At 36.7% G+C, this 67,772-nt stretch overlaps 2 protein-coding genes across 2 annotated transcripts; both read right to left on the reverse strand.

Moving 5' to 3' along the window:
• Positions 1-16,108: 16,108 nt before the first annotated feature.
• Positions 16,109-45,519, reverse strand: cckbra (cholecystokinin B receptor a). The gene is made up of 5 exons (XM_046838269.1): positions 45,018-45,519; positions 39,095-39,343; positions 31,958-32,219; positions 28,847-28,974; positions 16,109-21,977 (listed from the first exon to the last, which is right to left on the reverse strand). Exons 1-5 carry the CDS (start codon positions 45,151-45,153, stop codon positions 21,445-21,447), a joined length of 1,308 nt encoding a protein of 435 aa, XP_046694225.1. The 5' UTR covers positions 45,154-45,519; the 3' UTR covers positions 16,109-21,444.
• A 1,568-nt stretch (positions 45,520-47,087) lies between these two features.
• Positions 47,088-51,411, reverse strand: si:dkey-1h24.6 (T-cell-specific surface glycoprotein CD28). The gene is made up of 5 exons (XM_046837661.1): positions 51,366-51,411; positions 50,999-51,217; positions 49,427-49,756; positions 49,155-49,279; positions 47,088-48,265 (listed from the first exon to the last, which is right to left on the reverse strand). The coding sequence occupies exons 2-5, from the start codon at positions 51,081-51,083 to the stop codon at positions 48,098-48,100; spliced, it is 708 nt and encodes a 235-aa protein (XP_046693617.1). The 5' UTR covers positions 51,084-51,217; positions 51,366-51,411; the 3' UTR covers positions 47,088-48,097.
• Between the last annotated feature and the right edge of the window lie 16,361 nt (positions 51,412-67,772).

Consider the following 67,772-nt stretch of genomic DNA (forward strand, 5'->3'; position numbering starts at 1 on the left):
TGGTTCTCCTGAGGAACTTTCTGGCAGCTTGGGAGGGGCTGCCAGGGGTCTACCGGTGGGTCCTGCGGACTATAGAGGGCGGTTACGTGATTCAATTCGCGTCCTCTCCTCCCCGTTTCAACGGGATGTGTCCCACCCTGGTGGGTCCCGAGCAGGCTCTGGTCCTGGAACAGGAAGTGCGCACACTCCTGGGGAAAGGGGCCATCGAGGTGGTTCCCCCCTCGGTTCAAGAGTCAGGCTTCTACAGATTGTTCCGAAAGAAGGATGGTGGGTTGCGTCCCATTCTAGATCTTCGCTCCTTGAACCGCTCTCTCAGGAGACTCAGGTTCAGGATGCTCACCCTCAAGCTGGTCGTGACACAGATCAGGTCAGGACTGGTTCGTCACTATAGATCTGAAGGACGCATACTTTCACATCTCCATCCTTCCTGCACACAGAAGGTTCCTGAGGTTTGCTTTCGGGAGCGTAGCATACCAATATTGGGTCCTCCCGTTTGGTCTGGCACTCTCGCCGCACCTTCACGAATTGTGTCGATGCAGCACTGGCCCCGCTGCGGCTCCAGGGCATCCGCATTTTGAATAACATCAGTGATTGGTTGATCGTAGCTCACTCGGATCGCCAGGCAATTCAGCATCGAGATGTCGTCCTCACCTACATAAAGGCGCTTGGGTTTTGGCTAAACGCCAACAAAAGTGTGCTTTCTCCAGCACAGAGAACCACCTTTTTGGGCGTAGTGTGGGACGCGCCAGGATGCAGGCACGGTTGTTGCCTGCTCAGGTCGAAGTCATCCTTACTTCCGTCAGGAGAGTGCGGGAAGCCCAGCCACTCACTGTAAGGCAGTTCCAGAGGCTGCTAGGGCTCATGGCAGCGACGTCCAGCATAGTTCCGCTCAGGCTCCTGCACATGAGGCCCCTCCAGTGATGGCTCCGGGGCAGAGGGTTCTCCCTCAGGGGAAACCCGCATCGTACTATCAAGGTCTCGTGACGTGCCCTTCAAGCCTTGGATGTCTGGAAAGACCGGACATTTCTGTCCCGTGGCCCAGTGTTGGGGGCTCTGTGTCGTCGCGTGACGCTAACGATGGACGCTTCCCTCACGAGGTGGGGAGCGGTCATGAGTGGCCACTCCGCCCAGGGTCTGTGGAGCGGCCCACGTCTCTTGTGTCACATAAATTGCCTGGAGATGATGGCAGTGTTTTTAGGGTTAAAAAACTTTCTCCCGGACCTGAGAGATCGCCATGTGTTGGTCCGCACGGACAATACAGCGGTGGTCTCTTACATCAACCACCAGGGGGTTCTCCGATCTCGCCCCTTGTACAAGCTAGCGCGAGCGGTCCTCTTGTGGTCTCAGGACAGGTTCCTGTCCTTCAGGGCCATTTACATCCTGGGTCGGTTGAATGTCAGAGCAGACACCCTGTCGGGGCAGGGGCCGAGGCCTGGGGAATGGCGTCTCCACCCTGAGGTGGTGGAGCTCGTGTGGCGGAGGTTTTACAGAGCCCAAGTGGATCTTTTTGTGACCCAGGAGACCTCGCACTGTCCCCTCTGTTTCTCTCTCTCTCACCCAGCCCCGTTAGGGCTGGATGCCATGGTGCAGTCGTGGCCGAGGCTACGCCTGTACGCCTTTCCCCCGATCGCTCTGCTCCCTAGAGTTCTGGAGAGAGTTCGCCAGGATGGAGTCCGTCTCCTCCTGGTAGCGCCTCGATGGCCAGGCAAACATATGGCTCCCCGCCTGCGGGGCAGTCGTTGGGTAGACACCCACTAGTGACACGTTTCCTCTGCGGCACCCGGAGGCTGAGGCCCGGGATGCGACCCAGAGTGCCTGTCTGGGATCTGGCAGTTGTGTTGGCGGCTTTATCTGAGCCCCACTTCGAGCCTTTAGCCGATTTGGCCCTTAGGTTTCTGTCGATTAAGACCACCTTCCTTTTGGCGATTTCCTCCCTGAAGAGAATTGGGGATCTGCAGGCTCTGTCCATGGCCCCGTCTCGCCTGGAGTTTGCCCCTGGCAAGGCCAGACTGTTTCTCTATCCGAAACCTGGGTACGTGCCTAAGGTGCCTTCGGCTCCCTCACGTCCTGTCGTGTTGCAGGCATTCTGCCCTCCTCCATTTACAGCCCCGGACCAGGAGCAACAGCACCGACTGAGTCCGTGGAGAAAGTCGGAGCAGCTGCTTGTCTGCTATGGCCCTAACAGTAAAGGTTTTGAGCAGATGGGTTGTGAAAGCAATTGTGTCGGCTCGCGAGTCCTCTGGCCTCCCCGCACCGCTCGGGGTTCGAGCTCACTCCACCCGGAGTGTGGCGGCCTCCACGGCCTGGTCCACTGGAGTCCCACTCCAGAACATCTGTGACGCGGCAGGTTGGTCCACCTCGCTGACCTTTGTCAGGTTCTATGACCTTGACCTCAAAGCCACCCCGGGCTCCTCTGTCCTGCGTGCTGGTGCTGAGGCCCTCAGTCTCTAGGCAGGGTCTGGTCAGTGTGGCGTGATTGGACACTCGTTCCCATAGCGTTTCGACGCAGCTCGAGTTCCTGAAGGGGAACGTCTCTAGGTTATGACCGTAACCCTAGTTCGAGGGAACGAGACGCTGCGTCTCCGTGCCACACTCCCTGCATCCCTGCGGTGCTTACCTTCTCTCGCAGGAGCTAGCATCTGGTCCATCTCACAGCCATTTGTAGCTTCCTGTTTACGCGACGTCGCCCGCTGATGACGTCACGTTCCAAACGCCTATTGGTCAGATTACACACGTGGTTCAGAGCGCGGTCACGCAGGGGCATTCCCATAGCGTTTCGACGCAGCGTCTCGTTCCCTCGGGAAACTAGGGTTACGGTCGTAAACTAGAGACGTTACTTCTAGTAAGTTACTGTCACATACAGTACCTGTTCCAATGTGAAACATTAAAAGGAATTAACATAGACCACATTTTCTATTAAATAAAATATTAAACTTCAATATACTGCAACTTAATATATTTATTTAATGGAATTACCATGGAATTCATTTATAATTTATGAAAAATCAGCTGATTATATTTTTAATGTCATTGCCAGCCATAAAATCAATTTCTCTGCATGCCATATTGTGTATGATTGTGTATTTGACCAATAAAGTTTGAGTTTAAATTTGAAAAGAAAAAAAACAAAACATAAACAACAGAATTATAAAGACCAAATTAAATAATCTGCTTGAAAGCCAGAAATAAAATAACCACAAATTTTCATTGTTCGTGTAAACTAACAGACATTGCCACAGTACAGTAATATAATTCTTCTTCTATAGAATCACTAATAATGAGAGAAGTTGTCATTTACTGCAAGTTTAAACGGAACATCTTACAATTAAATGTCACTACAATCACTTTACTTGGGATACATGTAAAAATAAAACTAGAAATCAGGAATAATATTTTATACAACACTTGATTTATCCAATAAATGAACGCATGCTTTCCAGATATTACAAATGTTTTATGCTAATCTCAGAGAAGCACTTTCTTTCAGATTGAGAAATTGTAACTAGATTTGAACACATCTTTCTTTCTTTTTTTATAATCTTTTTGAAAGTAAGTATCAGAGGATTTGCCTTTACCTGTCTTGACACACATTGGTATGGACAATCACCCACTTATTCTGACACACAGTAATTAATTAATGGTTTTCAGTGACAGACTTTTGAGAGACAGGTGTAAGAATGTTCCCATGTACTACAGGGAGAAGCAAGAAGTAATGAAACAAAGGAAAAAAGAAGGAAATAGGCAGACCCCAATAATTGCTTTCTCAAGGGAGTAACATATACCTTAGAGCTAAGGCATTTTTAGTCTGATAGACTGTTAAAATTAAAATTGGTAAGACTGGAGTGACGTCTAGTAATGAATTGAGTTTTGAAACAATGAATACATTTCCTGAAGCAAATATAATGAAGCCCAAAGCTGAAATTAGGCCATATGCTTAATAGCTTTGAGTTTTTCCTTCAGACGTACAGATGTGCAGACGATGCACATGCATCTGTAATTGCAAAGGAAAGCAAAAGGATTTGTGAAGTCTCCGATCAAATAAAGAAGATAAAAAGAGACAGATAATAATTACAGGTGGCACAGGGGAGCAAAACAAATTTAGATCTTTTTCATTTGGAGAGGTAACAAGAAGGAGAAGACAGACAGAATTACTTTTATTTCGAAAGTTAATAATGTCTGATGATAAGGATATGCGCATCGTTATATATTTTCTAAAAGGATTGCAGCTTGGGTTGTATAATTTCTTTCTATTTTGGACACTTGAGTCATTCAGGAAGAACAAGAACAGAAAAAAAATCAACATCCAAGCACTTGAATGTTCAAATCACACTACTCCTACTCAGGTCAGAAGCGCCTTTCGACAAACAAAAAATATGAACAAAAAAAAAAAGAAAAGAAACAAAGAATTTGAATAATATTTTTTTTTATTCATCCTCTTTGTACATTCATTCCTGAGACATTCCTGAATAATCACCATCCCATCTCTTAGACATAGACATTATGATTTTTTCAGAAACAGATTCACTTTCAAAACTTAAGTTAAGTAAGTTTTTACAAGCATAACTTAAATCATGAAGCTAAAGTTAATTAATAGATTTACAAATCATTGTAGGCATGTAGGCAATATATATTACATCATATTTTACATAACTACAAATTATACAATTTTACTCCACTGTTGTACTGCAGTATTAGTACATTAGAAGTACATTATTCACACCCTCTGTTATGACACTTCTCCTTTCTATTCCTATTTTTTAGTTAGAGTATTCCTATTTCTCTGGATCATCTTTGAGATGTTGCCCACTTAAAGGCACACATCAATCTGTATGACATCTAAAAGTGCATCTTCTTCTTCTTTTTTCAGCTTCTGTCTCCATACCCCTCTGTCCTCTACATTTGCCTCATCTTGTCTCCAAACGTCCTAAATGCGCTGTCTCTTTAATAAACTAATTTCTAATATTGTCTACTGTCTAATATTGAAAACCTTAACATCTTCAGCTCTGCTACCTCCAGCTCCACCTCCTGTCTTAAAGTTAATGCCATAGTCTCTAAACCATTCAAAATAACAGAGTTCACCACAGTTCTATTAACTTTTTCCTTTCACTCTTGCAAATACCCTTCTATCATAAATCACTCCTGCCACTCTTCCCCACCCACTCCACCCTGCCTGCACACTTCTCTTCACTTCTTCCAACACACTCTCCATTACTTTGCACTGTTGACCCTTAGGTACCTGTACACCACCACCTTCACTACGTCTTCTCTCTGCAACCGCACCACTCCACTGCCCTCCCTCTCATTCACACACATGTACTCTGTCTTACTCCTACTGACTTTCATTCCCCTTCTCTCCAGCGCATATCTCCACCTCCCCAAGCTCTTCTCAAACTGCTTCTTACTCTCAACACAAATAACAATATCATCCACAAACAACATGGTCAACAGAGACTCCTGTCTGACCTCGTCCATCAACCTGTCCATCACCACTGCAAACAGGAAAGGGCTCAGAGCCTATCCTCTGTTGTTCCTACTGCACACTTCACTGCTGTCACACTGTCTTCATACATGTCCTGCACCACCCTCACATACTTCTCTACCTGACACACTTCCTAATACAATACCACAACTCCTCTCTCTGCACCCTGTCGGACGCTTTCTCTAAATCCACAAACACACAATGCAACTCCTTCTTACCTTCTCAATTCTTCTCCATCAACATTCTCAAAGCAAATAATGCGTCTGTGGTGCTCTTCCTCGGCATGAAAACATACTGCTGCTCACAGATGGTCACCTTTCGACATAAATTCCTCCATCTTCTCAACAAATTTCTCCCACTAGTCAACACATTTCCATCTCCGTCCTTTATTGCTCTAACTTGCAGCACATCCTTCCCAGCACAGTCTCTCTGCCTGGCCAATCGGTACAAATCCTGTTCTCCTTTCTTAGTGTCTATTTTCTCATACAGCTCCTCATATGCCTTTTCCTTAGCTTTTGCCACATCCCTCTTTACCTGCTACCTCATCTCCTTGTACTCCTGCCTACTTTTCTCATCACTCTGTCGATCCCAATTCTGTTTTGCCAACCTCTTTCTCCTTATGCTCTCTATTACTTCTGCAGTAGTTGCCCAATCATCCAGCACCTCTTCACCACCACCAAGCCCCTGTCTGACCTCTTCCCTGAGTCTCATACTATAGTCCTCTTCCTTTATTTTCCACCATCTTATTCTTCTTTCAGTCCTTACTCTCCTCCTCTTCTTCTTTACCTCCAAAACCATCCTACAGACCACCATCCGATGCTGTTTAGCTACACTGTCCTCCACCAACAAATAGGTAGGTACACCTTTTACCACTCCGTCTAACTCACTCCAGAAATGTTTTTTCTCCTCCATCTCACATCCCATTTGTAGAGCATAAGCACTGATGACATTTTTCATCACACCTTCAACTTCCAGCTTCACGTTCATTAACCTATCAGAAACTGTCTTCACCTCCACTACACTCTTACTATACTCTTCCTTTGGAATCACCCCTACACTATTTCTCTTTCCATCTACATCATGATAGAAAACCCCCTCCAATGCTTCTGGCCTTACTCCCTTTTCACTTGGTCTCCTGAACACACAACATATCTACCTTTCTCTATCATATCAGCTACCTCTTTCCCTTTACTAGTCAGAGTACCAACATTGACTGTACCAACCCAAACCTTCACTTTTCTACACTTCTGTATTTTCAGCTGTCTCTGTAGCGGTCTTCCTCCTCTTTTTCTCCTCCTTCGGCCAACAGTAGCCCAATTTCCACCGGTACCCTGTTGGCTAACGATACCTGTGGCGGCTGTTGGTAACCCTGGCCTCGACCGATCCGGTATGAAATTCTGATTCCTGATCCGCATATTTGATTTGGCACGTTTTACGCTGAATGCCCTTCTTAACACAACCCTCCTCTTTTATCCGGGCTTGGGACTGGCACTAAGAATGCACTGGCTTGTGCAACCCTAATGGCTGGGTTATAAGCATTTTGTATGTATTCTGTTTTCTAATAGTAATGTATAATAATTAGATAAAGGTATTTTTATGCATTTAAAGCTGCACATCTTTTAAACCTGCTTTACTTGTTATTAAAATGATAATGAGGTCTTCCATTCACTTCTCCTCTGTCTTCCCAACTTATCTTACCCAAACACCTGAGAGCCTCTATATGGAACAACCTGTAAATACATTGTTTTGCATGAACATGCAGCATTGAAAAGAAAAATCACAAACTATAAGGAGTTAGTATCACAAGGCCTATAAATGACATTTTTGTCATAAGTTATTACTACTGCATGGCTACTTGTAACATTTCAACGAATGATCATTGTACAAGCTTTTAGCCGGAGCAATAAACATAGACTAATTAATCTTTATCAGTGACAAATGTGACTCATTCTAGATTAATGAGTAAATTTTCAAAGCTTCTAATGTACTACACCGTAGTGAACTAAAGAGTGTTCGTGGAAAAAATATAATGGAGTCTGATCATTTAGACTTGGAAATTTAACGACCTGAGAGAAAACCATTAAGTGCAATTCAGAGCTTAGAGAGCAGTTCTGCATGAATGGTCGCAAGAATGAGATTTTAGAAGATACTTTTGTTCCATCCTTTATCCTGTAACACAGTGGCACCCTGAGTGCAATACCAAAGGCACTCTACCTCAATAAGAACACACTACGTAGAAATTCAGTGATGTGCCGGTAGAATCTAATCTTTGCAGCAGTGGCATGGAGCATTATTCAAAAAACTATTTATACCTGAATGTGGAACTATAACTTCTGACTTCGCATTAACAAGCGACATTGCACGGTGCTTAAGTGCATTTACATTTATGGAATTTTAGCAGGCTCTGTTATCCATCCAACTTGCAATTTACTTAATTGTCAATTGCATTCACATTCATGGCATTTTGGCAAGCTCTCTACTACTTACAGTTGTCTTAATTGACAAGTTCAGCTATGCGCAGGAGACCAGTAGTGGGAGTATGGCAGTTTTACTCATGACCTTTTAATCTGAACACTATGTGCTTAGCCATTATATTAGTGTGTACTAATTTGTCAATAATTAAGTGCATTTAAAATATATGGACGGAAGTTTGTGGAGACCTGATCATAAGATTTGTATGTGCTGTTTTAAACATATTCCACATTTTAGTCCTCATTTGCTGTTATAAGGGTATTAGTAATGTCAGGTACTGATAAAGGGTATAAAAAAATTTTACTTAATCCCAAAGGTTTTCAGTAGGGTTAAGTTTCAGAGCTCTATAGCAGATCACTCCATGTCAATCCGTCAACCATATATAAATAGAGCTTACTTTGTGGACAAGGGCATTGTCATGCTAGAACTGTTGGGGTCTCCAAGTTCAAAAGTAAAAGTAAATATAATTCTACCACACCCATAAACAATACTCTGCCTCCTTTGTGGTAACAGTTTGAGAAAGAGACTCATGTTGCTGTGATGGTCAAGTGACCCCAAACCTTTGGCCATATTTTTGCAATGCTGGCCTGACTAAACTTTTTGTGTGTATATTATCTACATTATAAGACCCTAACAGAAACTAAAAGACTAACAAAATCTCAACCAAGCAACACTATTGTGCATCTTAAATCCTATAAACTGCTTCCTGTCTAACATTCTGTTCTCACTGTAGGCTATGTGCGAAAGAAACATTTTCCAAGTTTATATTTAAATGTTGTTGGGTGTTGATGCAGGATATCTATGAATACCATTGCATAACTCTCACATACAATAGCTGGAGTTTCACATGATTCTAATAAATGTTTTGCAAATACTGGTTCAATACATCATATACGCTGATGATTTTGATCACTATGACTACTAAAGCGCTTTTGGAGCACAGGCTTTTGGAGCTGCAGACCTCAACCGGTCAAGAGAATAAAAGAGTTTTGCTCTGTGTATTTTGTTACTACAGGCATTGAAAAGAGAAACCCGAATCTGAGCTGTAAATGTTCCGTTAATATCAACCAGGAAATAGCAATAATGGGACATAATAAAAGCCATGAATGACAGCAAAAGTGCGTGCGCTGCTGAAAAAAGCAGATTCCGCATTTAGAGCAGCCAAACAAATCCACAGCCACTTCCAGGACAGCGGAGACACCCGCCGCATGTGGCAGGGCATCCAGGCAATCACTATAAGACAACTTCACCTGCTTGTGACGTAAAGCCTCCCTCCCAGATCTGCTAAACGCTTTCTACTTCCGGTTTGAGGTGCAAAACAACGTGGAGGCGAGGAAGCCTACCCCTCCTCCCAGTGACCAGGTGCTCTGTCTATCCACAGCTGAAGTGAGGTAAACTTTATGCAGAGTCAACCCACAGAAGTCTGCTGGTCCAGACAACATTCTTGGCAGAGTGTTCAGGTAGTGTGCTGAACAGCTAGCGGATGTCTTTACTGACATCTTCAACATCTCCCTGAGCAGCAACGTTGTTTCTACGTGCCTCAAGAAAAGGATCATCGTGTCTGTGCCAAAGAAGTCTACAGTCTCCTGCCTCAATGACTATCGTCCCGTGGCACTCACATCCATCGTAATGAAGTGCTTTGAGAGGCTTTTAATGAGGTACATTAAGACCCAGCTTTCACCCTCACTAGACACCATGCATTTTGCATATCGTACAAACCGTTCCATGAATGATGCCATCTCTACGACCCTCCATCCGGCCCTCACCCACCTTGACAGTTAGGACACTTACGTACGAATGCTGTTTATCATCCCTCAGCACCTGATTGAAAAGCTGAGCCTACTGGACCTGAACACCTCCCTCTGCAACTGGATTCTTGACTTCCTGACCAGATCGGGAACAGCATCTCCAGCACTAACACACTGAGCACTGGGGCCCCTCAGGGCTGTGTGCTCAGCCCACTGCTGTTCACTCTGCTGACTCACAACTGTGTAGCAATGCACAGCTTGAACCACATCATCAAGTTCTCAGATGACACAACCATGGTGGGTCAGTAAGAACGACGAGTCAGCATACAGAGAGGAGGTGAAACAGTTAACAGCCTGGTGTGGAGCCAACAACCTGTTTCTGAACGTTGACAAAACTAAAAAGATGTTTTTTTTATTTCAGGGGAGCACAAAGCGACTATTTTCCACTGATCATCAATGGATACGCCATGGAGATTGTAAAGAGCACCAAATTTATTGGTGTGCATTTGGCAGAGAACTTCACCTGGTCACTCAACACCAGCTTGATTACCAAGAAAGACCAGCAGCGTCTTTACTTCCTGAAAAGGCTTAGGAAAGCTCATCTCAATCACCCATCCTAACCATGTTCCACAAAGGGACCATCGAGAGCATCCTGAGCAGCTGCATCACTGCCTTGTTTGGGAACTGCACCATCTCGGATCACAAGACCCTACAGAGGATAGTGACAGCTGAGAATAATCGAAGTCTTTCTCCCCTCCATCATGGACATTTACACCACATGCTGCATCTGCAAAGCCAACTGCATTGTGCACGACACCACACACCCCTTGCACACACTCTTCATCCTCCTGCTTATAGGAAAGAGGTTCCTAAGCATTCGGGCAGTCAAATACAGACTGTGCAACATTTTTTTTCCCTTAATCCATCAGGCTCCTCAACACACAGACCTGAACTGAAACTTACACACACACTCAATCAACTGTGTGTTACTGTACTGTATAATCTGAACTCAACACACACTCATTACTCATCTCAATCCATTCCACCACCATTAATTATTTATTTATATTTGATCATATTGTTCTGTTTACAGTACATGCTGTTTTTGCACCTCTAGACTGCTGCTACTGCTGTTTTCGCACTGCATTGTGTTTGCTTACAAATACTCTCTTGTTTATAGTTCTTCTTGTTCATAGCTCTTTTATAGTCCTCTTTAGCACAGTACTGTATAATCAGAGTATACAGTAGGTTTACTGATCGGGCTATTTTGTGTGTTGTGTATCTGTCCCACACTGTCTTGTGTTGTCTGTCTGCACAGTTTTTTGTCTGCCTTGTTGCACTAGGTTGCACACGATGCACTTTATGTGGCAAGGACACTTAGACCTTGCTCTGTGTTCTGTTATGTAGCTTCAAGTTGTGTGTTGTAGCTCTGTGTTGGTTAAAGTAGCACCAGGGTTCTGGAGAAACGTTGTCTTATTTCACTGTGTACTGCATCAGCTATATATGGTAGAAATGACAATAAAAGCTTCATGACTCGACTTGACTTAATATGACTTAATATATAAAATATACAATAAAAATAGCAATGAAATTATAACAAGGGGAAAATAATTTAGAGTATACAGTATGGAGAAGCATTTACAATTTCGGGGAGGCGGGGAGTTTTCATGTGTATTTATGACTAGCCATTTAGATTCATGGTCTTTAACAGGGGTTTGGGACACTGAACATATACAATGAGGCATAAATCATAAACAGTAAAGAGCAGTGGATCTTAGCTGGGATATGCTGATAGTAAAATTTAAGAAGCACATGTTATTTGATGTACACTTAAAATGTATGTTTAGAAAAAAAAATGTTGCAACATTTTCAAGAATTGATACTAATCAAATTGGAAAGTTGGTTAGGGAGGACTCACGCCAGTAAAACCTCCCTTGCTACTCTGTCCATAACCAGCATTTTATAATTTCTTCCAAACTGTTCCCTTTTTTTCATTCTAAATGTTTTTCTCTATATTTAATTAACAACAAGCCAGTAAATAGGATAACAGATCTACACGGATGAGGGTTTTTTCCTAAGATGCAGACAACACTCAGTTTGCACTCACAAATTCACTTTTTTCTTTTACCTGAACATCTTATTATATTTTAAAATAAAGCTGATAATGAAATCTATGTATGTTGTTTTTTCAAAGATCTAGAGGACTAGACCAACGGTTATTTCTGAGACTGAAGCAGTTCAGGGTAAAGAGCAACCACGAGACTGTGTGAAAAATTTTATTAGAACTGTCACAAGTGAATTTCACATCTCCATTTGTGGCTGTCTCACACTTATAAATCATTATGCTCTTTTATTATGCTATTTACTGGAAATTAATAGGTCAGTTATTGATGGCAGTGATAATGTAGTCAGTCATGCAGTTACCCAATTAGCCAGGATGCAGTAAACTAAACCTTACAGAGCCAATGAATGTTCATCTCAAACATCAGAAAGGGGTAAATGTAAATTCAGTTATTCTGACTGAATAATATTATTGTGTGTGCAAAACAGACTGATTTAAGTTTAGCAGAAACTGCTGATCTCATGTGATTTGCACTCACAACTGTCTCTGGAGTTTAGAGAAAATGTTGAGAATGTGTTGTCAAAAAAATCCATTGAGCAGCATTTCTGTGAGCATTGTTGTCAAAGGAAACTGGTCATACTGGTTCAAATCTGGCAAGAAGGCTATGGTAAATTTATATAATGTGGTGAGCTGAAAAACATCTCACATTGCACAGACCATGTAGACATGTGACAAGAGCAGACGACTATAGCAGATACAGAGGAATCTGACGATTAAAATGGAGTTTTACTGGAACCCTGCAGCTGATGATTAGGGGGACAAAAGCATAATTCAAGGTCACACTGAAATGCAGCATATCTAGCTCCAACAACCATGATGCAAAGTCATTTTAAAAAAAAGTCATTTAGATGCTTATTTTGTATCATTTTTGATGTGAGGATTAAATGAAGGTCTTGACCTGTATCTATGGCTTGTATAAATAACATACAATCTCCCAGTCACTTTATTAAGAGCACTCGTTCACATTCAAATTAAAATTGTATTCGTCACATACACAATTATACAGAGTATGACATTTTAGTGTAGTGACTAACACAGTAGTGAAATGCTTTTTACGACTGTCCAATATCTCAACATGAAAATCGAAATATAATATAACAATTAAAAATAATAATAATATTATTAGAAAAATTATTCATAATATTCATATTCATAATAATTCATCTGATGACACTGCCAGATTCATGATCTAAGGAACCGTTTTGACATTATGTGGGATAGTTTTATGGAACTTGGGCCACTTGCCTGCACTGGCTCCAGGCCACTGTCACGTCATCAAACCAGTGGCTCAGCTGCTATATTATGAAAGATGTAGCATATCGACTATAGTCATCAGGCGGTTGGTCAGTCTGGCTGACCTTTATAGAGGAAATTGTCAGGTTTATGAGGTGTGAAGCCAGCAGAGAAAGAGATAGATAGACAGAGATAGATTTCTGCCAGAATATTTAAGATTTGAGGCATTGTGTAAATTTCTGGCACAAGTTTCACAAGACCAAAAGATTTTCCTAAAACCTTCTTCACAATGATTTTTATGCATCAGTGCCTACATAAATTGTGAGATATACAGTAAAGGCGGTACATAGGGCATTTACACACCACCCATGACCAACATCTTAGCCCTTCTTATTAAATCAATGAGACATACATTAAGTCTTTATTATACATTATGTTTTAATGTGCAGTTGCATTAAAATAAAATAGAGTAAGTGTTATTAAAAATACTTTCCAATAACTAGTTGGTAGTAGTTTTCTAGATATGTAACATTAAAAAACTTCCAAACATTTACTTTATTTCCCCTTTACTCAATAAATAATTACTGAAAGCTACTTGATATTTATTAATATACAGGTAGTCATCTACTTACGATGGATATACATTACAATGACCCGATCGTAAGTCAAAAATATTGTCAGTAGAATGGTTTTGGAGGTGAAGAAGAAGAGGAGGAGAGTGAGGACTGAAAGAAGAATAAGATGGTGGAAACTAAAGGAGGAAGACTGTAGTGTTAGATTCAGGGAAGAGGTCAGACAGGGGCTCGGTGGTGGTGAAGAGGTGCTGGATGTTTGGGCAACTACTACAGAAGTGATAAGGGAGACAGCTAGAAAGGTACTTGGTGTGAATTCTGGAAATAGAAAGGAAGACAAAGAGATGTGGTTGTGGAATGAGGAAGTGCAGGAAAGCATAAGGAGAAAGATGTTGGCAAAACAGAATTGGGATCAACAGAGTAATGAGAAAAGTAGGCAGGAGTACAAGGAGATGTGGCAGCAGGTGAAGAGGTATGTGGCGAAAGCCAAGGAAAAGGCATATGAGGAGCTGTATGAGAAGTTGGACACTAAGGAAGGAGAAAAGGATTTTTTCTGATTGGCCAGGCAGAGGGACCGAGCTGGGAAGGATGTGCTGCAAGTTAGAGCAATAAAGGATGGAGATGGAAATGTGTTGACTAGTGAGGAGAGTGTGTTGAGAAGATGGAGGAAGTATTTTGAGCAGCTGATGAATGAGGAAATAAGAGAGAGTAGGTTGGATGGTTAGGAGATGGTGAAGCAGGAAGTGGATAGGATTAGTAAGGAGGAAGTAAAAGCAGTGTTTAAGAGGATGAAGAGTGGAAAGTCGGTTGGACCAGATGACATACCGGTAGAAGAATGGAGATGTTTAGGAGAGATGGCAGTGAAGTTTGTAACCGGGTTGTTTAACAAGATTTTGGAAGGTGAGAGGATGCCTGAGGAAAGGGGAAGGAGTGTGCTGGTACCGATCTTTAAGAATAAGAGAGATGTGCAGACCTGCAGTAATTACAGGGGAATTAAGTTAATCAGTCACACCATGAAGTTATGGGAAAAAGTAGTAGAAGCCAGGCTGAGAGAAGAGGTGACCATCTGTGAGCAAAAGTATGGTTTCCTGCCGAGGAAGAGCAGCACAGACACATTATTTGCTTTGAGAATGTTCTGGAGATGATGGCCCTGAGGTTCGTCGGCTCCTTGGGCTTTGGCTTAAAGCATCACCTGGAGCCCCTGGCTGGGGGAGTCCGAGTGGCTTTGCGATGAACAAGGGAAACCAGGCTAGGGCTGTGCATGCCGAGCAGCCCCTTGGGTGCAACGAGGGAGGTAGGGCTGAAACGCCTACTTTTTAGCCTCCTGAAACCTGACACCTATAGCATCACCGAACAAAACAGAAGGGACCATCGGGGTGTTCAGCAAAAAGGCCATGTCCCTGTCAGGAATGTCCAACATGGTGAGCCACAGATGCCTTTCTGTGGCTACTAAGGCTGACATGGACTGACCTATAGCCTTAGCCCTTTCCTTGGTGGCCCTACAAGCTAGGTTGGCTACACAACATAGCTCCTTAATATCGTCAGCTCCAGAGCCAAACCCCTCATCCATCTCCTGTAGCAGGTCTTCCTGGTATGCTTGCAACACAGCCATGGTGTTGAGGCAACCAGCAGCCTGACCTGCTGCTGCGTAATCCTTGCCCACCAAAGCTGAAATCGCAAGGACTTGGTGAGCAGAACCGGAAATTATGGGATGATGCTGCACCCAGGGAGAGAGAAAGCCAGCTAGCGTCTTTTCAACCCGGGGCATAGCCACATAACCAATCTCATTTATCCCCACTACATTTACATATAGCCAGACATATGGGGTGAAAAGGCGGGCTGAGTATGGGCTATTCCAGGATCTGGACACCTCAGTATGCAGAGCCCCCTCGGAGGAGGAAGAGAGGTGGGTGCCACTTATACTGGGGGAAGAAACCACCGCTTCCGAACTCGATGGGTGAGGTGTAAGAAACGAAAAAACCCGTCTCCAAGCCCTCGGCCAGATCCGCCTGCGAGCCCCACGACATCTGCCGCTGCCATGCCTCAGCAACAGCGGGGTTAGAGCCGCGAGGGAGAGCGCCCTCCTTGAAGAGGAGCGCTGGGTCCACATCGACATGCAGCTGCAATGCGAACAGTCAACTTCCTCGAGAACCCACTGAGCATGCTCCTCTCCCAAGCAAGCTACACACAAGGCGGAAGTCTTGCTAGCTTTTCTTACTCATTTCTTTTTTTTCTTCACCGCATGTGCATTTTATAGCTCCTGAAAGGAACTACCTTCATGTTGTTTCTACATTTTTACCTATATACTGAAAAGCTGCTGTGCTCTTCGGTTTCTTATATCAAATCTTAGCTTGGTAAGAAATGGGTTCTACTTTGGGATGACGCTGTGAGCTGCAGAAATGTTGTTGCCAAAGTGTCATTTAAAACTTTCCATGTGGAAAGTCAGGGAGCTGTTGCGCATGATGAAAAAAGACAGATCTCCTTGCAGAATCCGACATGCTTTATTTGACATTTGTTATTTGAGCATGGCTCCAACATTGTTTCAACATTTTACACTACAAAAAAAAAGCTGCTAATTTTTCCTCCTCAAATGCAGTAGAGAGGCTTTTGACACTAACTGTCACACAATTGTTGCTCAGAGTGGCAGTTACAATACATACAAAGCACAAAAGTACATTGTCTATTTCTTTAATAAACAATAAATGATCCAAAAAAAAGAGTGAAAGTTATAAAACACAATAATGTCACATGATCATATCCCTATTCATTATGTAAATCCTGTTTGTTTAGCAAGATATGATCTAATATATTTCCATTATTTGTTTTGTAAAACATAAAGTGTCACCAGTATTCAGAACCCTACCCAGCATGCAATACTGCAGGGAATATGTTAACCCAAGCAGGTGATGACTTATTGGTTCGACTCATAGTACAGAGAGTGAGGAGTCAATTGACAAATCACACGATCAACAATTACCCATGCGATTCTTTGTCTATTGCTGCATAAGCTACAAATCAAGTCAGCGATGTTTAATGAGAATGGATTACTCGCAAACAACCAAGCAGCGCATTTTTTATCCGCGTAACAACCTTTCATTATGGCGCGTTTCCTCTTGAGGACTATTGAATTACTAAATAGGATTGGCTGTCATCACCTGGAGAAAAATATTCTCGTTTTCCTCGGTCACAACAAACCAGACTGATATTAATCACTAAGACTCAAAGTATGGATTAAAGCAGATGTAAAGGCCCAGGGAGCAATTTCACGTTTTATACCACTTAAAAATGGTAAAACACAGATCACATACAGCATGAACAAATGAATACTAGCTAACATTAAATGATCTTTTAAATCACAATTAATGAGCTGAACAACCAGGGAACACACACACACACACACACACACACATACACATTAACACACACATTCACTCTGTTAAGGCTACGGTGGCCGAGAGACTCTGGTGTTTCAGCCAAATAAACTTTTAAAACTCCCAGTGTCATTGTATGAACATTTGGATGCCACTACACAATGACAAAATAGTTGCACTGTCCCTCTATAGCTGATTAATCTTTGTACGTTTAGACACATAACAAATTTTTTTTCCTCCAGAGTCAAACACTATAAATAAACAAAAAGCTCATAATAAATTATTTATAGCCTATTCACCTTTCACACAGTATTAAAACTATTTTTCCATTGGTGACATTTAGCTATGAATCCAACTGAAATCAAATCAAATCTAGCTATAAAACCAAAAAACATTTAAAGGAACAGTTTACTTGACGCTTCAGGCATGCAAATTACACAGTGCTAAACTGGTAGCTACAGGATTCCCATTTCCAGCATTGTAACTTTTAAACTAAACTAAACTTCAACAACAAACAGCTTTTGGCATAAAAAGGATTGAGTGTCTCTTTAAGGAAATCAGGAACTATTCTGTGAAATAGATATTAAATGTGTCACAACAATAGCAATATTCTTAACATTTCAATTCATTATGTTAAATGCAATAGTTATCAAATGGATTGGAATGTTTGAATTATTTTTGAGACACATGCATGTTCCTTTTGTTTATATACAACAAACTAGATACAAAAACAGACAAGAATTGAACAGTGAATTGAACAGAGTCCAAATTTGACATTTATGGCACTAACATGAAAGCTTATGTAAGATAGATGGCAGGAGAGACAATATTAGCAGACTGTCTCATGTAAAGTCAATCCAATTGAACTGCTCTTGAATGAACTGGAGCGCAATGTCAGAACGTAATCTCAAACTAGAAAAGAAACCTTTAGCAAGAGCTTCAACAGATATAGCAAAGTATTCCAGCTGAATGGTCAATGTAAATCTTTATACTATTGAGTTTGTAAAATACTAAATAAAAGGAACATTTATGTGTCTAAAGTATTTTAACAGGCACTGTACTGTATTTTCAGTGTTTTTTCCATGTACTGTACTAACGCTTAATTTACAGCATTTGATACATATTACACTATTAATTCAAACTGTTATTTTTCTATGCCAGAATGTGTTTTAAGTCTATCTCATCAGATAATCCAGGTGCTTCTTATAGTCGTATAAGAAACATCAGACCTCTGCGTCATTTGAAGAAGTTTTATCTCTTGCCATGTCTTATTAATTTACAGATTTACAGCCCATTATACGTATCCAAAAGAGGAAAATGAAATGACTCAGTGCCAGCCCACACTCACCATCTTCATCTGACACATGACCTGTGCTATGACGCATTTAACCCACTGCCAGACGACAGCCACAACTCAAGCTTGATTAGATCATATCAGGCATGATATACAGTAAAACTTAGTGGAAAATGAACAATGTGACTGCTTAATGGTGCGTCAGTATGGTTTTAAATGTTTCAATATTGGGCTGGACATTTTCTACTATCTGGAGTTAATACACTCATGAAGGCACATGTTCATAGTAATTAGGTGCATGAACTGACTTACTGTATATGTACAAATAGCAAGCAGAAATTTCAATGATGCTAATAATTTTCCTACAAATGAAGGTGAACGAGTGCAAAATGTCCTCATGCATTCATTATTAAGCAAGATCTAATGTTTTTGTTTGTTTTTTTAACATGTTTTCTGTTGTCTTTGCATTTAACTGATTGTCACAATTTTTTCATTTTGTTTTCTGTCAAAACAGTTTGAGTTTTTCTGTTCTAGTTCTATTCCCAATATAGGTATTTATGGGTTTATGGATTTGTTACCTGGTTGTGCTCACCTGTTTAGTGCCCTTGATTAGTTTATCTGTGTATACCCTATTGTGTCATTCTTTGCAGTAAATTCTTTTCATGTGTTCATAGTTGTTTATTATAGTTTTTGATTTTCATTATACAGTTACAGATTATACAGTTTTCCAGTTCGTTTTTTTTGCCTTCTAGTTAATTGACACATTGGAGAAAGGTCTGTGAGCAATTATTAACTTATACAGTTATCCAAAGCAGTTTGAGAATAACATGAATTTATTTTTCATCTGCCTCATTAATGCAATCACTGATCAGTCTAAGCTAAAAAGTGCAGGATAGTTGATTATTAGATTTGCCGGTTTGTTGCTCCTCCTTGTGTCATTTCCAGTAGGATTTCTTATGATTTATTCATTCAATAAAAAACGCAGGGCTCGGCTCTGTGATTTCAGGTTGAAACCCTATTTGCTACTTGAAGCTATGTTTGATCTCTGTCAAGGCTTGCATGAAATGGAATGGTAGTCTTGGAAACAGAAGTTTAGATTTGTCACAGCAGAGTGAGAGGGTAGCTTGCCTGTTTAATGTGCCGTTCCATGATCAAAACATTGCTCAGAGCTTTCAAAGGACCAGAACAAACTTTGTCATGTCACAAAGCTGGCAACTTTGGAAAAATAACAGCACCTGCTTTACCAACAGACAGCCTGTCATACTGAGAAACATTGCTTGTGTTTTAGCCCTAAGGCTCCTGGGCATGATATTATTTGGAACATATAAGAATGGTTCATAAAACAGTGGGGAGTGGGGTAGGGGTGCTACAGATAAAAATGTAGAATAAAAATAAAAGGGGTATGGACATACAGTATAGTATGGGTGTAATGTATGGACTAATGAGGAATAGAGAGACATAGAGAGAACACTTTCATCTGTGATTAACATTATATTGCAGTGTTAATAACCAAAATCAGTTTAAACTAAAATAAGCATTTTAATTGTCTGGCCCCTAAAGCTCGTTATTTTACTTCTAATTCCAAATTAATCCATTCTGAAATCTGATTGGTTAAAAAGTGTTGCTTTATTGACACTACTGACAAGTAGATCCAGCTCTGAGGGAAAGCATGACAGGTTTAATATTGATTTATTAATAATTCTATCATTCCAGTTTTTTTGTTGTTGTTGATGTTATAACGTTTAATAATTATATTATTATGAGGTGATGCGATTCTACCTTTTTTTGAAGGATCTACAATTAAAGTCAGATTTGAAGCCTATAGCTTTATGTTTAATAATTAATCACAATTATCATCATCATTTGTTTCTACTGACATATCGTGTTCTTTTTTTAATCATTTAAATTTGTTAGCAGTTACAGTGGCATAAGTTCAAAGCTAAATCATATATTAAGGATTTCATAGGATTGGGGCAGTAATGGCATCATGCTTTTCTATTCCTTATAATTTGTTATGTTATGTTGTATGTCACTTTTTTCGGTAAATCATGTTAAAGCATAGGTTTATAAAAAGAGCTTTCAGTTAAGTATGTCTTTATGTATCTGAACCAAATCTAACCACTGCATTTACCTTCTTCACAATCAAGGCTGAGCAGAATTTATAGGTATTCGTGTAAATAATTTGTACAGAACTTACTACAAAGCAGGGCTGAGATTACAGTTTATATATTCAGAGGAGCTTTGCAAGAACGCCTCATCAGCTTGCAATGAGCGAGAAAGCAATTAAGACAACTAGCATGTTTTTAGGGGGGTTTGGAGTGTGTTCTTACACATCTGTATGCATGCTGGTACACTGCCAAAAAAAACACCCTTCTGCTGTTTAGAATACTACTTAAGCTTCAGCGATGTCAACCACAAAGCAAAATTTGCTGCAACAGAATGAGCTACTGAGATAAATTCTTTACTGCCTATAAAAACAGCAATGTAGAACAGTGGATTGGTCATAAGTACCGCCTTGCTGACAGCAAGTTGAGATATATGAATCAACGATAAGCATTTGGTAATAAAAACACATAATCTCCCTAAGGAATGTATGCTTGTAATGAAGTGCGTCGCAGAATTTGGTTCCTTGGTTTGTTGTTAAAACGAGTGCAAAACTTGGAATAGAAACACACATTGAAACCATTAATGATGAGGACAAAACCAACAGCATGTCCCTAATCTTCTATTCATGAATGACTGTACCATTTTGTAGCCATTAGTAAGTTGACCTAAGGCAAGACAAATAAACAAACTGATAGATTGTTTCATGCAGTATACGTATTTCAGTGATCGAATATTTACATAATTTTCTATACAGCACAGGCACAGTCTGTGATATATTCTTAGCAGATATCTGCTTTTTTTCTTTTCTTTTCTTTTTTTTTTACAATTGTCCATAGTATTTTAGAAGAACATGCTCAAATATTTTCTCTGGGGATCAGTATCAATGCTGTTTACTCATCACTGGTGATACCTTGAACGTTGTCGTTTGCCCGAAAATTAATACATCAGCACGACAAAAAGAGGAACAATTCGCAATTACCAAAATACTCTTGAAGACCCTTAAGACAAAAACAGAAAACTAGATCCGGACAACCTCTGGATTCCAAGCTAACATGGCCCTACTGTGCTAACAGTGGTGTAGCTAAATTTAGACATGGATGCAGCGGTGACCCCGGTAACCTCTTCATCACCTTCCCTCCTCCAGCAATTGAGAAACGGCAGGGTGCAGCAGGCGAAGGTGGCCAGCAGTGCCTTGCGAAAGCGCACGTTCATAAAGCAGTAGATGATGGGGTTGACGCAGGCCGATGTATAAGACAGGAGCTGGATGAAGGAAATAGGAGCGCCAGAGAGAGCCCGTTTGGCTGAGAGCTGGTCAAAGGCCTTCCATGTGTTCGCGGTGTACAGTGGCATCCAGCAGATAAAGAACATAGCTACAATGATGATTAACATACGGATCACACGCTTCTTGGCCAGGAGTTTGGCTTCAGAGGTGTTGCTGCGTGGCATGTTATGCTTAGAGGAGGGGGAGCTACTGATGGCGGAAAGTTCCATGGCTGGGGGTTTCTTGGAAACCTGAATGTAGCAGCCATCACTGTCGTCATGACCGTGGGATACGGTGTCATTCATGCCATTCTTCATCACTATTAAAGAAATGAACAAAGGAGGGGGAAAATATGAAACATTAATTATGGGACAGATTTGTTTTGTATTGTCTTACATATAAATTCACATTTTAAAAGAAAATTACAAACATTGGTTGAGAAAAGTAGTATTCTGGTTTCCAACTTAGTGTCACAATTGTTTACCTGATGCTTATTCTAGTGAGCTTCAAGTACACACTTTCAGCACAGTGAAAGTCCCAGCTTGTTAGGAAGCTAGAGTCAGAACACAGGGTCAGCCATGATATGGTGTTCCTGGAGCACAGAAGGTTAAGGACCATGCTCAAGGGCCCAACAGTGGCAGCTTGTTTGTGCTGGGGTTTAAACAGACCCTCCGATCAGTAACCCAGAGCCTTGACCATTAAGTCTTAGCATCATAATTTTACTGCACTTGTGTTAGATCATGGGTGGGCAATTAATTTTTACAAGGGGCCACATGAGAAACTTGAATTGTGTCAGAGGGCCACACTAACGTTAACTTGAACTTAATTCTGCTTAACTTTCTTCTATTGTAAAATGCACTAAATTATATATTTTAAATCTCTGGTAATAATAATCGGAAGAATAAAACTATGTGAATATTTATATTAGGCAATGTGAAATTGTGGTGTATAGGTCAAATAAGGAAACAAAAACAATTATTGAATCAGTGCAATTTATTTTTTACTTGTCAATCTCCACAAACAATGAAAAACAACAACTTTTCTTAGCGTGAGTTGACATCTTGAGGGTAACCTGGTTGGCGTCACTTGTCGCTGTTCACCTTCACTCACAGCTCACGCACGCACATACGCACATATTATATTATATTGTAATAAATATTATTTTCGGGATCTACAGGGAATGTTTCAAAGATCAACCCGTCGATCGACGACCAGTGATCTAAGGCAATGAATTCCATAGTTTTTTGTTTTTTGCCTTGGCACCATCACTGGAAAACTTTCCTGCCTTTTCAAAAACGTCCGCTACAGACGGAGTGCACGTGCTCGAATTGACTTTACTTTTCTGCGCCGTATTCTTCTCATATTTAGAATGGCAATTGGGACGTTTGGATGCAGGTGATAAATTAAACCTGACGTGGAGAAACTCTTTGTAGATACACCCCTTTGCAGAAATTTCAGCATTGCATGTTTTGCAAATCGCTATCCGTGGGTCTTTCTCCGAGATATTGAAATGGGGCCATCGTTTGCCCAGGTCTGTGTTAGATGATCATAGGGCTACATTACACCTGCAGAAGCTCTTGGTGACTAGAAAATTGATGCACAAAATGTTTATTAATATTTTTTCAGTTTTATGTCATGCACAACTTATGTAGAAGTTACAGTATGTTTTATACATAAACAGTCAACCTTAAGATAATAGCTGCTAAAACTGCGATTTAGTATACACTAATAATGTACAGTTCATTATAGATACTATATCAGTGGTGGTACTCATACTGTATATCTAAACCAGGGTGGAACATAAGATAAATACAGTAAATTTTTCTTTGTTAATATTTATGGAAGAGAAATAAGAGTACATTGGCATTGCCTCCAAGAAATAAAGTACCTTTGTATGAACTGACTGTTGGAATGGTAAATATGCATAAGCTTAAACAAATTTAAATTGCAGCACAATGACTTTGTTTACACTTTATAATTTCATTTGTTTTTAATCTAGTTTGGAGTGTATTTCCAACGAACCCTCATGTTCAAAGTACAGTATAGACTCTGGTTGCCGCTGCAAACACATGCAATTTCATTTGCAATCTAATGTGTCACTGTGTAATTAGATTGAAATTGCATGATTTGCTAATTAGCTCAAACTGTAATGCTCATAATCTTCAGAATCAAAATCAAATCAGCCATAGCCTTCCAAATGTACAATGAAACACCCCATGTGAAAGGTTAAAAACAAAATGAAAGCAGGTACCTTTGAATGCTTTTTCCTGTGCATTATAACATTTTAAAGAGAGAGTTTTCTATTGGTACATACACACAGAGTGTGAGAGTAAGAGTAAGAGAACTCTATACACAATCTCAAGAGAACTGTGAGGTTACCGGGCTCACAACAAGTTATCATGTAATGCAATTTCTGTATTTACTTAAAGGTAAGATTTTATTCATTTCTTTTTTTACTTTATTACTGTATTTACTTTAGTAAGATATTGCACATTAAAATGTAGTGAGGTTAAAAGTTTCAGAATGTAAAATATTTTGATAAAATACAGATGCTTCAAAATGTAATTGAAGACAGTAACAACCACTGTTTCCACCACTGTTTATACATTAAAGAGATAATTCATTTAAAGGTGAAAACAATGGTTCAAAATCATGTTCAGAATTGTGGCTTAAACTCAGATACATACATTGTACATCTGTATCACACGTCTCATATTTTTTAACAGATTTGAATGCAAATATGGTTTTGGATTCAAATCTGTTTTAAATAAACCGGGTGTACCTGCATTTTTACATGGACAAGCCATGAAACACATGAAACAGTGAGGTGTAAACATGTTTGTTTCTTCCTGTTGAACTGATGCTGAACCGTAAAGTACATTGTTGCTAATAAAATACCACAAAGCGGCAATAAAAACAAGTTCAAAACAGAGCACCCTGATTGGTGGCTTACTGCGTGCTTGACTTAAGTTGTTATCCACTTATTAAAAAAAATAGGAAGGACTGATTTTGTAAAATATAGTTGAGTAAAATTTTATAATTTACTCTTAAATGTAGTAAAGTAAAAGTCTCCCCAAATGGAAATACTTCATTAAAGTACATATACGTGAAAAAGCTACTTAAGTACACTAATGAATTACATTTACTTTATTACTGTCCACCACTGTTTATTCTTACTTTATTTGCTGAAAACCCTGTTGTTGATCTACTGTAGATGCTTTGAGAGGAACCAGACTATAACGCAAACTCTAAATCATTAATCTTGCACAATTGTATACTGTAAATTCAAACAGTGTTATGCAAGTATCAAAAGGGTTTTCAATTTGAGTGTACTGTGAGTAAAAGCACAGGACAGGATCCAGGTGAGATTATCCTCTGAAGTAAGGCTGAGTATTGGGCATGCAGGGCACTGGTGGTAAATGGAAAGTGGAGATTCAGAGAATGACTGGGTAATGAATGTATGTTTACAACTCTGTGGAAAATTATGTGTACATTTACACAGTGAATGTTTTTCTTTTAATCTTGTGAGGAAGAGCTGATGCCTGAGTGACTTTGACTATATGCAGACATATAACAGAGGAAGAGAGAAAGAGAGAGAGAGAGAGAGAGAGAGAGAGCGAGAGGGGAGGGGTTCTCTTACAGAAGACCTTTTCTCTCACTGGGAGAGAAACACTAGGGTTTTCCAAACAGTTTTTCTTTTATTTTTTTGGCAAGGGCAAATATGGCTGTCCATATGGGACCATTCATAACATCACAAATTAGGTTTACATTACAAATACTACTATTCCCTTCCAGCAATAATGTGTATTGTACTACATTATTGAACCTATATTCTACACTGGAGCACAGTGCTACACTACTTCATAGCTAAAGAAACATGCAACAAACTTTTTTCCCCTTTGTAGAAACTGGAACCAGACATCTTTAAAAAGATGAGAGCTAAGGCGACTGTAACATATTTACTGAAAAGAAGCACTAAAATAAATTCTGTCTGTGAGAAAGGTTTTTGATAAAAGGAAAACCAACTTACAAAACAGAATTAGATTAATGAGATTCTGTTTTGCTGCCAGTATTACTGCATATGTAAAATGAAATGTGTTGGTTTATACAAGCTGGTGTTGGATCTATGATGATCTCAAATGTTCAGCTATTTTATGAGTTGCTCAGTAGCTCCTGGTTCCATAACCTTAAATGAATGTATATGACTGTAGAATAGGCATTACTCACTATCTTACATTCCAGTGCTCATGTTAGTTCTCACTCTCCTGTGTTTTTTATTGTTTTAAAAACTATAAACATACTCTTAATATCACACAAATGAGGATAGGTTCCCCTTTTGAGTCTGGTTCCTCTCAAGGTTTCTTCCTCCTAACATCTAAGGGAGTTTTCCTTGCCACAGTCACAATGGCTGCTTATCAGGGATAAATACACATCGTTTATCTCTTAAATTCTGTAAGGCTGCTTTGAGACAATGTCCGTTGTAAAAATCACTATAGAAATAAACTTGACTTGACTTGACATTCTACAAAGCTGCATTATTAAAATCTGGATGGAATTTATAAAATGCTATAAATTATATTTGATAGAATTAATGACACTTCAGCAATCATTTGCAAATTTATATTAAACAGAATTAAGCTTAATTGTCTTAAAAATAATCAAAAAAATTAGCAAGCATCAAACAAATGTCCCATTACTTCCTGTATGAGCATTTCCATGTTAACTTTTGCTATATTGAACTGTTTGATGAAAAAAATAGAAAAAGTTTGATGTGAAATTCAACAAACGTCTGGGTTCTACTTTCTAACTGTTTAAAGCAGAAACTGTTTAACCCTTCTTCCTGTGGAAAGCTGTCAGCAAGTTTACCCACAAGCCTTAAACATTCAAAGAAACCAAAAGGAAAACTGTAGCAAATTAATGTACTGTATGTTATCTATTTTTAAATTCTTGCTAATTTCTTATTCAGTATATTTGTTACATTAATCTAAAAGCTCACCATATCATCTTTTTTTGCATTGTAGTGTACATCTAATAAAATGTACGACAAATGCATATATTGTTTATTACATTTACTAACATAGATAAAGTCAAACTAACAGCCGCAAATCAGCCATTCCCAAACATCAACATTCTTCCCTTTTCTATTATTTCTCTTTTTCAGTGTCAGGTTCACCCAACAATTTTTTATATGAATCTTATACAAATCTTCCAGCACTTCAATATAAAAGATTTCAATACTTTAACTGTTCAAACAAAATGTCAACACTATAAAATACAAATTTAAATATAAATAAAGAAACCCAACCTGAACATGAGCAATGGAACAACAACTGTGAGACTGTGAAAAGTGAGACTTATTGTATATACAAATGCAAAGGTCAAATAATGTGATTCAGATTGCATAATTAGTGGCATAGGAAAGCTAGTTCAAGGCCATAATCCTGACACAGTGTAGATAATCTTCAAATACTGTAAAGTTTTTATTTGAGCTTGTATTGATTCTACAGTATTTATAGGTATGAAAGTCGTTCAGTGGTCTTTTGAAAAGTGAAAATATTTTCTGCTTAAAATGAAAACAACCTGTAAAAATGAACAAAAGAACTGATTTGAAAGGTCCTTGTGACTGTAAGGAAGAAAAATGTATGAAATATAATTACAGGCAATTTAACATTGTCAAATGAAGTACCTGGTATTGATATGCCTGCTTTTATGTCTATCACCCACACCTTTTTCCCCCACAGTACGTTGATTGCTTTTTCTTGCTGAACAATGTCAACCAATTCCACAAATAAACCACCTTCGGATAATATATTCATAAATAATTGCACATTTTTTTTTACCTTAATAATTGCTTTAATGTAAAAATAAAAGACTTGTGTCTATACCTCTTAAAATATTTTGGCTAATTCTTTGTGTATGCTTATATTTTATATTTTCTTTTATTTTCCCCTTCCTTCTGTACAGAAATGTAAATATATATATATATATATACAGTACAGACCAAAAGTTTGGACACACCTTCTCATTCAAAGAGTTTTCTTTATTTTAATGACTATGAAAATTGTAGAGTCACACTGAAGGCATCAAGGGCTATTTGACCAAGAAGGAAAGTGATGGGGTGCTGCGCCAGATGACCTGGCCTCCACAGTCACCGGACCTGAACCCAGTCGAGATGGTTTAGGGGTGAGCTGGACCGCAGAGTGAAGGCAAAAGGGCCAACAAGTGCCAAGCATCTTTCGGGGAACTCCTTCAAGACTGTTGGAAGACCATTTCAGGTGACTACCTCTTGAAGCTCATCAAGAGAATGCCAAAAGTGTGCAAAGCAGTAATCAAAGCAAATGGTGGCTACTTTGAAGAACCTAGAATACGACATTTTTCAGTTGTTTCACACTTTTTTGTTATGTATATAATTCCATATATAATTTCACATGTGTTAATTCATAGTTTTGATGCCTTCAGTGTGAATCTACAATGTTCATAGTCATGAAAATAAAGAAAACTCTTTGAATGAGAAGGTGTGTCCAAACTTTTGGTCTGTACTGTATAAGGCTAAATAAAATGCTAATTTGAATGTCTGTTGCATTATAAGGATGACTGGTTAAAGTATTTGGCTGCTGTTTAAAACAAGGACATGATAATAGCAAAGGACATGACAACATTTTGTGGGGATAATGTAGCTAGCAAAAACAAGATTTTTTAAATTAACATTTAAAGCTAGATTAGTTTAAATCACTTCAATGCAATCAATGTAATACTCTAGGGTTTAATAAACACTGTATTATCTTTGAGCAAAAGCATTTTTGACCAAAGATCTGTTGTTTTTAAGAAAAAGAATGAAATGAGAGAATGAACTCTTAGTACTGAGCCACACTGACGTTTTGACACAGTAAATCTTAGTTTATTATGTAGCTTCAATTTATGCATCATATAGACATCTGGAAGATGCGCTTATCCATATGCAGAGCTGTTACCACCAGGTAAATGGTGGCCATTTAGATGTACTGATTTATCAATTTATTGAATATACAGTATATTCGTCAGCATAGTTAATTAGTACATTAATAATACTTTGCTGCATATGAAAACCTGAGATAGGTGACATTTAGCATTACACAACAAGTAAGGCATTAAAATACATGCTTGCAAAGCATTTTTAGTCAATTTTATTAAAATAATCTTGCTTCTCACCTCTACAGTCATTCTTCTGCTCTAGCTCGAACTGAATCCCACGGTAGAGCTCTCTGGAGATGAGGCCATAGGCAATGATCATTACCACACCCGGGATGAAGAACAGAAAAAAAAGCAACAAGACGTACCTGAGAGGGAGATTAAAAGAAAAAAATCAATAAAGAAAAATGAAAGAGAACTGAATCAATACAGACCTTTAAAAAGTAACTGCAGATGAGACCCACTAAAGCAATTATCATGTACAGTACTTGTGTCAACTCAGTTAGTGATATATGGCCTTGCTGATTACTGAAAGGCCCAAAGAGTTATTGAATTAGTGTAAGCCTCCACCTCCAAACACTGAGTCAAGCACCGAAAAAAAAAAAACTTAACACAACAATAACTGCTAATGTATTTCTGGCAATACTGGTAGCCAGTTACCAATAAGCATCTGCCTTAACATCTGCTAGATCTAAACTGAATCATGGCTTGTATCTAAAAATTACACAAAGCGTGTCGGTGTTATTATTTCATTGTGGTATTCAAATGACATTCGTGGGAGGGCTGCATGAATGTGTCTCCTCTGGTCCTTTTGCGCTCGTCTTTTTCATCTCTCTGACGTCTTTATGCATTCATTTGAACTCAAACACACTTGTCTTCCTCATCCATATGTGGCTTTCAAATTCGTCGCCAGGGCACTGGCAATCAAAGCAAAACTGTCTTAAAAGGGCTTCAGAAAGTGAATTGATGAAGGCACAGGAAAATGATGAAGCTTCTTTTTATTTTATTCTCTATTTTTTTGTTCAAAGTGAACCTTAAGCCGTATCTCGTGTGGTGACTTTAACACACTCTCAACTGGTAAGGTGAACTCATGGCCCATGTCTGTGGTAATAACTGTCTCAAAGTGTCGATTTGAGATGGGTCAAGAACATCATCAAGAAAAACTGATGTACTGCATGGCCAAGGACACTATTTGGAAGAAATATTCTTGTGCTTAAATCGTAAAATATCTCCATTTAGAATAACTAATAATACAATCAGGAAATGATTCGCATTGTTAAATGATCAGTGTTCCTAGTTTACTGACCACAATGGTTTTAGAGACAGCAATGCCTAACAATCTACTTAACGCACTTAAATATTTATTTAACGTCCCACTTGACTTCACACCAAAAGTCTGAAAGAAGACCCTGAAACAATTATTCGGATATTCTCTGCTACTTTTGTTCAGAATGTGAAACCAGGTTGTCTCCATGAATTGGGCCACAATTTACCCCTTGATTTTTATTTCATTATTATTTTACAACATTGGCTCTTAGAAAACCTGCATCAACATAATGTTAGAATCAAGAATAAAATTTCATTTGAAAATTGCAGCAATATTATTATTATAGCATATGCTAAAGAGAATATGCAAATTAGCAATTACATTGAAAAATGCTGTTAATGAGCATCCATTTACCATTCAAGAACTATTAAAGCCTTCCTATTAATTTCATAAACATTTCATATGTAAATTAATAATTTGCATACACATAATTTTTGTTTCAGGGTTGTATTTGCAAAGTAATATACTGTAGGTAATAATGACAGTGTATAAAAATTAAGTAGAACAAGAAAACTAAAATACAAACTTACTTTTCTTCTTGATGTGATCTACATGGAATTTGGATGTTATAATAATTTTTTTGTTGTTGTTATTTTATATGTGGCTGGTGAAATATTACAAAAATTTCATACGATTCATATGTTTGGGTGAGTAATTGTGGGACACTGAAATTTACCTTTTTTGATGTACTTGACTGTAATGAATAATTAAGGGGAAAGGCTGTTTCAAGCCTGGGAGGTTTAACTAAATCACACGGTAGTGCAAAGAGAATATGATTTTTGTCACTTTTTAGGGTTTTTAAGATTTAAAGATTTGAAGTTTTAGTGATTCCATTATATTGGCTTAGACGAAAAAAGTGCTGTCATATTGTACAGTATTTATCTCAAACATATGTTGTTGTGAAGGACAGTTTGCCTATGTTTAAAAAGTTTCTATAATACACTCATTAGGACACAAATGGCATCCCAAACTGGACAATGTTTGGTTTCAATTCCCAATTTGTGAATTTAGAATAATTATTATTAGCATAATCTGCTCTGTGTCAGTGTGCACTTGAAGAAATGTAAATGTAATGTATATTCTTATATTCTGATTATTATTTGTGACAATACAATCGTGCAAACCAGTATCAAAAAACATTAAATTAATTGAGAGTTACAAAGAAATCTACTCTATTAAGGATTTAAGAACAAGTCTGGAAACAAGATGGGAGCTGTAATACAGGAAACGTATAGTTAAAGGTATATTGAGGTTAGTTCACAGTGTGTATCCAGCTCAGTGGAACAGGAGAGATACTGACTGGAAATGAACTCCTTAAAGTACATTTACACGTTCTTGAGAAAGGCTTGATTTGTCATTACAGACTACACTCATCCTTCTCACTACTTGTTTGCAACACCACCGTCTTGCAAGTACTTACATGTTTCATCCAATCATGGACAACCAGGCGTTTTACTTCCACTACAGGACACTTAGATATTGGCAATACTGATTTACTACTTATATTTAGTGTACTTGTATTCTTAAATTGTACTTGTACTATTAAAGCTGTTCCGCTTTACTTAATAACATGTCGCTTTCACTGATGTTGTCCACCAATGCTTTCATCTGCCCTATTACATTACAGCTTCAGCTTCATCATTCATGTCTAAATATTCGTTCATCTCTAATATGAACTGGTGCTGTTGCTGTCTGAATCTGCACACTGCCACAATCATTTTAGTGCCGAGTGACCCCGGTGTAACTTTGCAAATGACAAATAAATAACTCTTGACTATATATATATATATATATATATATATATATATATATATATATATATATATATATATATATATATATATATATATATATATATATAAATCAGCAAAAAACATCTCAAAGTTAAAGGCAGCATACTAGCTCTATTTTTAGCACTTGATTTATTTGAAATCCACTATAACTCATAAAATTTCCAGTCATGTGCAAGATCTGGCTGGCTGACTGCAAATTCTTTAGGATAATCATGCTGGGTCCTCACTCACCAAATCTGTTCCATTTGGCTTATACGCCAATCTGGGCGACACATGTGAGCAGTGATGTTGTTGGATTTGGGGAAGGGCACCAGAGTGCTGAAGATCGGATACGGTACCATGATGCCCAACGACAGCACCCAGGTAACAGCGATGACTTTGTAAGCATGGGAACGGGTCTGCCATGCGCGTGACTTCAGCGGGTTGCAGATGGCGCTGTACCTCTCGATCGCTATGGCAACCAGGCTGAAGGTGGAAATGCTGACGGAGATACCTGTGGAGAATTGTGGGCGGAAGTACAAGACATGTGATAAGTAGCTTACAGAAACGCCGCCGTAACTAAGCGACAACATCTTTTATCAAGAAATCTGTAATAATGCTTGCCTTAAGTGTGATCAGGCAATCTTTTATCTCTGTGATACATATTTTTTACATGATCTTATGCTTCTGCCTTTTATGACAAGGCTGGATGTACTCTTTATGACCATGATATTCCTGTTTATTTCCTGTTTTAATATCATACAGTGGTTATTATTAGAACTATTATACTTACCACTTTGAAAAGTTAAGCAGGCTGTTCAGCTTTAATTGGCTTATAGAAAAAAAAATGGCATGCTTCAGCACATGCCACTAGAACGCATTCCCATCATAACATTTTTTGCATATATGAATATGTATACGCAGGCTTGATCAGCCAGTTGTTCCGCAGGGTTTGCTTGTAAGAATGCAGCAAGAAGCATGAATTCAATATTAATCTGTTCTACCAAGTCTTGTGTGTTGTGTTCTATTTTGCGTCAATATCGTAATGTGGATATTTCTTATTAAATAACCTTTATATCATTCACATTACTGTTTTCATAATAGAAAAATTCAAATGAGTCACATACAAAAATGTTAGTTATGACTTTTATGGGAACCCCTGTTTATTCATGCAGTTATCCAATCAAATCAGTAGTTCAAAAAAAACTAAATCTTGGTTAATTTTCCCACCAAACATCAGAGCATAAAAAATAAATGACCTCATTGTTTTAGACTGAAGTATGGTTGTTGGTACAAGGCGGTTTGAGTATTTCATCTTCTTTTCTCCTAAAAGTTGTTGTTTTTCACACACAACAGTCTCTAAAATTTACACAGAAAGGTATGGGGGAAAGAAAACTACAGTTGGGAATGTCTTTTTGATGAGAGAGGTCAGGGGAGAATGGTTCAAGTTGACAGAAAGTCTATGATAGCTCAAGAATAACCACTCTTTTAACCCTAGGTTGAAGAAAAGCATCTCTACGGGCAAAACATGTCGAAACTTGAGGCAGATTGGCAACAACAGCAGGGACAGGCTCATTTAAAACTGAAGACTTGATGACTGGAAAAGGACCAGGAAATCTTTTTTCCAATCTTCTGCTGTCCGCTTCAGTGGGCCTGTTCCCACTCTCAAATTCCGGCTCTTGGCTGACAGAGGTAGAACCTCATATGGTTATCTGCTGTTGTGGCCCATCCATATGGTGATGCTTTTCTGTTCATCATGGATATAAGGAGTGTTTAGTTGAGTTACTGCAGCTTTACTTTCAGCATTCCAGCATTTTCTGTGATGCTCAAACCAGGCCATCTGGCAATAAACACCAAAATAGATGAGATAAAATTTTTTTTAATTGAAATGATTGATTTGAATATTAACTAAAACTCTTGGCATAATTGCAACATGACTGTCTGATTGGATAACTGCATGAATACACAGGTGTACAGATTTTTCTTTTTAATTGGCTGGTAAATTAATTTTTTATATTACTAATATAAGCATTTTGCAAATACCACAAATGGATAGGTCCGGCAAAGTTTAAAGAAAACATTATTATTATATATTCCGTGATTTGTATTTTTAATCGATGCTCCTTCGCTTTTCTATAGAACTATCCTTCCTGACCGCAGAAGTCCCAGAGTTTTGGAGAATACAACAGTAAGTACTAAGTGTTCTCCAAAACCATTAAGTGCTCCTTGTAAATTGTCAATTCAAAACATTTCTTTTTTTAATTGATCGATTTTCGTTCTGGAACTTTTAAGTTTGTGTCAAAGGGAAAAAAGATCTCAAAATTCCCCTGAAGCTTAAGTGCTTCCTCCCTTGAGTCCAGATAACAAATAAATAAAATGAAGCTTTTTATGAAGAAAAGCAATGAAGCTTGAAGAGAATTTTGAACAAGTTCAGCGTGTAAATCATTTAATAGCTGGGGGACGGGGGTGGGGGGTGGTGTCTAAAATTGTCTCAAACATCCTTATGTATTGCCTATTCAGCAGTTGTATAATCTTCACTAAAAAGGATGATGGGTTTTATATATTAAAAAAGGCCAGATTTCTCATGTATGGGGGTCAGAGTATAAGGAAAAGACTTGTGGTAAGTTAAGCATGGACAATAGCTGCTTTATGACTGTCTCGCTTCTTCTTGAAGGAACTTATACAATGTGCAAAACACAGTTTAATGTGACTGCAATTAAACAGCAGAACAATGGCAGGCTACACTTAAAGACAGTAGTAGTCCACATCTCCTATAGACACTGCACCTTTATTTGGCATGACTTTGATGGCCTTTCATGTCCTTAAGGGCAGACATTAACGAACATAGCCTGAGAGATTAGACACAAAAATCAATGGTTGGAGGGAGTTGTAATGGTTTGTTGACTGCTTGTGGCTGATGAAAACCAGCCTGCCCGAAGGCTACCTTAAACAAATGTGGTAGAGGAGAGCAACATAAACCAGGAACAAGCAAGAAACCGTGACCATAGCTGTAGGATGTGACAGAACATTCTTTCCCGCAGACTGACAGCAGCACTCTTCCTCTGACTCAAGGCTGGACACATGGCACTGTAGGAGTGACCCAAAGGGTGCCACCACAGTGCCAAGCTGTGATTAAAAATAACTATTTTTTTGTACCAATAAAGTGATAATTTCCGCAATTGCAATCTTACACTCTGCACTAAAAGCCTATTCGAAACTCGGCAAAGATGTAGCTTGTTAAAATCTGCAACCTACATCTGTTCTTGATCTGTTCCACACTCTCTCAGGCTATGGGAGAAATTGAAACAATTTGTATTTGTACAAGTATTACTAGTGTTCAATGGTCTGTGCTTTCACATTAAGGCGCACGAATTGTATCTAGGCAATGCTGTGTTTTTGTGATGCATCGAAATCAAGCAATAATGGCCTACATGTTTTATGGGGCAATTGTTTTTGTTGTAGTTAATAAAGCATTGAAGACAGCTTCCACTAACTTCTCATTTATCAGTGTTATTTCTGCTTGCTCTCCTACATAATAGCGCATCTAGTTCAACTTAGTTCATAAAATCTATTAAATCATTCTCCTCCTTCCAAGGATCCATGGATGCCATGTTGCCCAGGCAACTATAATAATCATAAAACTAATAACACTGCATTCAAATTGATCTTCACATTCTAAACAAATTGATAATTAAGCCTGGCGGTCTGACATTCCACTAGGCAGGAACTACTGATTCAAATTCAACCCTCATTAAAAAGTTATCTTTAATGTCCAGAGGCAGATTACTGTACGGCATGCCTACTGCGAGTATTTAAATCAGCATTAGTGTTTCCATGATCATATTCATCATCAAGGAAATATTATTATGATCGCAGCTTGGTGAACATTTTTGTTAGGCCAGGATGTAATTTGCTGCCTACAAAACAAAGCTATATTTTCACCATACTTCAAACAAAGAATTGTATGACAACCCTTCATTCGTTATTAGTTTCTCAGCCCACAGAACATAGTCAAGCTGAGAAAATAGTATAGTCCACAACACCTAAAATAGTAACTGTTGCTGTCTCATACAAAACGGTGTAAGGGATCAAAATTCAACAGCATGCAATGCAAAACAGTACAAAAAATAACAAATGACTTTTTTGCATATCTTATTTATACTAAAATTGGGAAAAAAAATTAAATGTTATTTGCATGGTTTGTTATCAGGTACATTCAAGTGTTAGAAATGTAAACAGCATCATGATTGCATTAATGATATAATTCACTGTATACAGCTTTACTGAATCTTTGCCAGAAAATTCATCAAGAAATATTTGGACAATTTGATGGCAGAACATGAGCAAAATGTCTCTCCAAAAAGAACCTAGTCAAATTATGAATCATCATAAATAAAAACTTGTTTTAATTTAATATTAAAGCACCGGCCTTCTAAATCCCAATTTAATCACTGCTTATTTATTATTGCTGTTAATCAGAAGTGGCAAAAGTGCACAGTTAAGTAAAGGTACAGATACTCATATTAAACTTTGAAGTACTGACCATACGTTTTTTTACTCAAGTTAAAGTAAAAAGGTTTGGGCTCTGACATGTACTTAAGTAAAAAGTAACCATTACTACAGTAATTTTAAGAGGAGTGGTAGTTTAGTGGTTAAGATGCTCGGTTACCGATCGGAAGGTTGGGGGTTCAAGCCCTGGTATTGCCAAGCTGCCACTCTTGGGCCCTTGAGCAAGGCCCCTTAACCCTCTGTGCTCTAGGGGTGCTGTATCATGGTTGACCCTACGCTCTGACCCCAGCTTCTAAACAAGCTGGGAAATATGAAGAACGAATTTCACTGTGCTGTAATATATATGTGATAAATAAAGGCTGTTCTATTCAGTACTACCTGTTTTAGTGTCAAATGGACCTCACAGCATATTAGTAATAGGGCTGTCAATCGAATAAAATATTTAATCGCAACTAAGCAAATTATTGTCATGAGTTAACTTACGATAAATGGCAACCTAATCGCACATTTTAATTCTTCTAACTGTACCTTGAATTAATATTTCGATTTTTAATACTCTAATCAACATGCACTTCGACAAATATGGATGCTTTATGCAAATGTATGTTTATTATTAGTGAAACTATCCTCAACATAGAGCATGATGAAAAAATATTATTGGTAATGTTTTAAAGTATTTATGGTTTTTTTAATTACATAAATCATCAAGACACCAAACAGAACATTTGCTGTTTCCACACGGATGGTTAATGAGGTGATACAAGAATGGTGAGTCAAGAATTCACTGAGATTCAGGTTGTTTTATTTGTGTGTTTGTGAAGAGAGGTGGCAGAGAGCTTTCTCTTTTCTCTTTTTAAAAAAAGCACAGCATTTTGTTATAAAGAGTAAATAAAAGTAGACCCTTTACAGATTCGAATGATGTATAGCTCTTATCTGTACGATAAAAAGAGTCAGAGTAATTTAAGTTTGGTTCTGCGTTATGAGAAAAAACTGCTCAAAACGTGCTGCCGTGTTTGTCGACCCCCAGAGGGTTAATTGTGTGAATCAGGGCAGATTTTGGTGCTGAATTAAGACTTAGTGCATCAGTAAAACAAATGTTTACAGATTAAAAATAATTTTAAATAGTTTTTTTATTTGTTCATATCTGAAAGAAAGGACGTCGTGAATAAACACATGTTGCGCTGAAGGTTTTCGCCACTTTTATATTTACTTATATCTTTAATAAATATGGTCAGACAGAAATGAGTGCTGCATTAATCACGCATTATTAAATTAGTACCGTTAAAATGATTTTGTGTTAACATGTTATTAATGCGTTAATTCTGACAGCCCTAATTAATATATTAATACAAAACCAATTGCAAATTTTGTTACCTAATGAATGCATCTAGACTGAACAACCACCATATAGAACACAAGCAGAGAAAAGATGATGATGATTAGGAATGTCTATGTTCTCAGTCATGTTTACATCGCTGACTCCCTCTGTCTCATCCACGTTATCCCCAGACTTCGTGTTGCCTTCTGCCCTGCTTATTGTAACTTTGTACCCTAGTCTACATCTGTGGTGTGAAAGCCAGAAAATGATACACCAGTGTATATTAAAAAGCCGCACAAAGACAGGAAATAGGTTGATAAGCTGAAAACGGCACGCAGTTAGAAGAAAGAAATATAAAATATTTTTATATAATTATAAAAAATATAAAAGTAACAACCCTGTTTTGAAAATGAAGTAGAAATTTCAGAAGTTCAGAAATTTTCCCAATGTGGGATGAAAAAAGGTATATCTTAGAAAGTACAGATATTTGTGTCAAAATGTAATGAGTGAAAGTAAAAAGTTGTAAAGTACTGATACCAGAAAAATCTACTTAAGTACAGTAACGAAGTATTTGTACTTTGTTTCTTCCCACCTCTGCTTTTAATATATGAGATACAGTATTAGCAATATAGAAGGGAAAGTCAATTTTATATAAACAGTGGTCATAACTGGCTTTTTTGTAATGTAAATAATATTTGAATTTACTTTCATATTCTACTACATAATCATTTATCCAAGCTTCCAGGAGAATTAATGTATATAACAACATAATGTTGGGGTGCTATTAAATTTATACTTGCACAAAGCAATTCAAATTCACACCACAAGCTCCCAACTATCGAGTTTTCAAATGTCTGGATTCTTACCCACACCTGATCCCAAGACCATACTCCGAAATCTCATTTTCCATTTATAAATCCCTCAATATTTGTCCATTATTTGACTTTTGCTTCCCTCTGATCACTCTATGCTCCTCTTCCTCTTCTGTCTTGCTTAGTAAGCTTTCATTTGTCATTTGTTGCTTCAGAAATCAATTTTTTTGTGGTAGTTCAACTTTAATGAACTGGCAACCCTCATATGTATCTTTGCCTTTCATTACTTGGGATTTCTCTACATTCCCTAGAAAGTAATTCTCATTACGTTACTTTGTCTACTTTAAGTCAAAACAAGATTACACATTAGGTAAAAATACACAACTTAGTTTGTATAAACATTTTAAAGGTTAAAGTCGAGATAAGTCTGTGCCTTTTTTTAACTTCAAACTTCAGCTTTGGACTAGTAGTAGTGTCAAAAAAATAATAAAAAATTAAGAATCGTGTGTTATATTAACTAATCTACTTTAATCTAATTCTATAATGTGTAGTTTGTGGTTCAACTGGAATGTTGGTAAAAATGTTTTCCAATTAAATGTTATTTGGAGTTCAAATTTATTTAAAATTAATATAGCACAACCCTATTTATGCTACAAGAAATGCAAACATATAATATTAAAATCCTCTCAAATCCTCTATAAATCGGTGAAAAGCGGTAGGTAGTGGAAGGTGAAATGGAAAGAGCCTCACCCATGAAATAGGTAACGGTCTTGCACATGGCGGCTCCAAAAATGAAGTCCTCCAGCAAATTAGGGATGAGGGTAAATGGCATGCAGAAGACGGCCATCATGAGGTCACTGACGGCTAACGAGAGTAGGAAGGAGTTTGTGACGGTGCGCATGCGCTTGTTCACCACCAGCACCACGATGATCAGCAGGTTGCCAAACACACTCAGGAGGAAGATCAGAGAGTAGAGGAGGATCCGCAGAGAGTACATTTCTGAGGGAAGGAAGCAAAGAAAGAAGAGTCACATCATGACTGACATAATTTGATCTTTTAAACACTAGAGCAAAATTAAGCTTAGTCAGGGATGTTAGGACGTCAGTGGGATTTTCATTTGAGTCCTAATCAAAAAGCCAATTGCCTTTGTCAAAATAACCTAAGCTGGTGTCAGAGTACATTAGTCACTTGTAATAAAAGAACTCCTCGGCCACTGCATCCTCACACCCAACCCCACCTTCACTGTGCTACACTTTATGGTGCCTTGGTGATTTGGAGAATTTGGATCATCTTTATCACAGATGTGGCACCCAGGAGCAATCATGTGGATAGTGACGAGAAAAAAATATCCGCTCTGATTACATCTGGGCAATGACTGAAGTAATCAGCTTTTGCAATTGTTCTCAGGAGTTTCATTTTCACACAGCACAAATCATACTGAGCTGTATTTGATTTGAGTTATGCACACATACAGAGATTTATTACTGAAACTGAACACATCATTATTCAGGGCCCAGATGCAACTACAAATTAAATGCTACCAAGACAGTTGAAGGTCATTTTAAATATGGGCGAAAGTTTTTACTGCTCAATGAACAAAAATAAAATGCTAAATAATTAGATGCGTTGAAGCAAGTGCTATTTTTTAAAATGTCAAATAATAATGGTTGAGCTAAGTGGCTTAATCTGAGATTAAACTAAAACTTGATTTTGCTTTTATGATACATAGTATTACATTTGACAGCAAAGCGGAGAAAAATCTTTAGTCTACACTTTATATCTTCCACTAGTGCTAGTGGTTTATATACCGTTGAAAATCCACATTTTGGATGCTTCTCACATTGAACATAGTCATTGTAATCTGTGTTACAATATTTATAACATTTCCTGTGTAAATGTACATGTGATGAAATATATAGTGCTTATATTGTGTGAGTGTGATTGAGTTGAGTGCAATCTGGTGAACGTGAACGTGAGAGAATCTGTGAGGGCTATGTGTTGTAGTTCTTGGCTGCCATGGTTGTAGACCATGCTGTATTCTGAGAATTCACCGCTGATTCTTTATCTTGTACAAACTATTTTCATTTTAGGGATGTCAAAGCCTGTTTAAAATCCTGATTTTGCCTTTAGCAATGAATTATAAAACAGTAGAGAAAAAAAATATTGTTTACAGAAAGCCTTTAGGGTTTTCTAAACATATTAGATGCCACTTTGTTTATTCAGGTCCATGAACTATAAATTACTTTATGCATCGTACCTCCAGTTTTCTAACTGAGCAACTCCGACACCCAGTTTGCTCTTTCCTCAGCGTGTGACTGCAGCGGAGATAAACCCAATGTTCATGTACAGTATTTTAGTGATTTTTAAGACTGCAAGAACTGCACACTAAATGCCTTTTCTGTCAGTCTCTTACTAATAACCTCTCTTACACAGCTTCTGTGTCTTCTCCGTTGCAAGAACTGACAACACTGATTGAGTTAAAGGGTGTTTACCTAGGATCCAGATCGGCTTGGGCAGTTTTAAGTTTTGTTTAATTAATGCCAGTCAGTAGGGCTAAGCTTTGCCATTAAGGATGGAACATGCCCTATTAATCAAGCTAACCATGCTTGCTGCAATTTTAAACTATTTAAAACGGTTAAGGATCTATGCCACAATTCCTAGTGTGGTGAGTAGTGCTGCATTTCCAAATGTTGACATTTTTTATATCTTGATGTAAAATACGATTTAAAATGCTAATCTTCATTGCTTTGATTATTTACTGTCTGTAAGAAAAACATGAAAGAAGGCAAAATTTTGTATTATTGTTCGAATTAAGAATTTATATAAATAATGAAAACCAGTGCTCTCAGAAAGTATTGGTCTGGCAAGGCCAAGCTCCACACAATAGCTAAAGATCTCGAAATGAATGAGAAATTCTGAATTTAAGCTAGTTTTTCCTTATATTTATCTATATATCTATATCTTTCTATTATATCTGGATGTGTTAAAGAATTTAAACACATATTTGGTGTGAAATATAATAATTCTAAGCGTAAACAGCCTTAATCTAAACTATAGTGAATAACAGTTAACATTTGGTAACAGTAATTGCATCAAAACAGTGGTCCACTAAAATCACCAGACTGTTGCCTTTTTTTTTTATTATATTTGTAGTTGTTAAGCAGCTGCTTTCAGTTGATTTTGTTCGAAAAGGATTCTCTATTCAGTGAAATGCATGCTCAGTTTGGGTGAGATCTCTTGGTTGGTTTAACCAGTGGAAATTCTCACAAGTCTTACTGCTGATGAGTGGTTTGCATTTTGTGCTATGTCCTCTATATTTCTACTCTTAAAATCTTTTTCAAACAGTAGATTGTGATGCCTTCACCCCTGCCTGTTTGTTGTTTGTAGGTTTTAAACAGTTGTTTCTGGGTTTTTCTTCACAGCCAGTTTGTGTTGTCAGCTACTGTTGTTTTCCTTGGCTGGCCTATTCAATGTCAGATTCAATGTGGCTTAAATAAGACATAGACAACCCTCTGGTTTTCATGTAAGTTTATCCATTTTTACCAACAAATGCTTGTCTTCATATGTGAAACTCAGGGCTTAAATTAAGAATAGAGCTTCCAAGCTATTACTTGTTTTAAACAACTTATCCAACACGGCACATCTGGTCAACACCTGTCAGTCACATATATTTCATTATGTATGATCATTGTTCTTTAGTTATTTAGTATCTCAATTTAAAACACCAGAAAACAAAAAGCTAAAATTCAGAACTATATTTTCATATTCATCTTCTGATCTCAAACACAAACGCCTTCACTGCATAACGAAAACAGAACATGTGTTGTTCTAGAACAGTCTGTTCTATTTGTCTGTTCTGTAAATACGACTCATCTGTATAATGCAGATTGCACACACTCTATAGTATCTGCTGTATTCATGCTTTTTTTTGTATTTTCCTCTATACCTATCTCCCTACTTTGTTTCAATTTAGTCTGTGTTATTGGAAAAGCTTTTTACCACCATCTTATGTGATATAGATTCTGATTCAGATTCTAATACTTTACCTGATATAGGGAGTTAGATAAGTACTATGGTGCGAATCATATTTGTCAGTACCTCTCATATAACATGGCCATAAAATTACAAGAATTTACAAAAGACAAAAAGTGAATAGAAAAGAAACAAATAAGGAATAAAGGATGAGATAAAGACAGAACAGTCGTTATGAAATGTATTAGCGATTGCTATGAATTAAGATTCGTTTTAGGGTTTTAAAATATTTTCATAGACATTAATAGATGTATAAAAACAAACCAAAATCCCCCTTTTGTTAATCAGTTATATTATACTTCGGTTGAATTAGATTTACGTTGATTGAGCATTCTTTGCATACAAACAAAGACTATTAACATTGCAATGCATCATTGTGCATGGGCAACAGATGTCTCACTCTTCACCTTGTTGTTCTGTATGTTTTTGACCTATTCATTTGACTATGTGTCCCTAACGTCATTGTGAATTTATACACCAATTTTGCTGCACATCTGTGACTGTGCTCGTGAGACCGGGCAAATTTTCCATTATCAACAGGGTGTTGGCAGAAGCAGGGTATGTAATACATCATTCCCGTTTTATGCAGTTCAGAAGCCCAGCACTTTAGCACGTGTGGCTGACATTATATACCTAATAATTGCAGAGCACAGACATGCATCAGTGTTTTATATGCTCTCTCTCTCTCTCTCTCTCTCTCTCTCTCTTACACATTCTCCCATCTCTGTTGCAATGGGAATGGAGTGTGTTTTATAGTTTTAATCAGGGCTCCAGTTCAATGCCTGGATGGCTCTAACCTAATATTTCTCTTACACTAAGACCCTAATATTTTGGAAGTACATTACAGCAGCTCAAAAGTTTTTTCTTTTTCATAAAGAATTGTGGTTGTTTTACTGGTTTTATTTGAAAATGAAAAGGAACATGTAGACTCAACAAATATCAATGAACGAGCACTATTTGAATGAAAGGACTGGAAATGATAGTGTAATGCAAAGGCAGCCAACCACTAGAACGGCAAAACGATTCACACAGCACGGAGAGCATGCGTATATTTTTGGCTGTAGTAGCTCTGTGTGCACTCATTCAACAACTGATGATAATGATGATGACAAAATTGTTGTAATTATGAAACATAGGGAGGCAAAAAAAGGCTTCAATGGTTCTTTGGATAGTTAGTTTCTTAGCTTCCTAAAGAGTCTCTAATTGTAATCCTCTCATAGGAAAACACAGCTGGTTCCTCTAGACAGACCAGTTAAAGAAACGTTAGGGAGTATAAAATTTGATCTTTTTTGTTCAAGATTTAAAAAAAAAAAAGAAAAAAAACATAATATACGAATGGTAAGAGTGAATTGGTAATATTGCCTGCATGGCCTTATGCTTACTATTTAGTATTAATTAGCTTTATCTTCTCTTGCAATGCGAAGGCATTGTCACACTTACAGTATAAAGATTCCAAATGACCGATAGAACATTCATTAACGCATTGCTGAGATTCATATTGACTTCACTGTGATCTGACAATAATTTTATTGCAATTTGGCATGCCATGCTTTTTCAAACTCCTAGACTCAAGGGCTCCATAGACAAATAAGCTTCCATAAAGAGTTCAACTTGGAATATTCTATAATTATATATGGTTGTATATACAGTTTAAGTAAAACAGAGAGGGTTCCAGATGAAACCATTTTTATAAGAATACAAGACTGATATAAAGGCATGAAATTTTTTAAACTGGGTTTTTACAAAATAAAATAATACACTGTAATAAAGGTTTTAACATTTTCGCCATGGGTTTTCATGTCGTTGTTAATAAGGACATTATATTTCAGAAAATTCCGGTGTCCTCCTTGAATTGCATGTGCAACAGACTGCTTCATGTTATCATTTACATTTTTTCTTACATTTGTATTGCAAATACATTATTTTCAAGCAGCCTACACATCTGAATTAATGAAGATAGGAAATGCTGTGCAGAAACTAAATTATGGCAGTTCCATATGTATACATAAGAAATTCATAGAGAAACAGAGATGCTGGTGTGCTGTTTTTCCTTAAAGACCATGGATTTCACTGCATTGCAAACACAAAAAAAAATTCAGAGAATCAGTAATTACATGATTGCAACAATATAGATTTTGGGTTTATTTAGATTGAATTGAATAAAGGTTTTGTGTAAAGACAGTTTTCAGCAAGAATATATAATAGAAACCATTAAACCGTGTTCTCGGGATGGATAGACCAATATACTTTCTGGTTAAAATCACAAATCACAATAATCTTATTATCCTTTAAAATGCACATTGAAGCAAGAATATAGTCTCTCAAATTCGGCCAAAAATTTCCAGGCATAAAAAGCCCAAGATCATGATCATGGCATGAAATAACCAACAACGTTTTGCCTGATCGCACACATTTAGAGGGGGGAATGGTTTCTCAATGGTTCACTGGTTAATTGATGGATCGAGCTTTGGACATGAACATCCTACTTCACTGTAGACACATTGTAGAGTTTCCCAGATATCAGATCTATCAGATGATCATTAGGCATGTACTCATGCAATGTACTGAATAAAGAATCAACATATATCTATATATAAAATAAAACAGCATATGAATATGGGATTTTTTTTTTAAAGCTCACCTTTAGATTTTGTGGCTTGAAGTTTGGTTAATACTGACGCATTGCTAGAGGTGCCGTTGGTTTCCACGCTGGACAGGTTGAATGAAGAACCTGCTGGAGCTCTCGCCCACTCCCACACTGTGCCACTTTCATTCATTTTGACCGAATCCAGATTCGAATCCAGGCTGGTTTATATGATAAGAAATTAAATGACTAATAATTAAAAAAATCCAAACTAGAAGGTTATAATCTTACACTTGGCTTGGACTGAGCAAAAAAAAATACTGTCTGTAAATGATTCAGATACGCTTGACTTTTCCCAAAAAAAAAAAAAAAAAAGGAAGAAAGAAAGGGGGAAAAAAGAAAAGAAAACGAAAAGCGCGTAGACTGTATTAATAATGATTAATAATAATAATAATGATGCAGAGATGTGCAGTAATGCAGAGCCGATGCAGGAATGATGGACTCCGTGGTAACATTCTTGAACTTCTCCGCACCGAGTCTGTGCGCAAAACACTGTGGCTGAGAGGCTTAAAGCGCTACTGAGGATGTACAGAGGATGTTCTCTCAGTGTGTGTGCTGTTGGGGAGGGCCAGAAGTGCGCGCGCCCGCGCGAGTGTGTGTGTGTGTGTGTGTGTCTTGGTGGGACTCAAGATACAGTCTGACAGGTTTCATCTTGTGGTTGGTGACCAAGAGATAGATGAGAAGAAACTCAGGATTACCTTCAATGCAGAATGAATTATAAGAATAATATTATAACAATAATGATGTCACTAGAAGGTCCACGCATTTGCATTACTGACAGTAATGCAAACACGTGCGTGCGTAGGTTGGTGGGTTCTTGGGTGGGTGAGAGGATGTCGCGCGTGTGTGTGTGTGTGTGTGTGTAGGGGAACCTCGACACTACAAAGGAATGCACCATCTGAGATTATGGAATAATATATTCTCAGGAGATCCCACTCTCACAGAAGAAGGTTTAAAAAAATAAATAAATAAAATTAGAGGTCTGTGTCTCCATCCAGTGGGCAAAACGGGAAGAGAGAATGAAGAGGAAAAAAGAAAGGACGGCCTACGAACGTGTGTCAACCTGCAAAAGGGTGCACACTCTTGATTTTTTGATGAAATAAAAAAGAAATAATGAAGAATTAAAAAAACAGACCCTGAAAGTGGATTTGGGTTTAATGGGTGTAATATTTAGTCCAATATGTATTCTGTGGCAAAACATCATAAAGCGAGCATGGAATTATTTTCATGAAAATGTACAGATGTATACAGACTTTATTTATTTATTTATTTAAACAAGTACAGGAAGCAGAACCATCTCACGCTCTTCCTGCTTTATTGTGGCTAGCGCCATGGTGGATCTGGATGCTTTTGTTTCATCGAGATGAGACTATTGTAACACTTTACTGGCAGGATTTTCTAGTAAGTGCATAAATATGCTTCAGTTAGTCCAGAATGCAGCAGCAAGAGTTGATCCCAGAACCAGGATCACCCCTGTTTTAATTAGTACACACTGGCCCCCATTTAAATCTCACATTAATTACAATTTATTGCATATATACTGACGTATAAAGCATGGCCTCATGTCGCAGTATTTGAGCGAACTCCACACCTACTTAGATCAGAAGGTGCAGGCTATTTGTTGGTACTCAAAATAATGAAGATTACAGTAGGGGGCAGATGTTTCTCTTACAAAGCCCCACAGTTATGGAACAGCCTTCTAATTAGTGTTCGGGACTCAGACACAGTCTCAGTGTTCAAGTCTAGACTGAGAACACATTTATTTGGTCTAGCCTTTTGTCAGTAGGTCTTCTTTAGGTCTTAGATTTTTCTTACACCCTGATCACACTGTATAATGCCCTTAAACAGTTAAACAATGGGAAAGCTTAACAATCTTTCTTTCTCTCTCTCTCTCTCTCTCTCTCTCTCTCTCTCTCTCTCTCTCTCACGCTATCTATCTATCTATCTATCTATCTATCTATCTATCTATCTATCTATCTATCTATCTATCTATCTATCGAGTAAACATGCCCCTGAGGTTCCAGTGACCAGTGTTCCTGTCCTTTCTTCTCTTTACATCTGCCTGGTTCATCCCGACGTCCTACCCCTGGATGGAGTCCAATTTAATTGAGACCACTCTGTGCAGCTGGGGATGGTTTCCTACACCTACAGCATAAGATCCATGAAGTCGCTGAGCAACTATGGTTTTCTGATCAGGGCGGAATCTAGAAAACTCAGAGTAAACCTAAAGGAGGAACTGATCACTTTTGGTAGATTTTTGGATTGTGTGCTTTCTGAGGGAACATATTTATGTTCTTCATTCCATTTAAGTTCCAGAGAACGTGTACAATCTGTGCCAAGGTACACTGAAGCTAATGCTGTTTTTCTCACTGGTTTTATTTTATTACCCATTTGTACTGCCTTGTACAATATTAGAAAGGTTTACTACTAATATTCAAAGTAAAAAACAATTGTTTCAAAATTGCTACAAAGGGGTTTGAGTCATTACAAAAATAAGTAGTATTTTAAAATAAAATAAAAATAAAACTCATGCATGTAAAAATTCATCCTTATTATTACAGGTGGATTGTAAGAACATACAGTACACAAACAACTTGCATTATTTAATATGATCTTAATCTGTAAATTACTTTAAAACCTAATTTTTGGAAAGGGTGCCAATAATTCTAGTATAGAAAGCCACATGTGACTATAGTATTTTTAATATGTAAGTGCTAATAACGCATCTTTAATAAGTATTAGTATACAGTATAATGTTTTTTTTGATTGACAGGCTAGAAGTTGCTATTTACAAGGAAGTACATTTTTAACAAAAACACAACTGAAGCAATACAACAAGACACACAAGAAAACAACATACAATTTTTAGCCTTTAGCTTTGCTACAGTTTCTGCACAAGTATGTGTGTGGGTTTTTGAACTTTGAAAGTTTTTTTAGTGCAGCATTTCCCTATGCTGCATAGTTTAATGTTCGTGTTGCTCTGAAGAAACTTCCCTAACAACTGGATTAGAGCAGTGTCCATACAATAAAGTGTACCATTCTGGGTGGGTGGAGTTGTTTTGAGAGGAGTCTTGCATTTAGACTGGCGATCCTTTGGATGGATTCTTGCTGACTGCCTTGCCATTGGTCGTGGCGTGGTACCAACTGAGGTGCGTCGGGTGATGAATGCCTTGTTTCCTCCTTCGTGTTCGTGGATTGGTGTTCATATAGTCGTGTGTGCTCATGTCCTCTCTTTTTAGACGGAACTGCAAGACAACCGTATTGTTACTATTGACTTTAATCGTTTAAACTTGTATAGTGAGCAATTTTTGAATCTCAAACTGATCAAAATGAAATCATTTTGTAGTGACAGCTTTAGTTCTCTATCATACTTATTCTTTATTTTAAATAATCTAAGAGAGTTAAATGAGATGTCCCACAATCTTGTTTTATTGTTTTATCTGTCTGGTTTCAGAAAATGCCTCAACATCAATTTTGCAGGAGGAATCAACCCCTTACTCGATTCAATCAATGCAGATGCTATATAAAGTGTAAAGGGAAAATTTACTGAGGGCCAGACCTCTGAACCATTTCATTTTTAAATAGGTGCTGTCAAAAACGCTGCACTCTGTTAATATTTGTCATAAATATTTACAGACTAGGTTTGTTTCAGCAAATTGTTATTTTATTTTCACATAGGGAAATGTGGTGTATTTTCCATAACATTTACTATAATTCATATTATTATTATTATTATTATTATTATTATTATTATTATTATTATTATTATTATTAATACTAGTAGTAATAGTAGTAGCAGTAGTATCAGTAGTAGTTATGCCATACTATATAAATTATTAGCCTACTATTACTACTAAGAATTATCCAATCATTAATATTCCATTTCTTCCTCTTCTCCTTATTATTATTATTAATTTCTTTAAATAAAATTAAACATTTTAAATAAAACTGCTAATTACTCCATCAAACAACAACAATAACAATAATAATAATAACAATAATTATTATTATTGTTATTATTATTATTAGCTGTGTTATTTGCAGTGCTGACAAATAGTGGGTATTTATTAGAAGAATAAATGGGAGCCATTATTTCTTTTAAATGTACAGTAATGTAAATCATTTCACACTCACCCTTAGCGATATTGCAGTGCAGGTGACTATCAAGCCATATGCAGTCAGTACCCCAAACCCCACCCACAGGGGCAGATCACTGGCAAAAGGCTCCAGTGGATGAGTGCTTTGCACACATATATTTCCTACAAACAGGAAGTACATTTTACTCCCAGTTAGCCTCATTTGCAATGTTCATAGTATTTATATCATTTTATATATAGTAGATAGTGATTTCAAAGTAATCTAATTATAATAATGTCATAAAGAGAAAATAAAATTTTTCTACACACTTCCAACTATCACGATGGTCTGAGGCTCCTCCTCGCTGCTAACAAATGGAGGGGGGTATTGAATTGAAGCCGTGCACGTGTACAAAGCCGTAGCATTCATAGTGACATTGTAGAGGACAAAATGAGTGGTGTTGTCCATAGATACAGAGTGCTTTATTGTCTGCCCGAGGTTTTCTGAGCTGGTGATATGTAATCTATTCCCATACGTGACAGTGGCAAATTTTTCTTGGCCCTTAAACAACTCGAATGTCATTTCCACTGCTGAAAAACTGGGACAGGGCAAAGAAACATTTTGGTGGACTTCTACATGTTGAATACCTGAGATCTTGTCTGGATTAAAAGAGAGAGAAAAAAAAGAAGTCATAAGAGGTGTTGTTATCAGTGCATGCATTTCATCTGTGAATACAGGCATGTCAAATTTAGGGCAATGAGAAGACTCTCTATAGGAAGCATATGTAGTTATGAGGGTTTATGGTACAATATTTTTGTGAAACCACAGCTGTAAGGGTAAAATGGTTATAAAAAAAATTGGTCTGTAACATCACAAACCACTGGTTTCCTGTGTCACTGAAGGTTTTTCTTTTTGTATCTTATGTAGAACAAAACAGTTTTACATATTGCTGACTTGATTTTTCCAGAAACTAGATTTGACTTGATAAGTGTCTGATATTTGTTTATTATATATATATATATATATATATATATATATATATATATATATATATATATATATATATATATATATATACACACAATATGTATACACACACACACACACACACACACACACACACACTGCTAAAGAAACAAAACTTCTATTTTATATGCCAATACATGCCAATACCTCCCACATGCCAGTGTTGTTCCAAAACATTCTCTCTCTCTCTCTCTCTCTCTCTCTCTCTCTCTCTCTCTCTCTCTCTCATACATCTTCTTCACTATTGTGTTTACAGTCTGTAGACTGATGGAGAAATGGTGTCACACAAGAGGAATGTGAGGAAAGCCTGAATCATCAGCTCACGGAAACTCTCTGTGATGTTCATACTGAAATCACGATCTTAAGGTTAACCTTAACAGAAACGTCTCCATACATTTACAATTAGAAGAAAAGTAAAATTTTTATAATCAGAAATCTTTCTACAGTAAAGTGTCTTAGCAGTGTCCTTTTATTGCATATTAATCATTTAACATAGACCAACCTCAAGAAAAAGAGCAAGCTATGCATCTTTTATAACAATATTATACATATTTTTATTTTAAATGGCTAGAAAGGAAAAGGGCATTGTTTGTTGGCTTGAATATGAACTCAATTGCATAATCATGACTGTGTGGTGCCCCGACTGCCATTTTGTTTCTCTAAAACAGGTGAGGTAAAAAGTGAAGGTAAAATTTCATCTTTGATCTGTACATATCATTTCAGAACATAAAACATTGCCGGTTTATATCTGGGTGCCCATTTTGCATTATATAATGTATATTTCTACATATGAAAAAGAATAAAGTCATTATATTAGTCATTACATCAAGTCTTTATCCACCTGCGATTTAGTAATAAATTGTTTTTAAACTCACCTCTACATTGACACTGTTTCTCCGAGAGGGCACAGCTGAAGAGGAAAAGGGGTAAGAGGGTCACACATAGCCAGGAAGACTTCATCTCCTGTTTCACGTTGAAAATGCAATGCACCTGTTCCGCTCGAGCAAATGTGCCACTGCCTAAACCACCACTTTTGATCTGCACAATCCTGAAGGCTGATGCAAAAATGATGACTTCTTCTGTTATACAGTAACCTGAGCAAACACACTTCACTTTAATAGACTTACTCTGAGCTTACTCTGAGCTTACTCTGAGCTTACACTGAGTAAAGTTATCTCATATCCTAATGCACTGAGAAAGGTTACAGTTCTTTCTGTAAAGTGAAACAATGCATGTACAAACCGTACTGTGATAGTGAAGGCACATCCCCAATGTAGTGTGCAGGAAGTTTCCGTTCTCTCTGCACACTCTTAATGAATTTGCATGATATATGTGACGCATCACCTCTCTTTGTTGCAAAAGGGTATTTCTCTCAAAGGGGAAGCAGAGACCCTTACAGTGTTCTCATGTACATTTAGTAGGTGGCTGAGTCACATAATCTTGCTAAGGTAAATCCTAAGGGGTGATTGTAAAAATTATGGTTGTTGTGTAATGATGAGTTACTTTGTGACTGTAAATGTGCAGGTTGATAACAACTATATAGAGCAACACACATCAATTATCCACATCACTGTTTTATTACAATTGAGCTAATTGTTAACAAGCAGGCAGAGAGAATAAAAAGAATCCATAGTGCGTCATACAACAGCTCTATTGTTGATCAGAAGATCATGGGTTCACATCCCAACACCACCAAGCTTCCACTGACCCTTAACCTTTGAATCACTCTGGATATGTGTGTCAGCCAAATGCCATAAATGGAAATTGAAACAACAAGGCAAAAGTCAGATTTGATGCAACTTACAAGAAAACAAAGATTTTTTTCAGGTCTCTTAAGTAAATTGGCCTTCTTGTTTTGTTTAGGTTTTTGTGTGTGCTTTTTTTGATGATTGCTGTACTTTTTATGGAAAAAAAAAACTGCTGTAGCAAAGAGCTACAAAATGCTAAATGATTCAGCTATCCTGTAGATTTCTACATGTTAGACAGCATTTATGATAATTTGCGGTTTGAATGAGTAACGCATTTTCAATAAAATGCAAATGGGTGTAAAGTAAATGTAAGAAATGGTATCCTGCTGAAGGATTTACACTGGAGTGAGAAGTAGGACATTTAAGGCAGCAGGTTTTTATTTTTATTTTTTATATTAATTAATATTTTAATAATATTACAAAATACAGCATTTGTTTTATACAGCATCACCCACAAGAAAGTCTTATAAGATCAATTTGTGTTCGAGTCATTCTTTTTTTTTATAGAAAGGAAGCTTTTTTGAAATATTTATATAAAGCTTTATAGGTTACTGTTACATTACACATTTTGTCCATTATCATTCCTTATTATTATCACAATGACATTTTGACATTAATGGATTGTTTGAATGTAATGTTAAATGTTTGAGAGTGAATATTCAACAACATTACATTCCTTACACTTGCACTTACTTGTTTTGCTTTTTATAAATTACAAAAATTACAAATGTATTCGGGTTCAACGGTAATGTGCACCTAAACCACAGTCACCTCAACAACCAAACCTGTGACAAACTGAACAATACTACAGAGTATAACTAAATAAATGAATCGAATCAACATTTTTATTTTCGAAACTCACAAAATGTACGTGTGCATGTGTGTATACATTCCAAAAAATGGCAATATAGTCACAAGGGCATGTGCCTTGCAAGCGTATTTGCTGCATATCTTGCACGTTGCTATTTTTTTACATCCCTTGTGGTAAAGAGCTGGAAAATGATTCTTTTTTTCTGCTTACACAATGCACAAACGTTTGCAACATAAATACATATTTCTCTACCTAGCTTTACAAATTAGCGTACAACAATTTGCATGTTTGTAGAATTTGTTCAGTTTCATGCCAATGATTTGTTTTAAAACTCGCTAAAAGACGCACTAGTTTTTTATTTAATCAGCTACAGGTTTGTTTTTTCGCTCTAGTGAAAAACACACTTTGTTTTGACCTCACTCTAGTATCTTAACTGGCCCAATTTGGTGTAAAAAATCACTCTGTTTGAAAAACCTATATTTTATAGAATATTAAATTATATAATATATAATATTTTTAAGAATTATATAAATGGAACACAAGGCCATTTAACATCAAAGTGTAAATGGGCAAAATTAGAAAGGTTTTTTTGTATTTGTTTGTTTGTGTGTATGTTTTATTTTGAATTATTATTACGAATGACCCCGTCCACTATGTCCCCGTAAACAATAAAAATCCATCATATGTAGAAATGCCAAAAATGTTTAATGTCTGGTTCTGACAGTTTTTTAACGTTAACCACTACATGACTCAAGAAAAACATTCGGCCAAATATCTTGCTTATTTTCGTTTGCAATAACGCCTGTAATAATTTTTAACAAATAAGAGTTTTTGTTTTATCAAACGCACATACAAATTCGAAATCGTACTATTTTTTAAAAGATTTTTATTGAAATTTTGCAGAAAAAGCACTCCTGAGACCTCTTGTGCCAACATTTGCTTTTTTTACTTCCACTGTTGTGAAGTTTGTAGGTAAAAACTAGAAACTGTATGCAAAGGTAAAATCATGATTAAGAGAAGTAAAATTCAACATACATCTGCATTCGTTAACTGCTCACTGTTTGGAGCTCATCAACACTGAATAAAAAGACACTGACTTTCATTTCTGCAAAAAGCTGTCCAGATTTCACATCGTTTTCGAAAATCAAAAGGAAAAAGCATAACTTTATCTACATGTTTAATTCTTGCTAATTTCGTGTTTCGTTTTGCTCATTTTTGCTTCACACTGTGTCAACATTGACAGGCACTTACTAAAGACTCTTTATATACATAGTACATAGTACATAGTACACAAAAGTACATTGTGCCACCTAGAATTTGCACATGCGATGAACTAAATGGTTTCCTGTTTGTTCTTGTATTTACATCTTTCTAGAGAGCATTATCCAAATTATTATCTAAATACTGTGTTTGTTTACCGCAATATTTTCATTGCCTCTCAATTACCTCTAATGCGCTCAACTCTAATAAATAAAGTGTTTTAATTTATGAAAGTAAACTCTATGGCCCCCTTTTTGCTTGTGCATGTTATACTATGGAATGACTGAATAAAATCCAAACCTGCATCGCCATGAAGTACAAGAAATATAATTTGTTATAATATAATAGTATAATAATAATAATTATGTATACTAAGTATAATAATAATGCTGTAATACACATTTAATATACTTTACATTAATTATACTGATTTATTTGAAGCATTACAGATGTTATCACCAAATAACCTGTAGAGTTGAATAGATTTGGTTAGGCTTGTTTCTTTGTTTTTTTCTTAAAAAAGTCCTGTTCTACTTTTAAGGTTAATGTTGTTAGGTAATAGTTAGAATACTATTTCACTGATGGCTGTAAAGACTTACTAATACACTGATAAGATCTATAGAAGGAGAGCGTAAGAAACATATGAAATGTAGGTCATGTGCAAGGCTGAAGCAGTGGAATCGATGAGATTATTCAAATCGAACAAAAACCATGTGTGCTGAGCATTGTGCAGAATTGCCAAAATCCACTATTTGATGAAACCCGTATTTCAAGGAAATGACAGTTGACGTTTCAGAGAACGAACGTAAATTATCGATCGTCAGTGGAGGTTCTGTCGCTTCCAGCACACGTGTGTGGGAGGTCTTTCAGCTGAGACTTCACATCACATTTCCTGTTTTCACTGTTAACGTCTTGATCGAGCTGCAGATTGCACAGTGCAAGTTCTCCGCGGTGTTCACCTACGCACAACTTGCAGCGCTGATCTTTATGGTAGAAGTGTGTATGCTTAAAGAGACACACTTAGCCTTTATTATGAATGAGACTAGAAATAGAACAAGTGCTTTGCGGTTTGTTAAAATCCGATTTGGTTTCTACTAAATAAAGATCTGGTTTCAGACCCCCGTGTGTAACGACACCCTCTCAGTTATTTTCCTGTTTTAACCGCATGTGGGTCTCTACTTCCTTTTAGTAGAATTGGTTTGTCAAAATGGGGTTTAAACAGATGCCATTAAAATAGTATTTTACATTGTTGTATTGCACGTAATCCTTACTCTTTTCTCATCATCTTTATCTCTCCTGCATTTATTTTCTCTTATTTATGCTGCACAGTTTGTTTTCATCTGCTTTCTCTTATGCTTTATAGACACAAGGAAACATTTCAACATTTCTGTCATTTATGGTGGACATTCATTACAATTATTTTTTTATACATAATATTGATTAATTATTTACTTTGAATACACTTAGATGTATTGAATTAGGATCTTTTTGCCACCAATTGTGCAAGTTCTCCCACCTTAAAAAGATGAGAAAGGCCTGTCATTTTCATCATAGGTACACTTCAACTATGTGAGACAAAATGAGAAAAAAATCCCGAAAATCACATTGTCTGATTTTTTAAGAATTTATTTGCAAATTATGGTGGAAAATAAGTATTTGGCCACCTATAAAAAAGCAAGATTTCTGGCTCTCACAGACCTGTAACTTCTTCTTTAAGAGGCTCCTCTGTCCTCCACTTGTTACCTTTATTAATGCCACCTGTTTCAACATCTTTTTAAGTGGGAGAACGTGCACAATTGGTGGCTAAATACTAAATACTTTTTGCCCCACTGTATATGTATATATGTATAGGGCATTCATTTAGAGTGGTGATTACACTGACTGTAACTACCTGTGCCTTCAAGGGCTAGAATGCACACTATCCAGCCAATCAGAATCAAGTATTGAGCATGACCATTGCATAAAGATACATTTTTTTAATGATTTATATTGAATTGTTTATATGTTTATAGCCTATATGTTATCACAATTATTAAAAAACTACACTTTATTAGGTATGTCACAAAGCTTTGTTTTAGTGTCACAGCTTTTGTCACCATGGAAGCTATCTCTTGAAACAATTTCTTGCACTATATATATATATATATATATATATATATATATATATATATATATATATATATATATATATGTATATATATATAAACCAATCAAGCATACCTTTATGGCCACCGATCAGGCATAACATCATTATTGATTACCTGCCTAATATTGTGTTGGTCCACCTTTTTCTTTCCATGACCCTGTCGCCGGTTCACCACTGTTCCTTCCTTGGACCACAATTCAACCAATATTAGGCATTTTACATTATTAACTGTCATTTTCTAACTTCTAGCTAGTTCTTTGCAAAAATAAGGTCAAATAGTGAAATTAATATATATAAACGCTTATTAAAAAGTCAGCCTGATTATGGATGATTTGTGCAAATGCATGATGTTGGTCACCACGAGTTTCATTGTCATTACCCACAGAAAGTTTGAGTTAAAGCCCATTTATCAGCCACATCATTCATGCTGCTTATCTTATTGGTCTCTAAGCAAAACTCTGAGTGTTTAAAAGCCCTTAAAAATCAATCTGGAAATTCTCTTAAATTTTTCATTTAAAGAACTATTTATTTTATCCCTTCTTTCTAAACAAAACATAGCAGTCCAGGTTGTTGTTTGCAAAAAACTTAGCACTCCAGGTCCAAGCTGTATTTCTCTAGAACTGCTTTATTGATTGAAACCAGCAGTGTCTACGGAACCATTGTTCCCAGAACAGGCTGTGTAAGATAGCATATTATCCACTTGGTGGCGAACTAAACCAAGTTTGCATTACACCTTGTGTCTTTTCCTGGGATGAGGCCCTGTTTTGCTGACTTCTTAATAAGATTTTATGAATGTTAATTTCACTGTATGACATTTTTTTTTTGCAAAGAACTAGTGAGAAGCTAAAAAAGGACATGATAAATAATGTAAAACACATGCCTAATGTCAGTTCAAATAATAAACTAGCTCTTTAGTGTTCTTTTATATAACTGGTAGTGTAATACTTGTAATGCTTGTAGCCGTCTTCATTATGGTGTATTATGTGCTCGCACAAATTATGACATTATAACATTATAACTTTATGAGTTTGACAAGGGCCGAATTCTGATGTCTAGATGACTGAGTCAGAGCATCTTTGAAACTGCAGCACAAATTGTTGAAGAAGTTAATGCATTTGCTGCTTGATGGGTCAGGACTGTATATTAGGCAGGTGGTCATAATGTTATGCATGGTCGGTGCATATTACAGTAAATACCAATGTGTCTATTATGTACTGTTTGTACGTTTGTGTGCTCAAAAAAAATAATAATTTGAAATGAGAAACATATGAGAAACATTCAATTCATTGTTTGAGTGCTTGATCTTACTAAATGATTAAGTTAAAGTCTTGTACTTCTGGCACAAAAGCCTAAGACTTTTTTTTTTTTACTTTTGGACCATATGATTCTCAATCCAATGTAGTTAATGTACTCTAGATGTTGTTGACAAAGTTCTTTCTGTTTTTGCGTTGGTTGCTGCCATGGTGAACTGATCCATCTGAAGCATTATTTTTAATAATGGAAAGTGGAATGTTTTATTTCTCTGTAGCATCATTGAAAATTCAGTCAATGCATGTGGTAGAAAAATGTACCTTCCTATTTGAAAAAACATTCTAGCATCTTTTATATTAATTCTGTAGAACTGTTTTGTTGAGCTGAGCAAAAATCGGTTTTCCTTTATGTTTTTATGTTTTGAGTCTCCTTGAAGAAGCTAGAAATTTACCAGGAATATGTACCTTATGACAGTGCTGTGGCTTACGGAAAGTGTGGGTCCTGGGTCTCTCGTGGTTTAACTGTGAAAATATACAATACAGTGAATGTAATAAATCTACACACCCTATTAAAATAGCAGGTGTGTTTCTTTAAAAAATATATAACTATAATGATTATCATTCTCACAATGATGCACAATGAATCACATATAAACACTTTTTTAACAGTAACTATCATATAGCTGTCATAAAGAAAGTTTATTTAATTAGCCTTCAATACTAACCAGCTTTTTGTGAGGGAGTTTATTTCTGTCTACTTGGTTTTATGTGACTTATGGTTCACAAAGCTCTTAAAAAGCATGCTGTTGGTGAAATGTGAAACATTGGTAAAGTGTATGTATCAGAAAAAGTGTACACAAGAACTACAAATACATTAGAGGTACATGAAGACTGTACAGGCCATCATCAAAAACAAGCCAGTGTACAAAGAATACTTGTGCTTGTAGTGTACATGTCACTTCCTGCACATCATGACAATCTTCAATAATGTTAACATGTTTGTGTTGTAGGTAAGGTGGCAAGACAAAAGCCCATCCTCCAAAACAAAAACCACTGAAATACAGGATATGGAAGGTTTTATTCATATAAAAACCCAAACTAAAATCTAAAATTATAAACAGTAAACAGACAGTAGGTAGGTCAGGCAAACAACAAAATTGGGCCAAACCAAAATGAGAATGTGAAAACCAAAATGAGATCAAAACCAGGAAATCAAACATGAAATAAAGGCTTGTTACAAACAGGTGGCAAACACTGAACGGTACTTCGCGGAGAACAAACTGAAACATGTGGGTATTTAAACATGAGCTATTCTAAAGACTTAATTCCAAACAGACACACAATAAATACACATGAGATAAATAAGCACTAACAATACAGGGTTGGAGTCATGGCACAAACACAAACAAAAGCACACATGGCTACGTAAAGACGGAATTCAAGTGTGCTGAACAGACTGTGAGCCGGTGTGAGGTGTGAGGAGGATAATCTCTGGCATGACTAAATTTGTCTGATGAGAGCAAGATCACATTTTTTGTGCATAATTAAAAAAATATATATTTGGTCCAAAACCAAAATAGCTTCTCACTAAAAGAATACCATAGAAATGGTGAAGCATGGTGATGGCAGCTGCAAGTCATAGGCAAACTTCTTTTTATCAGGGGCTTTAATCAAGTTTAGTCAAGAGAATAATCTTTTGCTCCAAATCTATCAATCTAGCAATTTATTTTGTAACTAAACCTGCAGGGTTCTGTTAGATAGCTGATGATGATTTCCACCATGACTCAAAGCACAAATCAACAAAACAATAGCTACAGACCAGGAATATCAATGTTTATGGGATAACTCAGCTAATATCCAGATCTAAATCGGAAACCTGCTGATTTGAAGAAGGTGGTGCACAATGCAGGAAGCTTATTGCATATTTCATGCCATTGCGACATCACATTGCCTTCTCTACTCCCTCTTTCCATCCCATAGTCAACATCTCTATTTAATTAATATTATTCTTTGTTTCATAACGTTCTAGGTTCCCTGGTGGTCTAGTGGTTAGGATGCGGCGCTCTCAACGCTGCAGCCCGGGTTTGATTACCAGTCAGGGAACCAACCCCAGCCTTAGAGTTGCGCAAGCCTTAGTGCCGGTCCCAAGCCCGGATAAATGGGGAGGGTTGCGTTAGGAAGGGCATCCAGTGTAAAAACATGTGCCAAATCAAACATGCGGCTGGTCCGCTGTGGCGACCCCTAATGGGAGAAGCCGAAAGAAAGTTTTTTTATTTTATAACATTCTAATGGGATTTCCTCCTTTAGTGTAACTGTACATATACATATACATTTAACACACATAGTTTTGGAGTCAATCACCATTTTACTACACAGCGTATTTTGTTTAATTGTGTCTGTCACAAAAAATGAATCTAAATAAAATAATTTGCCACAAAAGGTAAATGTATATATATAATAGGTATATATTTCTGAAAAGAAATATAGCAATACAAATGGAAATAACAGGACATGTTGCCTGAAGCACAGAGGCCTTACATTAGGGGTGAAGAAGAGGATAAGCTCATCAGAACGTCTTTTGTACTCTATTATACTTAATGTAATTCAATGCATATATTATATATAATACTGTGAATACATAAAAATTAAGTCTACATAAGATACATAAAAAGAAAAATCTTCTAGCTTTGATGTGATACAACAAGCAACAGAATTTAAGTAAAAGGAAACAAAATCATTTGAAATAAGATAAAGGAACAATGTGCAATGTTTCTTTCTGCATTGATATATTTTATTTCAGATCCCTCTAAAGCTGTTTTAGATGAAATGAGGTCTTGAGCATATGTGTGTGGGTGTCTGAAGAAATACTTCTGATTCTTCTTCCATTTCAGGACCCCCTTCTTAATCAATTAAACCATTGAAACACTTACTATACTTATTCAAATATTTATTTTTATATTTTGCTCAGTAGTATTTATTTCAATATATGGCTCTAAAACCCATTTTTTTTTTTTTTTTTTATTTATTTATTTATTTATTTATTTATTTATTTATTTTTTTTTTTTTTTTTTATAAAAGTAGCTATAAATAATGTATTCAATGAATGACACTATTCAACATGATTCACCATAAACATCACCAATGATAGACTCTCACTAGACTTGCTGTGGGAGAGTGTGTGAGGAAGGGGATTTCCCCCCATTTCTAATAACAACTACAGTAGCTAATTATAGCCAGTTACATTTTGCATATCTTTATCTTGCATTTCGAAGGAAAATTAACAAAAACATTAGTTTGCGTGTGTAACCATAGAAGCAAATGAAGATTTTATTGGACGTTACTGCTTGATAATGGAATATTAGTATTGTTTTAGAACCTAAAAAAAAAAATGCTTAAAATGTTGTGATGTGTGTAGGCTCATTGATCCGCAAAGTACACGTGTTCTCGGTTCTCACACCCACATAAGTGCGAGATACTCACTCATAGCCATGAAATTGTCCCGTAATTCCATTGTCCTCTTACTTGGCTCCCGTTATCACCCATGCCAAGGCTCTTAAACACAGGAGAGATTATGATATAAGGTCAAAGGTTATATGTGTCTATTGAAAGCCATATTCGCCAATGGTTTTGAGTCCCATAGGGGAAAATAAACGGTGTTATAGCTGTTACAGATATGATGCCACCACCTTTAGAATATTCCTAATCATTCTTTTTTTTGTTTGTTTTCCTCCTTTCAGTTCCTTTTTTTGATTTTAGTGGTCTGTTCTACAAGCTGGTCTTGATTTTGGTACCAGTCCATAGACAATAACTTGAATCAATTCAAAAGGTGCATTGTTCTTTTCTTTGAACGGCAATTAATCAGTGAGGTTTGTCAGCTTGGCAGTTATTTCTAGCCATTTTGGGATTTTGTTTCCACTCTGTGTGTGTGTTGCATTCATTCCAGCTCGCCACACAGGACAGCGACAGAGATCCAAACTTCTCAGCACATGGTCTGCACACTCTCTCCAACATCTAATTAAAAATCCTTCGCATCTTTCCAACATTACATAAAAGCGGGCACTAAGACAAATCAAGCACAGGCTTGACAAATTCTCCATTTTACAATATTTCATAGGTCAAATCGTAATATAATAAAATCAAATATTGGCATGTGATCAGTTTTTTGCTTAATTATAGAGTGAAACTGTTTCCAACAAAGCAGTGCATTTTTCAACCTTGCCAACACATTGTTTAATTACAGACCACTGCAGAAAAGAACCTTATATTATATGTAAAAGAAAAAAATGGCCTTTCAAAGATGTTTGACATCTGGGCACATGTTCTAGCATATGGCCCTCATACAAAACCACACCGAAAATTTATGAAGTTCTACTACAGGTTCCTAAAGTGTTTTATAATGATTGTCAGGTTTCCAGCATTTAATTTCTCAACAATTGTGCTTTGTGCAAAATTGGCACTAAAATACACTACCCATCACATGACTGTCACATACTGGAACATGGCATTATTAATACTTCAACCTTGTTCTTAGTCTGCATGTTCTTTGTGTGGTGTCCATGGTTTTTGTTTAGATACTGACTCTGCACTTTCATTAATAAATTTTGCACTTACAGTACAGGATGATTTGATATAGTTTCTGTTATCACTCATATTACAGCAGCTATAAAGATGTATCCCCTTGCCAGCCTCATGTATTTTTCTTTCTTTGCCGTAAAATAACAGACAATAACAAATCTAGCCATGTTATAAAAAAAATTTCTTTCACAGATCTTTGTCCTGAAGACTCTGCTGTAATTTGATGGACCATTACACAGTGCTAACACTGGAGAATACTTCCATAAATGTTACCTAAAATCTTTTTACATGTGGCAAAGAATCTCATTTCAGCAAGTTAAAATATAATGACTAGTCACATTGAATAAGAATTGAACAATTGTCTCTTTTTTTTCTTCTAGAAATAAACGAATAAATGGACAGTAATTAAATAAATGTAATTTGCTACTGTACTTAAGTAGCTTTTTTGCGTATCTGTGCTTTACTTAAGTATTTTCATTTGGGAAAGCTTTCACTTTACTACATTCCAAAGTCAAATATCTTCTTTTTACTCAACTACATCTGGTTATCAGTATTTCCGTTTTATTTATGAGTGATAAATACTGGTCAAGCGTGCAGCAAGCCACCAATCAGGGTAGAGCATGCGTTCTGTTTTGAACTTGATTACCACATGGTGGTATCTACAGTCCAGTTCAGTGTCAGATCAACAGCTAGCAAAAGATTTGGAGAGGAATAAATGATGGGAGAAACTCCTGACTCTAATTTGCCACAACCCCCATGGCCATATTTGCAAAATGTTTTTGAAGTTTTTGAAAAGAAGGTTTTGGGCTCGTGATAATTTTTATAGCTATAAATCAGTGCTTGACTCATTAATACTTAAGTACTTTGGATACTTAAGTACATTTGGAAGTACATCTGCATGGTTTGTGTTCTCCGTCCACCACTGTATATAATATGTGGTTAAATTGAACTCTCTGCCAATAGAAGAAATAAAATGAGTAAAAATTATTAAAAATATATTGAATCTTATATTTGTGTTATTAATTCCTTATAGTATAAAATATATACAACAGTTGTTATTGAATTGAAAATAATTCCATTTGCTAAGATCTTATTTTTATGCAGTAGAAAATATCTCACCATTTTTAAGATTTAATTTAACAAGTTGGTAAATATTAATCTGATTATGTATCGATTCCTTTATACATCGAACTAAAGAAATAAAAATGTACAGTGTGCTGGAATGAGTGCTTTGATATAAACTGGTGATTTGCGTCTGATTGATCCGTCAGACAAATGAGATTTGGGAATTTTACAATGTTCTTGAAATCCATATATTTTCTATAACATTGGGTCTTGGGGAACCTGGAGCTTATACTTTAAAACTCAGGGCAAAGAGAAAAAGACATGCAGTGAGACACATTTCCATATCCTGTAAATAAGACCAAACCATCTGCAGACACACTACAGGCAATTTGGAAATCAAGCTACATTGTATGTCTTTGGACTAGTGGAGGAAACTGGAACACTCAGAGGAAACTCCGGGTGCACATGCACACAGGTCAGAGGCAGGTTTTAAATCCCCAACCTCAGAAGTGGGAGGATAATGTGTTAACCACTGAGCCACAACACCCTGTGTAGACGCAATTATACGTTGCTTTGTTGCAGATGTAAATAATCACCACAATATCCATATAACTGTCACATTATTACAGGGTTTCTGCACAGATTTGGGGGGATTTTTTTTCACATCTAGTATGACAATTCAGGACATTTTAGAGTAAAGGATGTGATCCAAGAAACTTACCTTAATTTCTTTACCTTCTAGATTCTCAATGCATGTTACATTTCATGGTACAGATAATGATTTTTTTTCTGAAAACAGTATATCTAAAAAAATATGTGTTGTAAAGTTTTTAAGAAGGAAAGTAAAAGCCTACGGTGGCCGAGAAGTGCAAAACACATTAACAAATCCGAAAACAAAACAACAAATGCAAAAACTAAATAAATCTTGAAACACATTAACAAATCTGAAAACACAATGAGACAAGTCAGACAAACCGGAAAAGGTAGGTATAGTTTGTGAATGGAAAACAAATATATACACATACATTTAGGGGAAAGAGGAAACAAAATAGATAAATAAATACAATTTATAATAATAATAATAATAATAATAATAATAATAATAATAATAATAATAATAAAATGTAAAAAATAAACAGGGCTATAAAATGTTCCCATCAGAAGAATATTATTAACAAGAAAGTCGTCTTTGTTATTGTTCATTACAAGTCCAAATATAATGTCATTCACAGTGAAAGTTCTTATATGGGGAACCTTTGGGTAAAGCCAGTTATGGATAGCAGACCATAAAGCGTCTGAAGTAACAGGACAAAGTTGGAACGTATGAGTAAAAGTGTAGAAACTAATCTTTATGTCATGATATACTGCAGCATCTCCAACATCACTGCATACGAATGTCATTCCTCAAAGTAGCTTTGAATTAATTCCAGTTTCTCCTTGCTTGCCAATGTTTACTTCCGTTATTTTCTTATATTTAAAGGTGAACTAATCGAAATAAAAAGTAGTTTAAAGTAAACGGAGAACTTTACACATGTACAAGAAACTAAGTTATAAGATTTCATATTTCCTGTATATTGTGAATAACAGGGGTCTCGTCCAATGATCGGTAAGTGTTCCATTCACAAACTATGCCTACCTTTTCTGGTTTGTCTGAATTTTCTCATTGTGTTTTCGGATTTGTTTGTAATTTGTTCTTTTGTTTTTGAATTTGGTAATTTGTTTTCGGATTTGTTATTTTGGTTTTGCATGTGTTATTTTGTTTTGGATTTGTAAGTGTTTTCTAGTTTGTTAATTTGTTTTCCGATTTGTAATGTGTTTGCGGATTTGTTATTTTATTTTTGGATTTGTTCATGTGTTTTGCTTTCATTTGAATCTTGATTTGTAGATTACAAATTATTCAGAAAAATGTGAGCAGGACTGAATTAGGTGATAGACGTGTCCAATGTGCTGACTGACAAGCGGCTCTTGCTAACTAACCCTGACACCTCCTAGTGTTAGGGTCAAAGGTGAACAGCTGTCACACATGCTCAGGTGACTGATGTCTCAGTGTGAAAGTGCTGTTCTTAAGATCAAGGGTGGACCACAGAACCTAAAACAAGAAGATTATTTTTAAGGTTTTCAGAACAGAACAGCAAGAATATATGGATGTCATGTGACCATAATCAGTAGCCATCATTCGTAATCAAAATTCTCCATTAATATGTGTTCATTGGTGACAGTGATGTCCCGTGTAAGTAAATCATCAGATTTAGCTTACATAGTCTCTCAATCCGACCTGCACACGCCATCCGTCCTGAAAATAGCGTAAAGGGAAGGATGTGAGCCAAGATGGCTATCAGGGTGAAGGGGAGTGGAATGCACTTTCACCCTTGACCTTAGAGGTTACTGTGATCCTATATGACCCCCACAGAGAGAGAAAGGGAGATAAGGAGACAGGGAGCAAGATTGTCTCTAGAGTAGAAGAATGAGAGACTGAAAATAAGACATGGAGTTGTTGCAGTCTGTTGAAAAGAGATAGAGATAATTAATATACGTTTGTTCCACTGACAACATGTGCAGGTTTTTCAATTTAAAAAAGTAAAATGGAAAGAGTATATGAAATGTTTTAATATTTTGTCTTAACCTTCAAATCTTTAGTTGTATAAATGAAATACTTGAAAGTCGCTCTGGATAAGTGATTGTAAATGTATTTGTATAAAATCTGTGTGCATTTTTTTCTCTGCCATGTGTTTGCATCTTAGCTAAAAACACAGAGTAAGACAATCCCAAAAAGAAAAACAAATATAAAGAAGAATGCTACAGAGTCAAACACATTCAGGGTAATAATGCAAATTCAACATTGAGAAAAAATGTAAAAAATTATTATACAGTAAATATAATACATTTAATCCTTTTCCAGACACATTTACTATTCTATTCACAGATAAATTAGCTTCCTCAAAGAAAATAAATAAACACCTGAAAGAAGGTAAATTAACTGCTTTTTGAATAAGATAAAAAGGTAAAAATGTAAAAACGTATGCAAAAATATGCTTTTTTTCATCTTATAGTATTATACATGCTGTTATTCTGACTGCTGTTTGTTGTCAGCTTCTACGTATCACCATCGGACTTCTTTTATGCCTGCATGTAAGGCATAATATCAGTTTTGTGTTAGATGCAATGAAATTTCCCACCAATTTGGGCATGGTACTTATAAGCGTGAAACACTATTAAAGGATATCCACGGCCAATTGCAGCAGCTTGTGAACATTACGTATTTTTTGTCCCCTAATTCAGTTAATTTTTTTTACAATGACTTTCTACACTGCTTGTATTTAGTATTGAGTTTCAGTGATCCATATTAGATTATTTATAAATGACACATTTACACACGTCTCTATGTGTTGTTAGAATTTTATAGATTTTTGTCAATGAATTTAAAAAGTCACATTCTGCTGATTGTTATAAACAGCCATTGATTTATAGATTAATTCAGATGCAATGTGTTCTAAAACTTCCAAAATAATTGTTAACACTAATAAGCAACATCATGCATAAGTGAACACTAGTATTTAGTGACCTTTTGTAGCAGGTTTCTATTGATGGTTGACCTTTGCTTTATGGTTCACCAGTCTATTTTGTGCAAAAAGTGGAAGTGCTTTAATCCAAAAGAGGGATTTTGATGCTCCTTTAATCCTCTTCTAGAGCCAAAAAAACAGACAAAAGGGGGAAAGAAATCAATGACATTGGTTGAAATTGTCTTCAGGCTTAGCATTTCTCACTTTAGGTTGTTCTTATAAAGAAATTCCATTAACATTTATTTCAACGTACTGGAAATTATCTGGGAATTAATCATGGTTATGAACCTACGTTTTTTAGAAGAAAAGATCAATAAAAATAAAAAATATATAAAAAATCAAAGAAAGCATATGTAATTTACTCTTACTCTTTACTCTTCTAATTTACTAAACATATGTATACATGAATTAGACAGAAGGGATGGATATGGATATGACAGATATTGACATATTTAAAGTGTGTGATTGTCGCTAAAGTGTCATTTTAAATCTGTACTTGTAATCATACAAGGAGTCTCGATCACAGACTTTTTTGCATATGAATACTGATGGGTATGAATGTATCCAGTCAGTATGGGACAAGCATCTTAGAGTCTTGCATAGAGTAGGGGAACACAAAGAGAACTTTACAGAAACTCCCTCAAAGACATTCCTCTAATCCCTTTCATCAGAGACACAAGAAGAGAGGGTAAAGCGTTGTGAGAAATTCTTTATGAGAGATTTTATTTCCCAGCATCTAATAAAAAAATAAAAAATAGAAATAAAGCATTTTTTTCAGGGTTCCTTTATTGAATACTAGCAATGTACTTCTGGAAGGAAGCAAAGGGCCATAAAATGGAAAATATCAAGCACTGAATATTAAATACTAATCTTTGAAACAAATTCTGTTCAGTTGTGTAACAAAGTTAAAGTAATTTTGTTAAACATAAAATTGAGTAAAAAATCCATTTGTCTTACATCTTGGTAGATGGTACACTCCTGGTGAAACAAAAAAAGAGGGGGCCAAGTCCTAAATGGAAAAATATTACGCTTTAATGGTTTTAACAACAATACATTCATCAATAAACAAAAATAAAAGAAATGTACTCGAGACATCATTTGACCAGCATTTGCCTGTTTACTTTTGCTGCAGTGAAACATTGGGAGAAAAATCTAGAAATGTGAATATTTGTATAGTCTTTTTGTATGCAAAGTTAAAATTAGAATAATAAGGATAATAATTCAAATGCTTGAT

Source organism: Silurus meridionalis, chromosome 24, assembly GCF_014805685.1.
Source record: "Silurus meridionalis isolate SWU-2019-XX chromosome 24, ASM1480568v1, whole genome shotgun sequence".
Classification (NCBI taxonomy): Eukaryota; Metazoa; Chordata; class Actinopteri; order Siluriformes; family Siluridae; genus Silurus; species Silurus meridionalis.

What these genes read in the sequence shown, in the direction of transcription:
- si:dkey-1h24.6 (XM_046837661.1), bottom strand. Translation starts at nt 51,083, where the DNA reads ATGAAGTCTTCCTGGCTATGTGTGACCCTCTTACCCCTTTTCCTCTTC. An exon ending in GAAACAGTGTCAATGTAGAG is followed by an intron (nt 49,757 to 50,998) that starts GTGAGTTTAAAA and finishes CTTTTAATCCAG; the next exon opens with ACAAGATCTCAGGTATTCAA. An exon ending in GCACTGCAATATCGCTAAGG is followed by an intron (nt 48,266 to 49,154) that starts GTGAGTGTGAAA and finishes GTTGTCTTGCAG; the next exon opens with TTCCGTCTAAAAAGAGAGGA.
- cckbra (XM_046838269.1), bottom strand. Translation starts at nt 45,153, where the DNA reads ATGAATGAAAGTGGCACAGTGTGGGAGTGGGCGAGAGCTCCAGCAGGT. An exon ending in TCAAGCCACAAAATCTAAAG is followed by an intron (nt 39,344 to 45,017) that starts GTGAGCTTTAAA and finishes TCCTTCCCTCAG; the next exon opens with AAATGTACTCTCTGCGGATC. An exon ending in AGCCAAATGGAACAGATTTG is followed by an intron (nt 28,975 to 31,957) that starts GTGAGTGAGGAC and finishes TCTCCCTCTCAG; the next exon opens with GTACGTCTTGTTGCTTTTTT.